The following is a 70,024-nucleotide window of genomic DNA, read 5'->3' as shown; positions in this document are numbered from 1 at the left end:
TGGCGGTCCCATGCAGATGACCCGAGGAACTGAGGAGGCTGACCTGCTCTCGACGGGCTCAGCACTCAGAGCGGCAGGATCGGGGTTGACCCCACGCTCTGGGGGCGGGGCACGGCCTGCAGCCCCTCTGCAGTAAGAACCCCTGTCATGCTACAGGAATCTGGGCCTCTGTGGGGCAAGCACCATGCCTGAAGCATCAGGAAGCCTTTGTCACCCCGTACCTGGGACACTCGGTGCATTTGAGACGTGGTTTCCTCCAGAAAGTGGTCCCCACGTCTTTGCTCGTCAACACCTCCCATCCAGATTTCAGAGGTGGTCGTCTGGACAGTCACGCTGGCCGTGCCTGTCTCCCGAGGGGTTGCCGTCCAGCCCCGCTGCAGCCTGTCTGGCCGTGTCTGCATCTGGGGTGAGTCCCTGGGGGAAACCTGCGACCTGTGACCTGAGGCCCCGCCCCCTCCTCCCGGGCCTGGGACCCTGAGACCGGCAGCTGCAAGGGACGCCCAGTTCATGGAGTGGTCCTCAGACTTGCTCCTGACCCCAGGGCCTCAGGCCTCATAGAACAAGACCATGCGAGCAGGGCAGGCTCTGCGGGCACACTCCTCAGGCCTCCCGGGCCTTGCACACTCACACTCCTTCTGTTCCCCTCTCTGGGGGAGTCAACCCAAGAACAGAGCTCTCTCCATGGGAGGATCCCAGATGATGCGCTGAGGACCATGCGCCGAGAAGGTGGAGGCCGTCCGAGACACCAGTGCAGGTGAACTCATCCCTCCTGGCAGATGCCACAGCCATCTTGGCTGCCCCGGCCAGTACTCATGGGGCAGATGCTGCTGGGGGCTCTGCGTCTGCCTGGACGCTCGGACAGCCCTGTGAGGACGTCCGAAGCCCCCAGTGTAGGCTGAGGAGACCAGGCGGCTGGCCCAGCTGACAGCCAAGCCAGGCCCCAGCCTGTTCCGCTGACCCCAGTGACCGCCATGCATCAGGGCCACAGCCACCCAGGTGAAGGGAACCAGGAGCCAGGGCTCAGGCCACGTCTCGGCCACCTTCCAGTCTTGTGGCCGTGTGCCAAGCACATTTTGCACCCTCCCTGCATGCTTCCTACAAAATGGGACAGCAAGAGCACTGGCCTCTGCTGGCCATGATCGGGGGTCCAGGGGACAATGAACACGGAAGTGCCCTGCAGACCGCTCCCTGGAGAAGGACAGCTGTCACTATCCCCTTCTTGTCACACCCTCTGGAGCAGAAGCAAAGGGGGAGGAGAGGCAGGCCCCTTCTGCCCCCAGGGAGGAGCCCAGCACGCAGTGAGGACACTAGGCAGAAGGGGAGGCCGGTGTCTGGCTCAGAGACGACGGATGGGGAGAGGGTTAAGCCGGAAAATTGATCCTATGGGGAAGCCACCGGACGGAAGCCAGATGGTTCCCTCACTGACACCCAGCTGCGGAGTCTGCCTCCCTCAAGGCCTGCTAGCTTCCTTTCCCGCCTTTGGAGATCAGAGGAAGGGTCACCCCGCCCGCGGCTGGGGACTGGGGGGGTAAGGGGGGACCTGCAGGGCAGGAAACCGGCTTTGAAAAGCGCATTTAAGGGACAGGCAAGTCCACGATCGATCGGGAAGCACCTTCTGAGAAAACAGAAGCTCTCAGAGAGTGAGACACCCAGAAGTGCAAGATGAAAGTCTCTTTGTGTGAATGCCACGGCTCCCGGCCTGGGCGTCCGTCCCCCCTCGAGGCCTGGAAACTACAAAGGGACAGGACCCTCCGGGAGGAGATGGCCCTCCTCCAGCCCGAGGCCAGCAAGGAAGTCTCTGCTTCACCAGGAAAGGGAGGCCGTCTCAAACCTCAAAGATGCAGGTCAATACGAGGAAATGTGCCCTGCCACGTGTTGCACGAGTCCTTTCATACAAAATGTCCAGAACAGGCAACTCCAGAGAGACAGGAAGCACACTGGTGGCTGCCAGGCACTGGGGAGAGGCAGCTGGGAGGAACTGTGAATGGGGATGGGGTGTTCTTGGGGTTGATGAAAATGTTTGGCATTAGATGGTGGTGTTGGTTGTACAATATCGTGAATCTACTAAAAGCCGCCGACCTGTGTACTGTGAAATGAAGAATTTTATGTTGTGTCAATTTGATCTCAATTTAAAAAATTTTTAATGTCAATGGACTGATTTAATCAATAGGTAGATAGATGATAGAAGACAGATCCTAGGTAGATCTAGATGGAAGATAGATGACAGAGAGACAGACAGACAGATAAGTAAGGTGTGTGTGATAGGTGAGTGACCTCTAGATGACCAGGACTTAAATTGCAGGGGAACTGGCAGAAGGCTCTTATCCGGCCCTCCCGGCTGCAGGGCCATTAAAACTGTGGGCTAAGGTCTCCTGAGCGCTTCCCACGCACCAGGCACGGTGCTAAGCACTCTCGGCCCATCTGGGGCTGAGCCACCACACGTGCAGATGGGGAGGGGCCACCACGGCCACCAGCTGGCAGTGGTGTGAAACCCGCAGGCAGATTCTGGGACAGGACACCCAGACAGTTCATCAGAACCCACATGGGGGCCCCTCCAGCAAGCTTGTACAGCCGAGACGAGAGCCACTGTCCCACGTGCTCAGCACAGCTTCTTACAGTGGGATGTCCATCTCCCCTGATAGCCTCTAAACCCAGACACAGACTGACGCTTCCTCCTGGGCCCCCCTTGCTGGCTTTGGCCGGGCGGTCTTCCGAGTGCTGACCTGCTCCACCCGTCCCCTCCCCAGGTGGCCAGCAGGATTGGAAGTCAGCTCTAGGGGCCAAGCACACTCCTGCCCCTCCCGAGCTCTGATGGCCCCCAGCCGTGTAAGGACAGTGACCACCCACTCACGTCGCAGCCATGCAGGCACAGTCCCAGGTGGTCCTACATCGTCCTCCTTGGATCACCCCTGGGTGGGGGGGTGGATGACTGACCCCCAGGAGCTCAGCCCAGTCACTGCATCTTCTCGGCCGGCCTCACGGCTTCTTGGAGTCTCAGTTCCTTCCCTGTGGGGTGGACAGCATCCCCGATGGGGTAAGGTCATCAAGAGAACTGACTGAAGTAACGCAGGCAATCGTGCCTCCAAGGTCTGCCACAGCTGGTGCTCAAGGTTCTGGCCCCAGCCACCGGGGACCCAAGGCCAGGAAGCAGATGCCCCCTGTACCCCAGCTCCATCGTGCACCCCACCTCACTTGGGGACAGGTCATGACCAGAAGCCCCACTGGGCTGTCCCTGCAGCCCGGAGCCCAGCCCCACCTCACAGATCCCTTTGCACCCACCTGCTGCCCCCACACTCCGAGCCTCACCAGCCCTGGGCTTCCCCCATTTGTGAAATCCCTGGATAGTCCCTGCCGAGAGGCTGAGCCCGTCTGCCCACTAGGAGACCCGTGCATGGCTCATGCAGGTCCCCAAGGTCCCCGACTCCCATTCGCTGCCCCTGCTAGGTCTGCAGGCCTGAGGACGGGCTGGGTCCAGACCACCGGGGACGGGACAGCACCTGCCGATCCCGGGGCGAGAGAGAGTATCCTGGACCCTGGGCGGAGGTGCCAGAGCCCCGGGGATTGAACTGTAGGCCAGCGGAGAGCGGTGGGGTAGGAGGGACGCACGCGTGGGCGTGGGGCAGGCTGGCAGGTGGGGAGAGAGGCCTGAGGTCTCCAGGGGTAAAGAGGAGGCAGGCTCGGGGAGAGACCAGGGACCTGTCCTGGGGGAGCTGGATGTGGGAATGGACGGGGACTGCGGCCAGGGGCCACATGGTGGAGGACGGGGAGAGAGGAAGGCTGAGGTTGGGAGAGGGTATTGGAGGAAGAGACACAGGGCTCTCCCCTCAGGCCTGCGGTGCAGGTAGTGGGAGAGTGTCAGGCCCTGGGGGCCGCAAGAAAGGGCTGGTGTCTTCAGGGGAGGGCAGTGTATTCGTTGACTGAGTCCAGGGGGACCAGGAGGGGTCACTGGAAGGCTGGGGGAGGGGAAAGGATGCACCCAGGACTGTGGGGCCGAGACCCCAGGTAGTGACCAAGGACAAGAGGAAAGCAAGGCTGCTGGACGAGGCTGGTGCCGGGTGGCCCTCAGCCCCTGGGGGACGGCAGGTAGCTGATGGGTCATAATCAGCGCCCTGGGCTGGAGGGGCTGGCAGAGTCCCCTCTGGGGCTGACTTGCTGTCTCTCAGCAGCAGCAAGCTCAGGAGTGGAGCCATGGCTCGTCCAACCCACCCTCACCTGCAGGTGCTGGGTGAGCGCCTCGGTTTCCATCTGCGGGGGACACTTGCCCTAGAAGGTCTGGGCCCTCCGCTCTGTAGAATTGTCCCTGCAGAACAGACCCCGGTGTGAGAAGCACGCCCAACACCCAGAACTTCAGGGACTTTGTCTTTTGTGTTCTTTTAGTTGAGATATAATTAGTGTATAGTTAACTGTATTCATTGAACTCTACACATCAGTGCGTTTGACAGATGTCTACACTCATAAAATCACCTCCACAATCAAGACACAAAACATTTCCATCACCCCCAAAACTTCCTTGTGCCCCTTTGCAAGCTACCTCCCCCAACCCTGCCCCCAGGCAACAACAGACTTGCTTTTGTTGGTGGATGTATGCACCACCTGCTGTAAAAGGTTTTAGAGACAATGAGGCAATTGCTATCTGAACCCTCTATGACCACCTCTCCTCTCCAGCCTCACTGGCCTTCCCCTCCTGGAACACCCAAGCATGCCACTGCCCCAGGGCCTTTGCACATGCTGTTCCCTCTTCCTGGATGGCTCTTCCTCCCCGTGGCTGCCTCCTTACTTCCCCTGGGTCTGTGTCCAAATGTCATATTGTCAGGGAGGCCTCCCCTATCCTGTTAAATAGTCACCCCACCCTCCGCACACCGTCTCCCCTGTCTCTGCCTCCTTTTCTGGCACTTGCTGCCATCCAGCACACCTGGCATCTCGCATTTGCTTGCCCTTGCCTGTAAGCTCTGGGTGAGCAGGGCCTCTGACTGTCGGGCTTCTGCTCTGACACAGTGCTTCAGATCCCGCCTCCATCACATGGGCAGGGGGAGTGGGCAGGGGAGAGCTTTAGGCAGCCCGTCCATACCCGATCCCCAGTGCCTGCCATTTTGTGCATTCAAACAAAGCCACCACAGGGGAAGCATGGAGGAGAAGGGCTGGAGGGAGTCTGGCTCTACAGTCTCGAGGCCCCCGGCTCCTGAGGTCACAGCCCAGGGCTCCTGAGCGCAGGTTTCAGGGCTCTCCACCAAGACTGGCCGCCTTCCCTGGGTGAGGGGCAGGGCCAGACTCTGGAGCTAGACTGCCTGGGCTCAGCCGTGCCTCAACGCCACTCAGGAGGACAGGCTTAACCTCTCTGTGCCTCAGAGTCCCCTTCTGTAGCACAGGGATGGCAATGGTGGCTGCCTGGTGGAGTCGTGCGAGGATCCAGCGGTCACAGCTGTGAAGACCAGAAAATGCCTGGATGCGCTGCCCGTGCTAGAGAAGCCAGGTGGGGGCGAGACAGCGAGGGGAGGGGGCAGGAACCTCAAAAGTCACCCAAGGGGGTGGATGGGAGGCTGGAGCCCACAGACCCATCCCACTGGCTTGTCTTTAGGACTAGGACCAGAGCTGATCGTCCCCACCCCGCCTGTCACCCTGTTCACCCTCCACCTCCCTGCCCTGCACCCCCAAAAGGGGGCGTGGATGGATCGGTGCACGGCAGGATCTGGACCCACGGATACGAACCCCCTCAATATAGCGAAGAGCTGTTGCCAACCCAGGCAGCCAGCTTAAAGGGAGCAACTGGGGTGTGAAAATTGATTTCCTTCTTCCAGGAAAGGATTACCCGGCAGGCTCCACGCTAACCCACTGGGCTAACGCCGTCCTCTGCCAGCAGAACGAGGAGCTGACTCACGCTCTCTGACCGGCCCCCAGCTCCCAGCTGGCGGAAGCCCCTCTACGTCGTAAGGAGCTTAGTCAAGACTCTCCTCCCGCCCTCTAAGCAGGAGAAACGTGAGTCTATCTTGACGCAAGTTGTATAAGCATCTCTCCTCCTTCGTCCATGGGAACATCTCCTTATGAATGGTGTTTCTATTTAGGGCCATGCCTCCGGTCCTGCCAGGAAAAGGGGCTCCAGCCGAAGCCATAAACTAAGGCCCTGGAGGTCTCCCCGGGATAAAGCCAGATAAATGTGAAGCGGGCTCCGGCAGAAAGGACCGGCGCGGCGGTCACCTCCCCAGCCCCACACCTCCGTCTCTGCCCAGCCTCATGCTGCTGCTGGCTGCACAGGGGTGAGGACAGAGGCAGGCCTCAGGGGCTCCACACCCGGGCAGGGCCCATTCTCAGGGTCCCTGTGCCTTGTGTCCTGTGGCCACAGCACTGGGGTCAGGAAGGGCTGCCCCAGTGCCGCTAGGCTGATGATACGCTCTTCATATCTGCATTTATTTATATGCTCCCGGATGGAGGCAAGCAATGGACACTGACACACTCAAAGCCTTACTCAGACGTCGTTAGTTTATACCCACTCACGTGTTTGTGCGTGTGCATGTGTGACTTCGGTTCTTTGCAATTTTAGCCGCCATGTGGCTCTGTGTGACCATCACACTGTCCCATCGAGAAGACCCTCATGCTGCCCCACTGGAGCCACTGCACCCCCTCCCCACTCCAAACGCCTGGCACCCACTAACCTGTCCTCCAGCCCTACAATTCTCTCACTTCAAGAAGGCGACATGAACGGAATCAGACAGCACGTTAGCTTCGGAGACAGGCCTCTGTCACTCAGCCCAGTCTCCAAAGGGCCGTGCAAGTTGTTGTGTGTGTCAAGTTCACCCTTTTCATTGCTGAGCGGTGCTCCACGGCCTGGCTGGACCGCAGTAGGGTCAGCCACTCACCTGCTACAGGACATCTGGCTTGCCTCGAGTTTGGGCGATTATGAGTATAGCTGCAATTAACAGTTGTGTACACACTTTTTCAAAAAATTATTTTATCGAGGTCATATAGGTTTATAACATGGGGTAATTTCAGGTGTATATTATTATGTATCAGTTTCTGTATAGGCTGCATCGTGCGCACCACCAATAGTCTAGCTTCTATCCATCACCTACATACGTGCCCTTTACCCCTTTCACGCACCCCCCAGCCCTTCCACCTGGTGACCACTAATCTGTTCTCCTTATCAGTGTGTTTATCTTCCACATATGAGTGAAATTATATGGTGTTTGTCTTTCTCTGTCTGACTTATTTTCCTTACCAAAGTACTCTCCGAGTCCATCCATGTTATTGCGAATGGCACTAATTTGTCTTTTTTTCTGGCTGAGTAGTACTCCGTTGTATATATACACAGCATCTTCTTTGTTCGATCATCCATTGATGGGCACTTGGGTTGCTTCCACATCTTGGCTATTGTGAATAGTGCTGTGATGTACATACGGAGACATGAGTCTCTTTAAATGGTTGGTTTCAAGTATTTTTGGATAAATATCCAGTAGTAGGATAGCTGGGTCATGTGGTATTTCTATTTTTAATTTTTTGTGAAATCTTCATATCAGTTGTGTACATGCTTTTGTGTGAACATAAGTCTTTGTCTCTGGGATAAATGGAGACGTTTAGTTTCGTTAAGAAACACCAAGTGGGCCAGCCCAGTGGCACAGCGGTAAAGTTTGCACATTCCACCTGGGCAGCCTGGGGTTCGCTGGTTCAGATCCCAGGTGCAGACCTACGCACGGCTTGTCAAGCCATGCTGTGGCAGGCATCCCACATATAAAGTAGAGGAAGATGGGCACGGATCTTAGCTCAGGACCAGTCTTCCTCAGCAAAAAGAGAAGGATTGGTGGCGGATGTCAGCTCAGGGCTAATCTTCCTCAGTACAAAGAGGAGGATTGGTGGCAGATGTTAGCTCAGTGCTAGTCTTCCTCAAAAAAAAAAAAAAGAGAAAGAAACACCGAAACTCTTTTCAGAGCGGCTGCACTGTTTTCCATTCCCACCAGCCAGGTAGGAGGGACCCAGTATCTCGACAACTGTCAGGATTCGGTGTGGTCACTACCGTGTTGCAGCCATTCGAGAGTGTGTAGGGGTATTTCATTGTCGTATCTCTGGGGCATCTCACTGTCGTGTCCGAGGGTCTCACTGTCGCATCTCAGGGCGTCTCCCTGTCGTCTCTCAGGGCATGTCACTGTTGTGTCTCAGGGTGCCCTCCTCAGTCACCCCGCTCTCCACTCCGTGTGGGACCAGCCTGGGCTCAGACCACTCAGTAGGATCTGCAGTGGGGTGTTCCTACCCTGTGCCCAGGCTGCAGCCCAGACAAGCAGTCAGAGCCCCTGGGGCCAGGACCAGGGAACTGCATGTGTTATAGCCCAGGTCCTCGCGTGCAGGCCGGGCTGAGAGCTGCCAGCAAGGTGGGCAGACACGCTCAGCCTGGCCTTAGAGACTGCGCCTGGCCAGGCTGGGAGAAGACCAGGTGAACTCCAAGTATGAAGATGACAATAGCAAACACACAAAGACGAAAATACCTGTATGAGTTTCCTAGAGCTTCCAGAACAAATTTCCACTCACCTGGAAGCTCAAAACAACAGGAATTGGCTCTCCCACAGTCTGGAGGCCAGAAGTCTGAAATAAAGGTGTGGGCAGGGCCGTGCTCCCTCTGACAGCTCCAGGGGACGATCCTCGCCTCTCCTGTCTTCTGGTGGCTCCAGGCGTTCCCCAGCTGTGACCCCCATCTCTTTCTCTCCATCTTCATATGGCCATCACCCTATAAATCTGACTGATCCCCCTCTCTGTACCTTATGAGGGCACATGTGATGGCATGTAGGGCCCAGCTGACAAGCCATGATAAATGCCTCCTTTCAGGACCCTTAACTTACTCACATCTTTTGCCACATAAGTTCTGAGCATCAGGAGGTAGACATACCTTTGGGGGCCACGGTCCAGCTCACTCTAATACTCAAACTGGGGAGCATGAGCAGACCACTGTGACTACAAAGGAGTCCAGCTGGCTATTTTGCCAGGGGGCAGGACTGTGGAGCCTTGACCTCTAAGCTAAGGAACTGGGCTCCTTAGTCAGGGACGGGAAGACAGAAGGCCAGACCCAAGGCCCACCTGGGGGCAGGCGGGGGCTCCAGGAGGGCCTGGGGCTCCCCTTCACCAGGGACCAAGGTTGCACAGAGCCTCAGAGTTCGCCAGCGGGACGGAAGGCAACTGGAATCTCCTGAGGCCTTTAAACCTGACCCCACTAGCCACTAGCACCATGAAGTAATATTCTTAATAAATCTTGCAACTTTATTTTGAATAATCCAATTACATGGCATTTGATTTTTATGTGCTAAACGTCAATTCATCAAACAGTGAGTGCCACAATTTCTGAAGCCCTGATTTGGATCTTTTATTTTGCGTAAACTGGAGACTCATAAAACGGAGACATCACCTCTGAGAGGCCCCGTCAGACTCCATCCCAAAGGGTTTGTTTCCGTCACCAAAGGACGTAAAAGACCCCACGGAGGACGGGCCCGTCGACAGGGATGACGGAGCCCATGCACGTCAGAGCAAGTCATTTCCTGACAATGAGAGGGCTTCAACCCTCTCCACCACGTTAGCTCCAATTATCTTCCTACCACGTGATGCCACAGGACGGGTCTTTGTAGCCACGGAATTGCACATTTACAGAGAAGGGCAGGAAAAGCCACGCTCCCCTGCTCCTCGATTGACCGCACAGCGGAGTGGACACAACTTTATAAAGTGTGGGTTCCAGATGCTCCAGCTTTCTGGAAAACGCTCCACTTCCTGGTGAGAAAATGTGACAGTGAAGGGAACATCCCCGCACACCTTTGAATTTAACAAAAGGAGGAAGTCGTCAAATGCACACTGGCTGGGCCTTGGGAGAACGTGCGCCTTCCCGTCCCTGTTGTGCCCAGGTCCCCGTTTCTCAGACGGTGTCCTGAGGGAGCCAGAAGACGGAGCAGGCCCTTGGCAATCCGGGGAATTCATTCCAAGGAAATAGCCCCAAAGAGTCACAGGGTGATGAGTGGGGCGGTGCAGAGGCAGCACAGGCTGCAGGGGACAGTGGGAGCAGCCCCGGGGGTGATCAGGGCACAGCAGGTAGGGTCTGTCACCGCGCAGCCAATACGATGGAACCTCTAGGAAAACCAGAGCCAGCACAAGAAACGAGAGGAGAAGGAAGGGCTCGTGCGTGCCCGCACCGTGAAGGCAGCCGTGGGTACCGCACGAGGCTGCAGAGAAAGCAGGATCTGGGTCAAGTGGAAGAGGTGTGGGTGTCGTTTTTAAAACTAAAATTGTTGGAATAACCCTTTCTGGTTGTTGTTGGGTCCCGGGTGTTTGCGGCTGTTGTTCTGAGACAGCCTCAGGTACTCAAGACCCACACCCCCGCGGCCGCCTCCTTAATTACAGCACGGTCACCGGCTCCCAGGAGCCCTATCCAGAGATGGACCGAAGCTCGGCCCTAACTCGGGCAGACAGACTCCCTGGGATTTTTTCTTCCACGTTTCTCCGCTTTGCGCCCCCTTTTCCACAGGCAGAAAGAGAGAAACATCCTTCAGTCCGTCACAAATTCCAAACAGGTTGCACCCAGCTGGCCAGGGTGAATGCCAGCCGGGCGTCGGGGGCTTCTGTCTGGAAGGTGGTGATGGCCAGGGGGGCAGAGGGTGGGTTCCAGCAAGCCAGGGAGGACTTAGCTGCCTGTCTCTGCCGGGGACCACCCCAGGAAGGTCAAGTGGCCACCCATCTGGGGGTAATTACAAGGCCATCTGCCTGAGAGGGAAACTTAATGGGGTTCCCAGGAAATCTCTGCATGAAGAGCGCAACTTCAGAGAATAGGAGGAAAATTGCCCTTTTCCAACCGGTGACTTCACACTGCGATCCTTCAGGCCCAGACGGCTGCTGTCCTCAAACGGACATGGAGTGGCTTTTCAGGCTGCGTCCCCCTGGGCTGATTTCAAAGTGAGCTGCAGGACGGGGTCCTGGAGACCAGCACTGCCCTGACCCTCGGCAAAGCTGCGTCCCCAGCCCTCACCTGTCGGCGAGGCCTCCATGGTGGGAAAACACCCGGCTGCCCCCCGCCCACACTGGGGAGGGTGCCACAGGAGCCCGACCTCACCACCAGCTCTCTGCTGTCCACTCCCTTCTCCCCGATGCCCCACACCCAGCATGCGCGCTTTCTGGGAAGGCTCTGCACAAGCACGTGCATCTGCACTGTTGGAGGCGGGGGCGCCACAAGGACCTGGAACACAGCCTCCGGCCCACCAGGCCATGCCTTCTCAAACCGTGTGCCAGCGCTGACCAGCCACCAGGGAGCGAGCACCGCTCATGTTTCGAGTGCACAGTAACCCCTCAGAGGCTGTTGGGGGTGTTTTCTGATGCGGTTAGAGCACTTGGGGACAGGGCAGGGAGTGGTCAGAGCCCTGGGCTTCCAGGCCTGTGGACGGCCTTTATCCCTAAACTAGCCTCCAAGAGCTGGTCCCCCGCCTCCCTGGCTGTCTCCTGAGCATGAGGGGGGCTGCTGGCCTCGGGGCAGGGAGACCCAGAGGCCAGTGATCACAGGGGTGGGGGATCACCTGCTGCACCCAGCGGGGGACGAGCCATCTCATTTCCGAGGACAGTTGCCCCTGCCCCTCAGCTCTCAGGTCATGACCCTGACCCAGACAGACCCCACAGGGAGCATCGGGGAGCAGAGTGGCTCTCAGGGTTCTGTTCCTGGGGTCTGGCTGCTGTGACTCACGCCAATGCTGCACCATTCAGAAAACGGGGCTGACTCATCACAGCTCGAGGCCCCACCTGCTGGCTTCTCCCCGATGCCACCCACCCAGACCCGTGTGGCCAGTGCTAGCTCAGTGCCCACTCCTCAGCCCCCACCCAGCCCCTGGCTTGCATCTCTTCCTCCTGCCCGCTCCCCACAGGGCTCAGCCCTCCCCTCCAGGTCCTGGCCTGCTCTCCTCCCCCATTCCCAAGGGGACAGCCCCCTTATTGATGAGGGTGAACTGGGAACCATCAGCCCCACTGCTCACTCAATGTCCGGGAGCCCCAGGACGTGGGCTGGAACCCAGAGGGAGAGGCAGAGCAGGCCCAGGCAAATAACAGGACAAAACCACTCCTGGGAGGATGGCAGTCACCAGCGGGGCCCTGGGAGGTTCTCCTAGTTTCCATCACGTCCAGGTGAGAGCAAACTTCCCCCACGCCCCCCACAGCCTCCAAGGACCCTGGTCCCGGCCTCCAAGCCCCCCTCCCAGGCCCTGCCTCCCTCCAGGGCTCAGGGGTTCCTGGCCCACTCTCCAGGCCTCAGCATCCTATCCCGAGGAAGCCAGAACCACCCGGCATTGACCCGTAGCAACGATCCTTTAACAGTCAGCAGCCCCCTGTGTCCTTCAGCAGAGGCTCAGAGCAGAGAGCTGTGCTGACCACAGAGACCCCGCCCTCCACCTTGTCCAGGCATGTGGCGGGAGGGGCGCCAGGGGGTGTCCCTCTGCAGTCACAAGGCTCTTGCCTCAACGACGTGGACCTTTCTCCCACACACTCGCATAGGGCTGGTTTTCCTTTCCCTTCCTTCTCCTTGGTCTCTGCTGATTCTAAAACACACACAACATCGTGAGTGAGAAGTAACGGGCTCCCAGCTGGGCTGAGAGGGGTCCCCTTCCTCCCCACGGCCATCCTGCCAGCTGTGCCAACACTCGGGAGGCACTGAAGAGATGCTGACAGAGATGGAGAGAGACCAAGATAGGCGCTGTTTCCAGGACCAAAACAATGCTTAACACCGAGCGGCTGTGGGAAGAAAGGGGCTTTCGTGACTGGGGGCAGAGACCCTGCCTTCGCCACCTGCCTCTTTACGCTGAGAAGGGGTCATCCTTGACATCATCCCCCCAGGCCTCTGGACCCCACCACCACCAGCTCAAGCAATCCCACCCTTTGATTTCCAACTGAAATGCCAGCGCTCCCACCTCTGGTTGGGAGGAGGGGAGACTGGGGCAAGCCTGGTCTGTGGCCCCGCTGGCTGCTCCAGAGTGCAGGGGGTCCTTCACCAACAAGGAGCCGACTGACCCCCATGTGGGGCTCCCTGTCTCCCAGGTGCAGGGAAATACCCCTCTGTGGCCTGGTCTGGAGAGGGTCACTGATGACACACCCTCCCTGGGCAGGCTCAAGTCCACTGCCTCCCCCACACGCCCCTCTGAGGGTGGACACTGCCCTCCAGAGCCCAGGTTCCAGAGCAGCTGATGGATCAGCTACAGCATTCACTCCTTCATGTCTCCCTTCACCCATTTCTTGGAAGTCCCACCGGTAGGAGCTTTCGGTCCTTGTGTCCACACTTTCCAGGGTTTTGTCTCAGGGATCTGCAGACGTTTTAGGGTCAGCTGTGCTGACCATAATACCTCTTGGGCCTCTGGGACCTGTGGGGAGCCCTGGAGAGTGTCCACTCTTCCATCCCCCACAGGGGTGGGCCCGGAGGGCCTGAGACCCATTACAGCTGGCATTTGCCCCACTGTCCAAATACCGTCAACAACTCCCCAGACAAAGGGACTGTCCACTCCTGTCCAGGAAGGCATGTGGCCTTTCCAAACCCTCTAGCCATCTCCCAAGTCCTGTGGCCCAAAGCAGGCTCACGCTGCCCCACCAGACCCTGGACCTGACTTATGACAGAACCCTCACCCAGCCCGGCCACTATCCAGAGCCTACCTGCTGTGCAGGGCTCTCTCGGCCCCAAAACTTCACCCCCAGCCACGGAGGTGTCTACAGAGATCCCCCCTCTGCCTCCATCCGCTCCTCTCTCCTCGTTAGCTGCTGGCCCAGGTGAAGGGCCCCCACTTGGCCAGAGAGGCCAGTGTCCACTTCCAGCTGTGGGAGGGAGGCCTCTTGTCTGCAGAAACTGACATTGTAAATTGGCAGCCAGAGACTTCTCAGGAGCTCGCTGAGCTGTTTGTTCCAAGAAGAGGAAGTACCAGCTCTCTGGTGGGGCCTGAGGCTGAGGGAAGTATTACCCGTAAAATGGTACAGCCGTGAAACGAGGAGAGGACGAGCCACAGTGGCAAGGGCCATCGGGGACTCTGACGTGATGAACCTGGGGGCGCGGCCGCACATCTTTCCCTTCCTCCTGCTGCCCTTGCTTCTCACCTGTTCCTGGAACCAGGGACAAGCATCATTTAGCAGGAAACTATTTCAATACCCAGAAATGTCCCTAAGATGGGAATAAAGGCGGAAGACACGTTTACAATCAGGAGCACTCATTGAACTTAAAAGTGGATTCGATTAAACCAAGCCCGGAGCCGAAATGCTAAAAAGTGAAAGAAAACATAGCAGACCCAAAGGCCTATAATGTTGGGAAAAAACAGGAAAAAAAAGTGCACAAAATAAAAGAAAGGCAAGACCCTGGGATTTCTGGTTCCCTGGCTGGATTCCAGCCCACCACCAGCTTTTTCAGCAAAGAATGAAGCACATCAGGGGCCAGAGGCTGCCTGGGATGGGCCAGGAGCGACTTTCTGGTACACCCCCCACCTTTCTCTTAAGCTTTCTCGCTTCCTTTTGGTGAGGCCTGGGATGTCGGGGGAGGGGAGGGGAGCGAGGAGAAGAAAGCAGAAGGAGAGTGGGAACAGCTGGCAACCTCAAGCTCGTGCAGGGCCAGGAAATCATCAGACCCTGACATCGGCCCCCGGCTCTCAGAAAGAAAAGCCAAGAAACGAAGAGAGCAGAGGGAAAGAGGAGAAAGGGAGGGAATAATAATGAGGGAATATTTTAAAAAGGGAGAGTCTTGGGAACCTCAACTGTCATCTCTCATCAAATGAGTCTAATCAAGTAAACTTTGAAAATAAAGTCATAGTGAAGATTTGCAAGTCACAATTGCCTTAGGGTGGGGCCAGGAGGAAGCCTCGGACGAGGGCGAGTATTGGCTGTGACGAGTGAAGGTGTGGGCTGTGCTGCTGCAACAGAGACCCCAAACACAGCAGCAGAAGCAAGACAGAGATCTCTCCTTCAGACACAGGTCCGGGCGTCTGCTCCAGTGCACATGGGACCCAGACTCCTTCCATGTTGTTGCTCTGCCATCCTTACAATGCAGTTTCCATCTCACAGCCCAAGACAGCTGCTCCAGCTCCTTCCTTCATGTCTAGTTTCCAGGCGGCTGGAAGGGGCAAAGGGAATTGGAGATACAGTCTTTACCTTTACTGGCCCCTTCTGGAACTTGAGCTCACCCCTTCCACTCACAGCCTGTGTGGCCTTGTCTGATTTCAAGGGAGGCTGGGAGGTGGAGTCATAATCTGCGGGGCCACATATCCAGAAAGGGTGGATGGACATGGGGTCCACTAGGAACCCCTGCCATACTTGCCCAAAGAAAGCTGTCCCCTGAGCCACTGTGCCCAGCGTATAGCCGTGCGGCAGCTGCTCACTGACGCTCAAGCAAGCTGTGTTTGCCAAGAAGTAATTCAGTCCCTTCTCCCCTTGTTTAATTGACCAAACATTGACTGCCAATCAACTTTTGCTCTTTGTGAGATGGTGTCAAGTCACAGAGATGATTGAATTCCACTAGAAGCAAAGAAACAACGTTCTAACTGATGGAAGCTTGTTGTCTGGGGAGTGGCCACTCTCAGGCAGACCCCCAGTCCCACGGTTCCCTATGGGGCCCCCAGTCCCCAGGATGCCCTTAGTGCCCAGAGACGCGGCGTGACTGGAGGCCCCGGATGCTGCAGCGCGATGCCGCTGGCGTGCAGCCCACTGGGACACTGTCTGCTCAAGCCCTCTGCCTAGGACGGCTCCTAATGATAGACAAGGACAGACTGGCTGCTGGGGAAGGGGGTCTCGGGGCACCCAAGTGACAGGAGCTGGAAAGAAATCAAGGCCACCGGTCCCCCCTCCCTCCCCCAAGCACAATGTTGCAGGATCTTATGGTTTTCTTTCACTCACAGGTTGAAGGATCAGTTTGAAAAATTGCAGCCAACTCAGCCTCACCATCAAATCACTGAAAGGCACCTCCCCTCTGAGAGGCTCCCTCCACGTGGCCCTGGGAGTCCGGTCACCGCCCTCCTGAGACAGGAGCCTTCACTGTGGCACATGGAATCTTCTGCAAATTCAGAGGAGGAGCCCACCCAGGGAACCTCAAGGAAGGGGGAAGAGGCCTGTCCCTCCGGTTACTGGACTCCATGGCTTCCTGGAGGCGGCGGCGGTGACGCCGGGAGCCCAGGGTGACCTTGGATGTCCCCAGGCTGCCGAAGGATTCTGAAACTGAGCAGCTTGGAGAGTGGGGCCCTGTTAAAACGAGCAGGCCCCGGAAGGGGTGCCCCCAGAAATGGTGCTGTGAGAAGGGGACACCTGGTCCTGATGGCCACCGAGAAGCCAGCCACAGGTAGAGGCAGGAGGCCAGCACTGCAGCTGGGCCCCCAGGTGGCTGTGCTCAGAGAAGACTGGCTGGGCACCCCCACTGCAGGAATCTCATTGTTTCTCCCCAAAACCAATTCCAATAGGTCCATCTCTCCAGCACAACCCCCGGCCCCCCAAATTAAGCCCACGCCTCTGTCTCATCTGAGCAGATTTACTGGCCATGTCTGCAGGGAAATGAATGAGGTGATGACAAATAACTCATCCTGGGCAGGGACAAAGTTCCGGAATCTTCCAAAAGTCAAGCAAAGTAGCCTGCAGCCCCAATCCTAGAGGTCCAGGGAGGCGCCTACCTCATCTAAGGAGACCAGAGAACGACTGGCCAGCAGGAGGGGCAACAGCCGAAGGAAGGAGCAGTAAAGTAAGTTCCAGAAGGATGGGGATCCCAGCCCACCTGGCAGCAGAGGCATCAGAGAGAATGGGTGACTGCTGCTCGGAAAAGAGTGATGAAGGTGACAAGTGTCGCTGGCCGAGCACCTGCTGCGAGCTGGGCTTCCTGCATTCATTCCAAGAGCTCCCACAGCAGGAATGCTCCCTCACTGAAGGACAGCATAACAGGCACAGAACAATGGACAGGCCATGCCCAGAGCCGGGTGACACGCAGGACTCCTTTTAGCTGGAACAAGAAGCAGGAAAAGAAAAACAAGACAAATGTTCTAAAATGGTCAGCTCTTTTCTCCTACTTCGTCCACCTGAACTGTCTTTTTCTAAACTTCTAAACCAGCAGGTCTGCTTTTCCTCAACAGCCGAGCCCACCTCACATGGGGCATGAGCGCTGGGTGCAGCCATGTGGGTCCCAATGCCCTGCAATCATACCCTCATCTTTTTTTTTGGTGAGGAAAATTGGCCCTGAGCTAACATCTATTCCCAAGCTTCCTCTTTTTTTCTTTTAGCTTGAAGAAGATTGTCGCTTAACTAACATCTGTGCCACTCTTTCTCTATTTTGTATGTGGGACACCACCACAGCATGGCTTGGTGGGCAGTGTGTAGGTCCACACCCGGGATTCAAACCTGTAAACTCTGGGCCACCGAGGCAGAGCCCACAACCTTAACCGCTGTGCCACCAGGCCAGCCCAACTCCCTCATCTTAATTTCACCACTGTTAACCCCGCAGACCCACAGGAGGATTGATTAGCTTCTCCTCAGCCACACCTGCCCCTGGCTAATACTAAAGACCATGGGCATGGCACAAAGTGGGACGAAGACGCTGGATTCCCTCAGCAAGCTTGGCTCAGCCTGCCGTGGGAGGGAGACGCAAACACCAGCATGTGACAAACCTGGATAGAGGCTGAGCCAGGCTTGATGCCTGGACCAGGAGCTTGCAGAGGCTGGGACTGGGCTGGCATGGGGCTTCTCCACCTACAAATGGGGCCAAAAAGAGGCTGCTACCTGCAGAGGCCAGAGATAACCATGCAACCAGAACCTCAGCCATGGTGGCCATGGCATTGCATGGCCGAGGGAGGAAATCCCAGTCTGATGAAGTCAGACCTGGTTCTGAATTGTGGACCCATTGGAGGCAGCTACAAAAGTGCTCGTACAGAGGGGTGAGCGAGGAGGAGAGGGGGGAAAGAAAATAAAACAGAAAACACCTACTTAAGATGAACTTACAAACTCAACCTCCAAAACATTTCAGAAAAATCAAGGCCACAGAACCCAGCCAATAAGCTCAACCAGTGGAAGAAACGAAACCATAAAGCAATCAGAACAGACACTGTAACATGCCACACGCTTGAAATCTTCAGAGATTAGACAGCAAACCAAGAAGACTATCAATCAAGGACAGAAGAACACAGGGAAGAACCCATCAAAAGTGGTAGACATGAAAAATATGACCATGAAATTTTTTTAACACCTCAATGAGTGGAATAAATGCTACACAGAAGAGGAAATAATTAGTGAGTTGGAAGTTTGTAGAGGAGCCGACCAAGAAAACAATACAGAGATGTTAAAGAAAGGAAAATATGAAAGAAAAGTTAAATGACATGGAAGCCAGACAGAGAAGATTTAGCACATGTGTATCGGAAGTTCCATTTGTAAAAAATAGAGGAAACTGCACTCAGGCACTGTGACTCTGTGGGGCATTCTGAGGGGATGGCTCCGAACTCTTCAGAATTGGAGACACGAGTACTCAGACAGACAGGATAAATAAACACAAACAAACAAAAATCTTAAAAGCTACTAGGGAGGAAGATTTCCTACAAAGGAGAAACAGTTGAGCTGCCAACAGACTTTTCATCAAGAACAACATATGCCAAAGACTTGAAGTGGTGTCTCCAAAATGCTGGAGAAACATTGCTGTCAGTCTGGAATTTTATACCCAGCTAACGACTCTTCGCAATGAGGACGAACTGAAGCCATTTCAGAAAAACAAAGACAAGACGTACTTATTTTTCACAGACACTCAGTACAAGAACTACTTCAGGATGTGCGTCAGAACCCCAGAACAGCCCAGGGACTGGATGCCCCAGTACCATGGAAGGCGGTGTCAACTGGAGAGCTAAAATAGGGGAGTTGGTTGAAAGCGTGGAGGTCTCCCTCCAGGCCTCATGCCAGGCATTTTCCCATAAGAATCTGGAGTTTCAAGGCCAGCCCCATGGCCAAGTGGTTGGGTTCACGTGCTCTGCTTTGGCAGCCCGGGGTTTGCCAGTTCAGATCCTGGGTGTGGACCTACATATCGCTCATCAGGCCATGCTGCGACAACATCCCACACAGAAGAGCTAGAATGACCTAAAACTAGGATCTGCAACTATGTACTGGGGCTTTGGGGGGAAAAGAAAAGGAGAAAAATAAAGAGGAAGATTGGCAACAGATGTTGGCTCAGGGCCAATCTTCCTCAACAACAACAACAAAAAGCCTACTTTAAAAAATAGGGAAAAAATGAAGAATCTGGACTTGCATTATTTGAAAGATTAAAGCATTAACACTCTGGATCCAGGAGTATCAGGCACAGAGGAGGTCAGGAGTGAGGCACATGGCTGAAACAGGGGGCTTCAGTGAAAGCTTACATAGTGTGTGTGATGGCTAATTTTGTGTCAACTTGACTGGGCTAAGGATGCCCAGACAGCTGGTAAAACATTATTTCTAAATGTGTCTGTGAGGGTGTTTCACATCTGAACTGGTAGACTGAGTAAAGAAGATGCCCTCACCAGTGTGGGTGGGCCTCATCCGATCCGTTGAGGGCCTGAATAGAACAAAAAGGTGGAGGAAGGGCCAACTCGAGCTCTCTCTGGAGTGGGGACATCCATCTCCTCCTCCTCAGACATCAGAACTCCTGGTTCTCGGGTTTTCAGACTCAGACCAGGATTACACCACCAGCTCCCTGACTCTCAGGCCTTCACGCTCGGACTGAATCATACCAACCGCGCTCCTGGGTCTCCAGCTTCCAGACGGCAGATCCTGGGGCTTCACGGTCTCCACAGCCGTGTGAGCCAATCCCTATATTAAATCTCCTCACATATATATCCTACTGGTTGCGTTTCTCTGGAGAACGCTGGCTGAATGCAGTGGACCACAGCTCTCCCATCTCCGTCCCTTCCAGCTTGGAGACTGGGGCCATCAACACTGGAGAAAGTAAATGGCTCCAGAAAAAATATCTCTAGATGGCCATTTTGGGAGGCTTGCTGGTTAAGGGGGGGGGACTTCAGACCTCATCTCTGGATCAGGCCCTGTGGTTGGGGGCACGGAGCACTCTGATCGGCCCGACTCTGACCAGATGTCCATTTTAGGGGTACTCTCATAGCCAGGGAGCTCTGACCAGAAGCGTCGCCTGGGATTAGAGTCAGGAGGAAGGGCAAGGCGGGCACCAGAAGAAAAGGGGGAAGCAGGTAAAAAACAAGCATGGCCCACTAAGAGCGTTCTAGAAAGACCAGATCTCAAAGATTCAAGGCAAATAAAAATAATCATACGTTAGAAAGGGCCCTCCCAGGGGCAAACCCAGCTTGCTGTCTAATTACCTCACATACTTGGCAGTGAAGGAATTATAGCTTCTCCCCTGATTCTCTCAAGGTGAATGAGAGGTCGTACCAAGCGAGTTCCGTGGAGGCTGGCTTCACATGTGACCAGCAGCTTTGGCATCCATTTTTTCCCCTCAGACTAGTGATGTGCTTCTGTATCTTTCTGTGCATCAAACTATTGCACGAGGAGTTTGAAAAGACCTTTGGAACAACAGTTCCTATAAACACAACATAAAGTGGTCAACATTGTATCAGGCTGGATGTTCTTGCCTTCAGAGGAGGCAGGTCCTCGGGAAGTGTAAGTTTCCTCGGGGTATATTTAAGCACACTCGATCTGGGGCTAATTCACACCTCCTGAAGGCAGGACCCTGTGGCCTCCAGTCATCACCCGCCCCCAAGTGTTCCGTGAGCTCTCCCACCTGGCCAGATGGAAGGCACGCGTCTCCCTCCCCGGCCTGAGCTCCAGGAATTGTTCAGCTTACCACTCACCATTCTCCGCCCGCCTCATGGAGTTTCCCGCTGTGCGTGCGTAGATTCCGGCTCAGTGACCGCTCCAGGGGACCTGATGAGACATTTGGATCTCCTCTCTGCTGCTCTGCCGGCAGCATCCCCAGGGCCCAGCCTCCGCCTCCTCACTTCTGCAGACGGCCACGCGCTGTCCACTCTCCCCTCCCTGCGGTGGTAGGAACGCTGCCTCCAGGAAGAAAACCGAGTGGACTGGACACCTCGCTTCATCTGTTTCCTGTCTCTTAGGGATCGCAGTCCTGTGCAGCCTGTGGTCCTGATGTCCAAATCCGGTTGTTTCATATATTTTGTCCAGCTTTCTAGTTCTTTTGGCAAAAACAAAAGAGCGAGCACAAGTTCCACCCCAGCTACTCCTTCACGGGCGGCGGCAGAAACTCTGAAAACTGTTTTGGTTATTTTAAAACCACTTCACTTCCTTGAGACCCCTTAGAAAATTAACTTGAGAAGGTTCAACCAGACGATTAAACTGACTACAACAGATAGGTAACGAGCACCGGCCGGACCCTGGGGAGGCTGACTGGTTTGAGCAGGAGGCCCCGGGCCGGGGAAGAGGGCCCCACGTGTGGGCGTGGCCATGCAGGGGCAGAAGCCAGTGGTGTCCAGAGCGGGACAGATGAAGGACACGAATCAAAGTGACCTCTAATTCTAACAACCTGAGGTCTCGACCTTTTATCTGAACTTATTTACTCCCTCTTTCAAAAATACAGAAAGTAAAATGTAAGTAATCAATAATAAAAGTAAAATATGCAGAATTTGCAAGCGCATGACTCTATTCAAAGTGAGATGAGTTGGGATTCAACCAACGATATTCCTGGATAGGCCTCATTTCTGAGAAGAGTAACCTGGGTTTGCTGTCACCAAACAGCCACTACAGTGCTCTCTATTTCTAGGACTGAGTCAGCAGACCCTCGTAAAACCAACTTTCAGGAAAGTTCGATGAGCTATAAGGATGACCATGTCAGACATCTGCCTCCAGCCATGGCCCTTCCTGATGAGAAGTGCCCGGCCCGCGAGCCCTACCAGGTGGGCAGACCTTCGGCCGCCATGGTTTATAGTCCTTGACCCTGGGCCTTCTCCTCCAGTTGAGTTGGCTGGACTGGAGTGGACACCTGAGTGGAATAACAAGTCCACACACTGACCCACGACCTGTGGGGTGGGCTGCCAAGAAAAAATCCCTTTACTTAAAAAACAGGAACAATAAACATCAAATGAATAAGACGTTTCGTAGTGAGAGCTGAAACTCAAAAGATACTTAGAGAGATGGGCCATGAGTTAGACCTGGGACCCTGTGGGGACAGGGGCACGAGAGGCTCTTACTTGCTGCAGTTACAAGTAAGGGAAAGTGATGAGATGGAAAAATGAGACGTAACATACCAGTGGGTACTGCATGGAGACAGCACAGACCCACGGAGGTGACGTCACCTTGTCGATGGCAGAGCCTGACTGCCGAGGTCCCCCGAAGTGCCCTGGGGCTGTGCCTCCTGCTAGAAACATCGGCTGTCGCAGCTCCTGCCTTGGATTTCCAGGAGCCTCTGCCACCTTTATTCCTCTATGTTACCTTTAAAATAAGCCCCCATCTCTTGAGCTAATTCGCATCCAAAGATACCTAACACAGAACAAAATGATCACTACCATTCGCAGGGACACTAAGACAGAACGTGAGTGGACTAGTAAAATATGAATTAATCGTTGCCCTAATTTGGCAAAGCAGAGAGCCAGGAGGGCTCTTGCAGAAGGCTCGAACCAGAGGCCAAAGAGCCGCATCTGATTCACAGACTTGTTTTGTTCGATTTGAAAAGCCTGTTTTCAGTAAAAGTGAATAAATCCTGCTATCTTGCTTCTCTTGAAAAATCAGAAGATGCCATGAGACTGGGCTTGTGCTCCTTGTGACGACAGGCATCTGGAGCTGAGAGGCAGCGCCCTCCTGAGATGGGGTGGGGTCTGCACAGTTCACCCCCCTGCCCCACGGCCCCACTGCTCACACGGGAACTCCTATAGGAGCACCTGACTCAGGACCCCGAGGGAAGCCATTGCCCATTCCCCATTGGCTCTTTTGTTCTGGCAGCAAAATTCCTGAACTGAAAAAGACCTGAACTGGGAATCAGAGGCCTTGGGTCCTCCTACCAGCTGTGCCTCCAGCTGCCACGTGACCTCGGTAGTCACCTGCCTCTCCAGGCCAGGCTGAGCTGGACCTCTCCCTGGTTACTTAATGCCGGGGAGACAGACCCTGTGAAAATCTTGAACTTGATCCCAGCCCTGGGACCCTGGGAAACAGCCATGGTTAAAGAAATGTCCCCAGGCTTTGTGGTCCAGAAAGAGCTCCCTGCCAAGACCCCCTCCACCCTGTATGATTCGGGTAAGACTCACGGATGCCCCCTGGTTTACCCAGGACAAGGCCAGACTCGGACCCCAGACCCCCATTCTTTGCCTCACAAATGATTAGCTGAACTGTCAACTGCTCAACAGGAACAAACTTGGTTGAGCTCCTCCCACCCCCAGCAGGCCCCTGAACTTAGCCCTACCCTCAGCCGAGGCCAAGATGGGCCGGCCTCGGGCCACAGCACCCTCTGTTCTGCTGCCCTGTCACCCACTCTTCCACACACTTCCACCCCGCTCTTTCTAGCTGTTTACTCTTCTTTAAAAAGGACAAGACTTTTCTGCCTGATCTTTCAGATGCCTGCTGATCCCGCGGGGGCGCCGCCTCCCTGGCACCATGGTGCCCCCTCCATTGCAATGTCCTGTCCAGTAAAGTCTCTTCTTACCAAAGTCCGCATTTGTCTCCTATTTGACACCTGTCCCTTCTCCTGGGCCCCTTATCCAAGGGGACACAGAGCAACTTTGGGGCGTTTCCTCCCTGAAGACGCACTCCAACCCGAGTCAGGACGCCTGGCCTCTGGCCGCCCCCATGAGACACACCTCCTGGTCGCCCAGACATCCCACTTCTCCCGTGTGCGAGCATCTTCAGGAAGAAAGGAGCCTCCTGCCTTTCCTTGAGTGGGAACCGGAGACTTCACAGGGGGACTGAGCAGTCTGAGCTCCCGCTTGAGGACAAGTCCATTTCCACCACTGAGTTGCGACCTGCCCCTCTCCTTTGTGCATGGAGGTCAAACCAAGGCTTGTCCCCACGTGAACCCAACAGAAGAGTGCTCTAGAGCTGCCCTCCCCCGCCCCCCAGAGACCTGGGCCACCGGAAACACTGACTCACCCAGGACAGATGGGCCACCACACAGAGTCCATTTCATGATGTTTTATGAGTGTCCAGCTTCCAGAATCCTGTGCTGACAAGGCCACCCCCAGGAGCCAGCCAGAGCCTGTCCCAGGGTCGGTCCTCTCCCTTCCCCTAAAACCACACATGGCGGACCCACGAGGAAGGGGTGGAAACACACAGCAGTGAGAGCTGGGGAATCAGCCACGGAGGGCAAGCTGCCTGAAAATAGTAACCAGAACCAAGTCGGAGGTCCCCCGGGGAAACGCTCACTCTGAGCAAATGCGTAAATCCAGGGTGACGTGTCCTCCTCTGCAGATGGTGTGTGAGCAGCAACTAAAGGCCACCCCATGCCTGCCGTCTGTCCCTCCGCCTGGCCTGACTCTGCTGCTGTTCATGACAGGGCCACCTGGTCCTCGGGCACCTGGGCAGGTCCTCTGCTCTCTTTTCGTCCTCTCTGTAGCAAGATCATATCCCGAAATCTCCCCCGGGTCCTTCAGTCTCAGACTCCTGCTGAGACTGGAATGTCACTTTACGGTCCCATGGAGCTTGGCAATGTAGCCAGTTGGTCCCCAACACCCCTCCACAAGCCAGGTATGGGGCCTAAGAAATGGGGGCAGGGGGGTGGTGCAGGAGAGTCCATCTGACTTCCAGCGGTGCAAGGTCCCAGGAATGTCCTCGGGGCCCTCTTTCTTGTCCCCAACTCGTTCCCCCATTGCCGCAGGGAATTCCCCCATCACAGAGCGCTCTGCTGGGAAGCCCCGAATCCTGCCCCTTCCTCCTCTTTTCTAAGTGCACAAGGACACGAGTCCCCTCACTCTTTCAGGGGGCCCAGCTGACCCTGAGAAGGGTCAGCTCTGCATCCCCCAGGACAGGGGACCCAGGGACAGGAGAAGCCCTGTGACAGGCATCACAAAGAAAACAAATGTGGACTTAGGTGAGGAGCGATATACTGAAGTGGTATGGTGGGGGGTGGGGCACTGTGGTGACAGGGAGATGCATGGTCTGGAAGGGCAGGCACAAAAAGGAGGTGAGTGGGGCTGGAAGAAACCGGGGTGGGCTGTGGGGTGCAGCAGGGGGTCTCGGGGACAGGTATGTGGTTGGGCTTGGGTTTGCGTTAGTCCCAGCCTGGCATTTGGAAGTCCCTTGGGGCCGAATCATCCTGAGATTTGCTGCTGGGAGGGACAGAGACTTGTACAAATCTGAGAAAATGAGCAACACGTAGGAACCTGGGAGCTGGTTCTCGCTCGGCGAGCAAAGCTCGAGGTCCCGAGATCCGGATTCGAAAGCAACCAGGTGAGGGTGGAGGTCCGTCTGGTGCAGGGCGAGTGCTACGGCCTGAACTGTGTCCCCTCGAAATTCACATGCTGAGGCCCGACCCCACAGTGCGACTGTGTGTGGAGACAGGCTTGTGAGGAGGCGATAAAGGGTAAATGGGGCCCTGATCCCACCCAGCTGGGGCCCTGATGGGAAGAGGGACAGACCAGAGCTCTCTCAGCCATGTGAGCACACAGCAAGCTAGGAAGCGGGTTCTCACCAGAAGCCAAATCAGTGGGCACCTCCATCTCAGACTTCCAGCCTCCAGACCTGAGAACTTCCAGCCTCCAGACCTGAGAAACCAACATCTGCTGTGTAAGCCGCCCCGTCTGCGGTATTTGTTAATGGCAGCCTCAGCTGACTAAGACAGCAGGGGATGGTGGGGGGGAGGGGAAGGTCCCCAGCTGGTGATGGCTCCTCTCAGAACACTGCAGCCCTCCCAGACGAGGGTCCACACCCCAGCGTCCCTCCCCACACCGCTCACCATCACTGCTGTTCCCAAGGGAGCCCCAGAGCCCAGAGGTGGCCCCGGCTGTTACAGGAGGGGCCAGAGGATGTCAAGCTTGAAGCCTGGGCTCAGCACAAGCTAGCTCCCAGGTGCCGTGGATAACTTCTCTGGAGACAGAGCTGTGAGCTGCGGGTGGGTGGAGAGATGCTGGAGCTGCCCCGTGGCCCACCACCCCTGGCAGGATGACTGATGGAGACAGACCCCAGAAATGGAGACAGACCCCAGAAAGACGAGCTGGAGGCAGGAGTCCTTCCACAAACAAAGGGAGAGTGCTCGGTCCTGCCATCTGTTTTCGCTCATTTGCACAAATTGAATTGGGTGGCATTTTTATACAGTACAAAAATTAGCACCTCTTACATTAGCATAGAACTAAGTGCTGTTGGGAGGAAATTTATGGCTAATGCCTCAAAGGTGTAAAAGAAAACATCTAAGGCACCGTTAAATCTTGCAAAGGTACAGTTCACCACATGCCCGTGACGGCTTCCCGTCGCCGCTTGTAATTATGGGCTGGAGCCCAGGAAGTAAGGGTCGAGGATGCTCCCTACAATGGTGACGAGGGCACCTTCCCCCGGGCATCAGAAACCCTCCCCAAACCCCACGCCTGGACCAGCACGCGGGGGTCTCCCTCTGGGGGTACCAGAAGCCCTCCCCCCCCCCACTAGCACACGGGGGTCTCCCTCCTGGGGTACCAGAAGCCCTCCCCCCCCACCAGCACACGGGGGTGCCTGTGCTGACCAGCACCTGCTTTCCCTCCTGCTGCCACGCCCCTCACACATCATGACTCTCATGGGACTTGACACAGATGTTCCTGTCATTGCCCGTCTCCCGCATCCCTTATTGACTGCTAGCCCGTAAACTCTATTGTAAACTCATTGCAAAATGACACCAGAAAATCCATGTTTCAAAGAAAAATTTTCCCATTTACCGAAAAGTCCGCAAAAGTCTGTAAATGGTGAGCTCCCTCATCTCATTTCCGATATGGTTTGATTGACAGGAGTGGGTTTGGACTGCAGCCCCGCTCCCCATGCATCTCTGAACCAAAGCCTTAGTCGCCTCCTGCCATGGGGGTCTGGACAGTAACGGAAGTGGGGCGGAGGTGGCCGTCATGTTTTACGGGGCCCTGCCTGTGTTAGCTGATGCAGAGTTCCCAAACCTCTCGGGAGGAGGTGTTGGCAACACAACCCCCAACCTGTGGGTAATCCAGCACAGGTGTGTCAGCATCCTACAGGGGTGCCAGCATCCCAGAGGGGCCAAACAAGCCTCAATAGCCTGAGCAACTGCCAGCCCTCCTCTGGGGGTGGGCATGGCAGTCACAGTGGGGCAGACTCCTTTACTGGGGAGGAGTGCCAGTGCGTGAGCTGTGACACCTGGGCAGGTACTCACTGCCCCGAGAGAAGGAGGACAAGAGGACGGGTGGCCAGGTGGAGGCTGCCTCTGCCAGACTCTGTGCAGGCTGAGCTGATCTGAAGAATGGGGACCCCAGCCCCTCCCTCTGCAGTTAAGGGTAAGAACCCAGGGCGAGGGGCTGGCCCCGTGGCCAAGTGGTTGAGTTCCTGTGCTCTGCTTTGGCAGCCCAGGGGTTTCACAGGTTTGGATCCTGGGCATGGACACCAGGCCACGCTGAGGTGGTGTCCCACATGGCACAACCAGAAGGACCTACAACTAGAATATACAACTATGTACTGGGGGGCTTTGGGGAGAAGAAAAAGAAAAAAAAGAAGAAGAAGATTGGCCACAGATGTTAGCTCAGGTGCCAATATAAAAAAAATAAGAACCCAGGGCGAGGAAGGCACAAGGAGGAACACTGACCAGCAGTGACCTAGGGCTGGCCGGTGGCTTGGACACCCACAGGGAAGGGCGGGAGCAACCGCATGCCCAGCAGCCACACTTGCCGGTGACGGTTGGATGTGTGAGCATTTAAGAGAACAGCTGCAACCTTGGAGCCCAAGGGGGGCCGAGACAGAGACCGAAACCAGCAAGAACCACTCTGCCAAATGTCCCCTGGGGAGCACAGCTGCCCCCATTGAGAACCACAATAGAAGGAATGCCCAGGTCAAAGAAAAAAAACAAAAACTGGAAAACATGGGCAAGACATCAGAAAGAACCGATGCAAAAGGACACCAGCTTCTGAAAAGAGGCTTAACCCCACTAATAACTGGGGACATGCAGACCAGCAGGCAGGACCATAAATCAGAGCAGCCATTGCCTCCTCCTGTGAGTGTGGCATGCCCCACCACTCAGTGACTCCATCCCTAGGATCCGCGAGACACCAAGTCAGGCTCACAGCAGCTTTTCTGTAACAGCCACAAATCAGACACCATGAGGGTGTCCATCAACAATAGTCTGGGGAAACGGATCTGGGGGGGTTGTGGTCACACTGCAGAATACTATACAGGCATGAACAAGAGTGAGCGACAGCCACACACATCGACAGGGACAAGTCTCACAGACAAAGCGAGGGAGGGAAGCAAGACCATCAGGAGGCACAGCGCAACCCTGCTGCCCTGGCCTTCCCAAACCGCACACTGTGTTGTTCAGGTTGCACACAGACACACACACAAACACTAGCGTGTAGCGAGGGGATGATCATCACAGAGGGTCAGAATGCCGCTTACCTGTGCGGGGGTGGGGGACGGGGGTGGGGCCACACGGCAGGGGGTGTTACGTTTTGTTCACTGTGTATCCCAAACACTCAGAACGATGCCTGGCACACAGCAAGGGCTCAAAGAGGGGCTGACTGAGTGAATGAGTGAATGAATGAGATGTCAACACAGAGGGTACACAGGCAGCTTCTCAGTTCTGGTGAACGCTCTATTTCTTAATCTGGGAAGAGGCTACACGGTCTTTAAACAGTACAAATATATTGTATATACTCCTCTGTGTGGACTGTATATTTCACAGTAGAAATGTAAAATTGTTTTTTGTTTTGTTTTTGTTTTTTTGTGTGTGAAGAAGATTGTCCCTGAGCTAACATCTGTTTCCAATCTTCCTCTTTTTTTTTTTTTTGAGGAAGATTGGCCCTGAGCTAACATCTGTGCCAATCTTCCTCTGTTTTGTATGTGGGACGGTGCCACAGCATGGCTTGTTGAGCAGTGTGTAGGTCTGTGCCTGGGATCCGAACCCGCGAACCTCAGGCCGCTGAAGCGGAGCACGCAAACTTAATCACTACGCCACCAGACCAGGCCCCATAAAATTGTTTTAAATCACAAAAACATTTGAAAATACCAGTGGCGAGGGGAGAACTCTGTTTATCCACCACAGATGTAGAATATCTAACGCACTGTGGTTTTAGGGCAGAAATAGACAAATACATCAGAGTAAACGGGTACAGAAAGTTCAGGGGGAAAATACGGAATCATTGTTTTTTCTCTTCTGAGCCCTAGAAGAGCTTGAGAAACTGAGCTGGATGTTGCTCCATTTCTTGGCAGAAGTGGAGAAACGCCACGGGCTTGCTGAGGAATTTGGCACGTGCCCTCCATAAAATGGGAGGTCCTCCCAGACCCGCCCGGTGAGGGGGGCGTTCTGCTGAAAGTCCAGCCGACCCAGCTCCCCACAGGGATGCAGGCAAGTCTGCTAATTAGTGACGACCAGAGAGGCTGGGAGGGTCCCCTGTGGCTAACATTTCTGCAGAGAAGGGAGAGGAGAGGAGGGGAGGGGAGGGGAGGGGAGGGGAGGGGAAACCCTCTGGCAAACCTCAAAAGTAGCATCATTGAAAATAAAACACAATAAAAAAGGAACAAGGAAAGACTACGCCTTAAACATGAGGAAATGAAAGTAACTTCCTCTTTAATTGGTCCCCTGCCCCAGGCCACGGGGAGAGCCACCCCCTGCCCACTGCTGGGGGTGTGAGTGCCGAGCCCAGCGGCCGCTCACCGGAACTCGGAGGAACCTGATCGATGGCCTGGCTCACGTCTGCCAAACTCTAAGATTACGACCCACAGGGAGAAGTGCGTTTACACCACGATCCAGTCTACATGATAGGAGTATGCGTGTGCCTGCGCGTGTTAACACTGAAACAAAAGGGTCACGGAGCAATGCCTCCTTCACGCCACTCTATTCAATTCCTTCTCTAAAAGGATGCTGGTGGTCACCCACTAAATTAATTTCATAACCTGCTCGTAGCATGGGACCACAGCTTGACAAGTATGGTCTATCTAAAGCTTTGCAACCTGGGATCCGTGGACGGGCTTCCTGGAGTGTATATGTGCGTCAGTGTATGTGTGTGAGTGTGTGTGTGTGTGTGTGTGTGTGTGCACACATCCTAGAAAAGAGTCTGTGCTTTCTGATCACATTTTCAGAGTCACCCTGGATCCCCTGAGCCAGCCCCAGTCCGTACGTCACAGACGAGGACACCGAGGTCCAGGGAGGCCCACAGTGATTCAGGGCCAAGCAGAGGCAGAAGTCCCACCTCCCGGCTGAGCCGGCCCCTTCTGAGGTGCCCAGGGAATCCGCGGCCACCCCCTAACCAGGAGGGGAGGCAGGCCTGTCTGGTCTGCCCCTAGAAACCTGCGCTTTGCCTGTGCTGCCCGAGGGTCGGTCATCCGCTGACCGCAGATGCCAGGCTGTGCCCACCCTGGGACCCTGCACAGCAGCAAGAGCAACAGCCCAGGTGGACGTCAGGCTGGGGAGGGTCTCACAAGTGGGCCCGGCCTCACTGAAGAGCCGAGAAGCCGAGGAAGAGCCAAGAAGCCAGCCCTGGACCCAACACCCTCCCCAAAACTTGAACCCTCACCCAGCAACCATGCACACTGCACAGACCCACAGCCGCAGGACACACAGCGCCCCCTCCCCGGGTTGGTCTGGGCTGGAAAGGGAGCTGCGGACTGATGATGCAAAGGACTAAGCCAGTAAACAAACCACCAGGGGTCTGCACAGCCCAAGGATGAGAACACGTTTGCAGCTCTGAGGAGTAAGTGCCCGGCACACGAGGCCCCAGGAGGGAACCCCACACGAGGAGAATCCACCAAGCGTGAATATTTTAAGGGGTGTTCACAGAAAGCAGCACTGGTCACCTGAGCCCTGGGCACAGGCCGCCTGGCGTGGCTGATTAACTACTCACAGGCAGCAGGGGAAGGGCCCTAGTCCCAAAGGAACTGCTGGCTCCCGGCTGCGGAATCGGAAGCTAAGTTGAATCCCAGCTCTGCCCTAGCCGCGTGGCTTAGCCCCCGGGAGCCCGTTTCCTGGGGTGCGGAATGGTGACAATGACACCTGCCTGGGACTGTGCAAGGCCTTGCACCCCGTAGCACACAGGATCCGTGTCTGTCGGCCCCCGTCCCCTTCTCTGCTCCTCCTCCACGCCAGGTGCCCACGAGTCTTGCAGTAGGACCAGGGGCCTCAAGGCCCAGCAGCGACGGACCAGCCACGGGGCTGATCCAACTGAGTTATTTTGATCACAGTCACTGGCTGCACAACAGGAGAGCCCTCACAGAGCCTCAGGTCAGGCCGTCCTAAGCACGGAGCTGCGTCTGCCATCGGGCGGCGTGATCAACTACTTCATTTTCACGCCTGTGCACCAGGGGAATTCGTTCAGCTGCAAGTAACAGGAAAGCCAGCCCCACTGGCTCATGCAGGATGGGGAAATCCAGAGGGAGGGAGGAGGCCAGGCATGGGTCGGTCAAGGCCCAGCTCCATTTCTCGAGGTGCCCCAGCTCTACCCTCTTCCTCGTGTGGGCTTTGTCCCCACGCTGCGGCCAGGTTCGCCAGCAAACCAGATCCATCTGTGATGATGTCCAAGGAGCAGGGAGAAAGGTCACCACTGGACGTGCTCTTCCAAGGGCAAGAAGTCCCAGCACAGCTCCTCCTGCAGCTCACAGGTCTGGCTCCATTACCCACTCCCAAAGTGCCAGGTGCTGATGGCTCGGGGTGCCCAGCCCTGAAACCACAATCAGAGCACAGGGGCTGGGACCCCAAAACCACCCGACTACCCCACAGCAGGGGAAATGGTGGGATGGAGGGTGCCAGGGACGCAAGGCCATGTCAGAGGAACGTGGACCAAATGATGGTTTTCCACATTCCAGCATCCCAGATGCCACAGACAGCCCTAGCCTGCAAGCCCATTTGCCCTCGGATGTCCAATCTCACCATCTGGAGCCTGCTCATTGACAGGCACCCTCCACCTTTGGGAAAGGCTGGCTCCTTCCACATGCAGCCCCCAGCCTTCCTGGCCTGGGTCCCTGCTGTCTTCTTGTGCAGGTCAGCTCTCAGCATGGGGGTCGGCCTCCCGCTTCTCTCCTGGATCACTCTGTGCCATCTGAGGGCACAGCCCCTCCCTCCGTTCCCCTCGGGGATGGGGTGGCTGGGGGAATCTACCACAGGCAACAGGACCTCCTTGAGGCTTGGGCTCCTGGAGGAACCTCCACACGGGGTCTTCAAGTCTGGCGTGAGCTGCCCCTGCCTTCCACGGGGTCCTTAGCCTCCGTGTGCTCTGGCAGTCACCCGACCACACCAGTGAGGGCGCCTGGAGCCCTCTCTCCTGCATCCCCGAGACCAGGCTCCAACTGCTCAAGGTCCGCACAACTGTGGCTCCCTCACTGCAGCCAAGACCTGCCTCTAAAATCCTCATTCCCGCCCAAAACGGACCCCTTCAGAGGGTGTTTGGTTGGGAAAAAGCAGAGAACGTGTGCGACCACTCCCCTCCCCAGGGAAAGGGGTCTTCCCTCGGACTCCTGCAAGACAGCAGAACGTGGGAGTTCACAATTAGTGCATCCCCAACAGCTGGTTTATTAATTTGCCTTCTTTTCCTATTTTTTAAATTCTCCTCTGCTATGTCATTTTGGATTGATTAAAATTATGGTAAAATCCCTTAATTCCACCAACTATTTTGAGTTACCTTTTTTGACTTCAGCATGCACCCCTAACCCTCTTTCCGTCTCCTGCGTGACGCAAACCCTGGGCCCCTTCTTGCCCTCTGATCTGTTTTCACGAAAACCGTCATCTACGAGTCCTTCATGAGAGTCTGCTGTCAGTCAGCTCCTGGGTTTGTGTGTCTGAAATGTCTATTTTGCTATCGTTCTTGAGTGATGGTTTAGCTGGCTCTATAGTCCTAGATTAACAGTTTCTTCTCTCAGCAGTTCGAGTATAGTATTCTTCCGTCTTCTGACTGTATGAATTCACAGTCATTTTATTTCAGTACGTAGATTTCATTCCATTTCAGGGCTTTTGGTGAAAAGCCCACGGTCTTTAGCAAGTTCCTGCAAGCTGATGAGACGTGAACTCTGAACCTGGGCTTCCCAGCCCCGGCCAGACACTGAAATCTCTGCTCAGCTCTTTCCACCATCCAGCCGTCGCCTTTTCCTGGGCTTCCTGGGGTCTTTCTCCGCACATGCATGCTTCAGGGATCAGCCAAGGATTGGAGGAGAGATCGTGCCAGGTTTAGGGGTGTCTCCCTATGTGGCTTTTCTGAAATTCCTCCCTAAATTTCCAGACATTCGGGCAGCCCCAAACTCTAGCCTCTGACCTCTCAGCCCAACAAGACTGCGCCTTCTGCTGGAGCTCCACCCCGCCGTGGGGTCTGGAGAGGGCAGTCTCAGGGGACTCCTTGCTTTCAGAGGTCACAGCCCTCTAGGGCTTGCTTTCCTGCTTTATGTCACTTCCCAACGCCTTCAAGTACCTGTGGTTTCTATTTTGTGCAGAGTTCATAATCCGCAGGAAGATTCTGAAACAAAATCTTCTCTGGAAGCTGCCCTTGGCCAAGTGCTTTAACCTGAAGTGGTACCACGTGCACGTCGTTGGAGCCCAGGTGGATTCTGCATTGCAGCAGTGCCCTGCGCAGCACGGCCTCAACGCCAACAGAAAGGCTTCTGCACGTCTTTCTTCCAGTCCTTGTCCTTCCCCTCTCAGTGCTTGGAAAGGATCAGCGTGTCTCCCGGGAAATGACAAAGCAGGAAAGAAACAGTCTATGTAAAGGAAACACAACCTGCAGAGACAGATCTGCTAAAACATATCCCCAATTTACACTGCTGCGGCTTCCAGCTCCTCCAAGATTGAAACACGGCGCCCTGCTACCCGTCTTCAGAACCACAAGGGACCCAGAGCAAGTGAACAGTCCCCCCAGATGCAAAGGCAAGTCTGTTCTGTGCAGAAGATGCTGCCTGCAGCTCTGAAGCGACGGTTTCTCATCTCGCCTCACCAAGGGTTGGAGACGTCTCGGGTCCCACCTCCCCCAGGGTCCCAGGTTTCCCAGTTTGTCTATTCCAGCCACACAGATGATACAGTGGATCTCTCTAACCACAAGGTTATAAGTAACCTTGAGGACAACTTATAAAGGTCACGCTCTTAAAGACATAGTGCATCTCTCAGCGGGGGCTGTGCTGTTGTCGTGCTGACCTCTATTTACCTGCTGCAGGACGATAGTTGTCAGAAACGATGGAAATTGTTCAATGTATACTTGTTAAGTAGCTACATTAATTTTCATGTGAATTTTCCTACCTCCAAATTCCAGCCCAGGAAAAAAGTTTCTTAGATTCAGTCCAACCCTCCACTAGTGAGACGGTTAACATCGCCAACCCCCACAGCCCTGCTTGTGGCAGGTGCACACAGGTGCAGACCCAGGCACAGGGAGGTCACTACCTACGGCTCCATCTTGCCAAAGTCACCTGCTCTGGCAGCCCCTTCAGCCACAAGCATGCATACCCCTGGAGACCGGAGTAGGTTGCTTGTTGGTGTGTCTGGAAACAAGTGTGAGCCACAGAGCTCAGGTGACTTCTGAGATCAGAAGATGAACAGATAGTGACGCCATCACGAAGAGACTGCCCCCACATCAGCTAGGCCTCCCGTCCCTGTTTCTCTCCCAAGGAGCAGGCGCCGAGGAGGCCTTCCTGCCTCTCAGGCATCCAGAGACAGCAGCAGATGCCTCACCTGGGAGAGCCCCTGGACTGCACAAGGGTGAGCCCATGCCTCCAGCATGGCTTTGGGCAGTGACCTTGAGGGCAGGTGGGAGAAGGGAAAGTCAGACCACAAAGGGCCGCACCAGTGATGGGGTTGGAGAGCCCTGGACATCAGAGGAAGGTGGGGCCACATAGAGGACAGGGGTAATGTGAGAAGGTTCCTCACTCTGCCCCAGAGGACAGTTGCCATGTCCATTGTGCCCACTTGGCATCCCAGACTTGCCTTTGGTCTTGACTGTGACCCTAGGTCACAGGCAAGGAACCGGACGCCAACTGCCCCGCGGGCCTGCTCCATGCGAGTGCCCGTCTCTCGTCACCCCTGGGTCCTCCTTGCTGGTGGGTCCCCACCGTGTGTTCTCTCATGGACAGCTAACACCGAAAGCACCATCTGGTGCAATTTGTCTTTAAGACATCACCTAAGGTGGCGGCACGTGCAAACGGAGCTGGACAATTGCTTCTTGAATGTGGATGACCACAGATTCAGGGCCTCGCCTGCTCCATCTTCAGCAAGTGCAGCCAAAATAAGCTGCCCCTCCTGGTTTAAAAAAACATCAGGATTCCACGTTCTGTGATCAGTCAAGGGCTGAAAATCTCCAGACTGCTGGCACGGACAGGCCTTCCAACTTTCACCCATTCGATGCGAAAAAACCCAGCAGGGAAGTACCTTTTCTTGGCTTTTTTAGGCAAATTCAGGAAATGTAGCTGAAATAATTGCCCCTTGAAAAAGGTCCCCATGGAGAGCCCACTGCGTTCATTTGAGCACCTCAATGGTTAGCCAAATGGTGCAAGCGCTCGCCCTTCCCCCAGCTGTCCTACTCCACCAGTTTGCAAGCTGATTTGCCAAAAAGCTCCAACCGCATTTGCATGTTTTTCCATCTAATTTAGCCTGATCACAGTTTAGAGCAGGTGCAGCTCCTCCAGACGACTTGAGCACCCAGCCGGCTCCCTTCGTGGGGTGCATGGGAATCCACTAAAGGGAAGGAGGCCTCACCGCCCAGCAAGTCTGCAGGTGCAGGTGGCCCATGGGAGGGCAAAGCCAGACCCCCAGGCTGACACAGAAATGGGCCACCAGCAGGCAGCACAGCCCAGAGGTGACCAGCTACTCCACCGAGTCGTGAGGCCAACCCCTGGATGTGCCCTATAAGGAGAGGGACCCACCGTGGGCAGCCCCCCAACAAAACCTTCCCAGATGACTCCTGGCACAGCTCACCTTGGCTCATTAGGATATTTGCCACCTGAGTTCCCCCAAACACAGCGACTTCTCTGCGAAGACCAAGAATCTAGGTACAGGAAGGTCCTCGCTGTCTACACTGCCGTCCACTCACGGATACACACACTCACGGATTCACACTCACACATCCACATGCTCATGGACACGTGCACACACTCACATGCAGTCACATTCCTGCTCTCACATACACGGTCACATTCTTGCACACACACACCCGACTACTTGAAGGTGCCCAGCTAGTCTCAACATTGGGGGAGGGAACCTCAGCACCTGGCTGAGGCAAAGCACAGACACAGCCTCATGTCCTGCAGGTGGCTCGGGCCATGCGGAGGGGGAGCTGAGTGGGACACGGACCAGCCCTGCACTGAGCACGGAGCACACCCCCTGGGGTCCACCCCGCATGGAAACTGTCGTCCAGCTTCCTCTTCACCCCCCTGGGGTTCTTGCCCATCCTAGCTCTGGCCATCCCTTCTGTTTTTGAGTCAGAACTCTTCACAGACACTGACAAGAAGCCAGTGTCATGGACACAGCCAAGGAGCCAGCACCACCCTGGATCCCCAGCTCTGCCAGGGGCCTGTTGGATCAGCCTCCCTCCTGCCAAAGCCCCACGTCCCCAACCAGGCCACTCCTCATATCAGCCTCCTTACCCCCAGACTGCCTGGCCTCCATCGTAACCCCTCCTCTGACTCTCTGGGCTTACCCTGAGACCCTGTCCCTGAGACACACACACACACACACACACACACATACACACCACGTCCAGAGTACACATTCACACATACACACACTTAGATACACATTTACACACATACATGTGGTCACATCACACACACACATGCTTACACATACACATGCATCACACACACACACACACACTCGGCCAGTTCACTGAGCTCTGGGTCTGACCCTCTCTGAACCGAGAAGTTCATCACAAAGGACTCATAGTTCTTAACTCTCCTCTTTCCCATCGTCAATGCTCCTGGGCAGCGCAGTCCTCCTATCTTCCTGACTCACTGCGTTCCAGCTCAGGGAGCCACGATTCTGATGGGCCTGCCCAGTAGGCTACATTGAGCAAGCCAACTTCTCAAGGCCCTCCACAGGTCCCTGCTGCGTGATGGAATTCAGAATCCACTCTACATGCTACCCCACCCTCACCATCCCCTTCTTCATCTCCACCCACCCCACGCCCCACCCCATGGTCAATCTGTGGTCAGATTTTACGGGGGTCAATCTTTGGTCTGACACTCTCTTTTGCACTCTCCTTTTTGCACCCTGGACTAGACCACCAAAGGAGTATTAAGCATTCGGTCAACCTGACCCAGCAATGATGGTGATGGTGGTGATGATGGTAATTATGGTGGTGATGGTGGTGATGATGGTGGTAATAACAGTGGTGATGATGGGGATGATGGTGGTAATGATGGGGATGACGGTGATGATGGTAAGAACAGTGATGATGGTAAAGAAGTGATGATGGTAGTGGTGGTAATGATGATGGGGATGATGGTAATAACGGTGATGATGTTGTTACAAGTCATTGAGAACTTACTCTGGGCCCAACAACAAGTATGCTAAGTGTTTCACATCTTCTTTTAACCTTTAAAACAATTACACGAGATAGACATAATTAGTCCCATTTTACAGAAAAGGAAATCGAGACCTAGAGAGCTTCAACAACCTGCCCAAGTCCCATAACGAGCAATGACGAGTCCAGGCTTCTCCACGAGTCCCAAAGTGCACGCTCAGACCACAACCCTCGCTCACTAGAAGGAAAGAAACCAGGGCACGCCCTTCAGGATCTACGTGGGGAGGAGCCCTGTGGGTGCTCTGGGGGAAACGTGGCTATGGGAGGTCGCCCCTCTCTCAGAGCCTCCCAGGGCCCCAGGCCTTCCAGACTTCTCCACAAGGAAACCCCATCCTTGGGCTCCCCTGGCTCTTCATCTGCCAACCCCGTGGAACGGGTTCATCCAGAGACCCTGTCCCACTAACCCCTGCCCCGACCCCATTCCAACGTGGACTCAGCTCCCTTTCGTTTTTTCTTATTGAGATATAATCATCATTTAACATTGTATACGTTTAAGGTGTACCTTGTGATTTGATTTGATACATTTGATTTGATACATTTATGTATTGCAATATGATTACCACCGTAGTGTTAGCTAACACCTCTATGAGGTCATATAGTTATTTTTCTTGCAGTGAAAACAATTAAGATCTGGTCTCTTAGCAACTTTGAAGTTGATAATAAGTATTGTTGAGTGTAATTATTACGCTGTGGGCTAGGCCTCCAGGACTTATTCATGTGTTAGTTGCAAGTTTGTACCTTTAAACAACTCACACTGGGCTTTCAAAGCCTGTAGGTCCAGGACATGCATCCCCTCCTGGGCTATTCGGCTCTGCAAGCCCCAGGGCAGAGTCATACTCTCAGCCCTCCTGGCAGGGGGCCTGGAGCACCACGCCCTTGCCCACCCCCTGCTGTGCGTCCAGTGGGTCATGAAGGGGTCTGACTGGTTAGATATGTGGGGCGGGGGGGGGGGGGGGGGGGGGGGGGGGTTCCTGCGAGGAGTTCATGCTGCCCCCATAGGGGCTGGGGATGAACAGGGGCTGTGTGAAAGGGTGACGGGGCAGCCCACAGGACAGATGTCCCTCCACAAACTCCTCACCAGCCACCAACACGGAGGGTCCCCCACCCATAACCCTCTTCAAAAGCAAAGAAGCTAGCAAGTTCCAGAACCCGAGGGTACTGCCCTCCCCCCACAGCAGCCAGTTCTGCGCACCCCAGGCCCCCACTGCTGGGCATACGGGAGCTGCCCCACCATCCACCTCGCCAGACATCTTACGCACTGCTCTCACACAGTAGGGCAAGTCCAGGGGGCCAAGCCAATGGTGGGGGAGGGGCCAGAGGTACCACATGCTCTCCAATCCCCCGTGCGCTCCCAGGGCTCTACCCCAGGACAGGGACCAGGAGGGCAATGCCCCTTTCCTCCCCACACGCACACTCAGCTCTGAGCCAGAGCAGAGCCCAGAGGGGAGGCATTGGCCCAAGATCCCCTCATGAAAGTGCCCCCTGGGCCTGCTGTGAGGGTCCCCAGAGGCACTGAAGACCCCGCGGGCGGGAAGGGGGTGTGTTAGGCTCAGGAAGATCCAGCTGGGTGGGGCTGGTGAGCCCGTCTAGGACCATGCTCCCCACTTCTGCCATGTGTTCAGTGGTGCCCTCTCCCCCGACGCCTCACCATCCACACATCCAGTGAGCGCAGACAGACCAAGGTGGGGAGATCAGCAGAGGGCCTTGGCCAACGGTGACAAACACACAGAGCAGCGAGGAGACGTGCTGGACCAGGCAGCAGACTCCAGAGCCCAGCCCCGCCGAGGCCCCGGGGGGTGCCAAGCACCCTCCGGCCAGCTGTGCTCAAGGCACACAGGTGACTTCGCAGGGAAAATCCACCCGGTGCTTCCCAAATGCAAAACCCTCCTGTTAGCAACATAAGCACCCAGGCGGGACAGGGCACGAGTGCCTGGAAAAGCTGGGACAGAAGGCTTGTCAAGATTGAGTCTCAGGGCCCCCAAGGGAGAGAAATGCCTTGCACAAGGGGCTACCAGCTCAGCTGCAGAAACAGAGGATGGGGAGGGGACAAGGGCCCATTCCTTGACATGGAGGGTGTAGAGACTGCGCCCGCCATCCCAGGCCTTCCTGTATGCATGCCTCCTGCCGCATGACTCTGCAGCTCCTCCAACAAGAGTGCAGCCCAGCTCCCTCTCCTCGACTCTGTGCCGGCCTTGCGACTTGCTTTGGCTGAAAGAAGGTAGCTAAAGGGATGGTGGTCAGCTCCAACCCCAGAACTCTGGAGGCCCTGAGCCCTTCACTCTCTTGGACCTGACCTGGACCGCGTGAACACGCCCCGGCTGGCGGCTGGAGGATAGAGGCCGGGTGGAGCAGAGGCAAGCAGAAGCACAAGCACTGGCTGACCTGAGTGACCCCAGACACACAGGGGAGCCCAGCCAAGACCAGCAGAAGCACCAAGCTGAGTGCAACTGGAACTTCCGACCTGTAGAACCACGTGCTAAATCAACGGCATTGTTTCCACTTTGTTTAGCTTGTTACACAGCCAAAAGCTGTTACAAGTGGCTTTCCTGGGACTCACTCCTGGGACCAGTCAAAGATGATCTAGGAAGAGAGCATGACAAACTGTGCAGACCCAGAGATGCCACACGGTGCAGTGGACATGGTGGCCGCACTTCCCCACAGAGAGGCCAGGATATTTACGAGCGTCCTTGCTATGAGCATGGGCATGCCACCTTACAGAACGGCAGCTCTCCGGCCCTCGGCTCTGATTTAGGAATAATCAGTGCTGCCATTTTGGGGCCCCTATTACGTGCTCAGATTACAGTGGGAACTTAGTAAATATTTTGGAATGGATGGCTGCTGGGGAGACCAGGACGAGTGGCTCAGTTCTTAGAGGAAAGGAGCTGGGACCGTCCAGGACTCCAGAATGGTCTCACTTCCCCTCTGCCTGAATGACTGCAACAAGCTCACGTGCCGCATCTCCCCTCTGCTCGCCGAGGATGGAGAAGGGGTTTAGAGACTCACTAACACCCACTGCCACCTCTGGGAAGCCCCCAGGGCGGGCCCCTGCATGGGGGTCACTCAAGTCACAAGGATCTGCTATGCTTTTCACATAGTCACCTCTTCAAGGACTATCCTCTGCCTCATTGCCCCCTCCCCAAAACAGTCACAGTGACCCCGATCCCCGGGCTGTGGCCGATGAATGAGATAACACATCCGAGGGCCCCGCAGGGTGCTGGGCTGCAGCAGGAGCTCCACAGGCGCCGCTCTTCCTCTTCTTCACTCCCTCGCCTGGTTCACACCTGAGGGCAGAGTCCACTTCTCAGGAAGAGGCGCCGACAATAAAGCCTCGCTGTGAGGTCGGACAGCGACAACCAGAATGAACGTCCTGGGGCCCAGTGTCAGAGACAAGGCTGCCACAAGCCCCTGAGACCGAGGGCATGTTTGTTATGCAGCACAAACCAGTCTCTCCTGGCCTGCTACAGGGACGGCTGCTGGGGAGGCGCACGTCCACCTCCGCCCCCGCTCTGGTCAGCACATCAATTTCCACGATGCTGCCTACATCTTCCCATTATTAGGAAAGGTCCCCCTTCCTCCCCCACCTCCCTCCGTTCCCCAGTAGAGCAGTTTCCAAGAACGAGGCCCAGCCTCCCCAAACCCAGGCCAGCCCAGAACGCAGCAGATGTTCAATAAATCCTTGGTGAATGAGTGAACAGGTGAATGAGTGCATGAGTCCACCAGACGGCCTTGGCAGACCACATTATTCACAACGTGACCACAAGAGGTATTCATAAGAGACCAACAAGGTATTCACAAGAGACCAACACACACATCCCCCAGCTGACCAAGCCCTGTGTGTACTGAGCACGTGGGGCCTTCTGCACACAGGCTCACAGCTCACTCAGAAACACGGTCTTGGCTTCCAGGGGGCCCCACGGGCCAGGGATGCGCCATGTGAAAACCAGCTGCAGCCACTCTCGGAACAGAGCCCTGAAGGTCTGGGTCACTGTCACAGAACAAGTGCATTTCTACCCAGCGGATGCACACACACACATCTACGCATTCACACGTGTGTGCATACAGACATGTATCTACACACATGTAGAGATCCATACATGCATAATTGTGCATGACCATGCATGCACGTGTGTGCATACAGACATGTATCTACACACATGTAGAGATCCATACATGCATAACTGTGCATGGTCATGCACGCACGTGTGTGCACATGTGTGCATGCACATACACACACATGCACACAGTAAGGATGCCAGGCCCCATGGACGGCGCCTCAGTGGACGTGAAGGCGTGGCACCCCCTCTTTCTACTAAAGGCCACATGGTTGATGGCCTGACCCTACTTCAGCCCTGGCCTTGTGGAGCCAAACATAGATCTGCAACAACTTTGCTGAGCAACAACCATCACAGATCTTGGCCGCCTGGGGCCCAGGTGGCCGGGCAGGATGACCTCCTTTTGTCTGCGGAGAGAACGCCTCCTTTTAGTTTTCAACATCCCTGGCGGCCGTGTCTCCAGGGACCGACAGGCCCTCCTCTGGGCTGGACTGACAGAAAGCAGAGGACAGCCCTTGAATAAGGGGTTGAGTCTGCAGGACCTGCAGCTGTGGTGTCAGACCCACAGCACTGTCTCCTGGCTGGGGATTATATTTACATACACTCGCAGGGACACAGGGTTCCTGGGACAAGAAAGCACAGGAAAGGCCCCGGAAGCTAGGCTGCGTCCGTGCCTGCAGCAGGCAAGGGCACACGTGAGCCCAGGAGGACCAAGGCTGGTCCCCAGAACTTCCTATCCTGGGGGTCCTCTGCGGGTCTGCGCCCCTCCCTCCCAAGCCCTGGGAATCCCTCCACCCAAACACATCACCAGCCACCTGCAGAGTTCTTCCTGGTCACCCACATCCCATGACTGGGTATTGGGGTTCCCACTGGTCCTATGAAGAGACTGAGGCTCAGAGAGCCCTGACAACTTGGCCATGTGCCAGCGCCGGGGTGGCCCCGGGCTGGACTGGTTTCGGGGTCACCCTTCCAGGAGCCAGGGTTATCATGTCGGTATTGCCATGACATTCAGGGGCACGTGCCTGAGTCACCGCGCAAGCGGAAGAGACGCGGGCGCGGCGGGGAGGGCCCTTTCCTCGGGGTGGGGTCGCGACCTTCCCCGGGAGTGGGGACCCAGGCTGCTGCCCGGCTCCAGGAGCGGCGACCGGATGCGGGAAATCCGCCCGGGTAGGGGGCGTTGGGAGGGCGCGCGCCTCCGCCTCGCGCTGGGTTTGGGAGCCCTGGACGACGCTGAGGCCCTGCGCGCCGCTGCCACGAGCGCGGCGACAGGACAAGTGGCCGCCCCCAGCCCTGCCACCTGCCCCCGTAGTGGGGTGGGGGGCTCAGAAGCCCGGCGCCCTCCGCCGGGCGCGGCGCGGACGTGCGTAACCGGAGCGGGGCTGACGCCGCCGCCCGCCGGGAAGGGGGCCGGAGGGGGCCGGAGGGAGCCGGCTCGGCGCGCGCGCGCGGGGCGGGGCAGAGGCCCCACCCTGACCTTGCCCCTCTTGGGGCTGCCCGAAAAGGCAGTTTGGGGGCGAGGAGAAAATGTCGTGCGTCCCCGCCAGGTCCCCACCCCTTCCAGGCCTCGCCCCCTCCCGGCCTTCCCTTGACCCCAGCACCGCCTGGTTCCTGCGCTGCCTCGGTTTCCTGGGCTGTAAAATGGGTGCATCAAGACTGCTTTGAGGAGCTGTAGCATTAAAGCTCCGGGCTCGCGTGAACTACAGGCGTTATTCCCTCCCCACCCCAGCACCCGCTTCCCGCTGTGGGCTCAGCACCGGCTGCTGTCCTGCACCCCACCTGCCCCAGACAGCGACGAGTTTTGCAGGCCTCCGGGTGCCCTGTGGCCCACCTTCTGGGTCTCCACACTGAGGATCTGCCCCTTCTGGCACGGCAGTTCCTCCTGGCCCCCAGCCCTGCCTTCGCTGGCCCCGGCCTGGGCGCCCAGCTGCAGGAAGGAATCTCAGAACCTTAGAGATCCAGGAACCTGGGGTCACTGGGCCCAAAGCCAGACACCCCTGTGCAGCACATGGATTAGGCAGGGTCCCGACTCTGCCCACAGCAGAATGCTCACCCCCACCCAGGCTGGAATGCATTTCAGTGGCTTTGACAGGCCCAGGGTCTGTCTACTACTGGTCCACATGCTGGCCCCCTAGCCACACTGCTTTCTCCCCATTCCCCGGGGCTCAGGACGCAGCCCCTCCACCCAGGCTGACCTGCCCCAGCAGGACAGGAGAGGGCCCTGCCCGCTGCAAGTTGTGTGCCAGCTGCCAGGGTCTGTTAACACCAAGATAAATAACATGTTTAATTAAAGAACATTCTATTGAATTTTAAAGTGGTAAAATTCATTAAACTCACTGCTTTTGATTTGTCACTTTGAAACTCCGTTTATGTTGTCACCCTTCCCCCCTTTTGGAGGGCAGATCAAGTTCACTCTCGAACAGGTTCTTTCCAGACTCTGTGGGTCTCAGCTTCAGTCTTCCTGCTGACAGCGACCTTGGACTTGCTCAAGGTCACTCACTTCTAAGGGGTGTGATCCACAGACTCTGAGATGGGGTATGGCTTGTCCATTCCCTGAGATCACCGGGGGGGGGGGGGGGGGGGGCGGCTGCCCGCTGAAGGCTTCACCCCGGCAGCAGGTGTGGGGTGCTGGGAGGGCCTGGCTGCAAGCATCTCTGAGCACTTGGGGACCGTTGGCTATGGGGACCAGCATCTTTCAGCACTCATCTTCCTCTTCTGTAAAATGGAGTAGGAACGCCCATTTCCGGGCACAGTGACCCCGGAGGGTTCGTTACAGCCCGACCCCACCACCGGCAGCTTCGGGGCCTCTGACCCTGGTTCAGAGACTGCCGCTGCTGGTGCCAGGAGCCACCCTGAGGAAGCACGGCCGTAGATCATGGGGAAGGTCCAGTCGTGTTGAGCGGGGCGTGGTGGACAGAGAGCTGCACGTAGGGGGATCACCAAGGGTCCCGTGGGTTAAACAAGGAGGAGGGGCCATAATGGAAAGCTGGAGAGACCTTGTCATGAACCTGATGGCCATCGACTGGTCATCAGACTCGAGCCGGAGCAGCTGGGGTTCCTCATACTGGGGAGAGTATGTGTGTGGGGGGGGGGGGGGGGGGGGCAGGTCCAGCTCCGCCCTTGGGGGAGGGGACGCTATCCCAAGTCTGGTCCTGAGAAACACCCAGAAAGCAAGAACACCCTTCCTCCATCTCCTAAATGTTGCCCCTTTCCTTCCCACCTCCAAGTCCTCAAATCATCCTCCCTCCACTCAAACATGCCCCCCAAGGGCCTTCTGTCTTCAAACTACCTGTCTCTTTTCTCTCCCACCCAGAAAATGTTCTACTCCCTCAGACCAACCTAACCCAGCAAAGTGTTACCGAAAGAATCGGCTCCTCCATTAATTCATACTCAAGAGTAAATGGCTGATGGGATCTGCCAATTAACCTAAATGCACCTCCAGTTGGTAGAGAATTGAAATAAAGCCGAACTGTGGTCCTTGATGCTGCCCACACATCAAAATCACCTGAGGGTTTTTACAGCATGCGGGAGGAGGCCCACCCAGACTATATCCAAATGGGGGACCATCTGCTTCGTCACCCTCTCTAATCATCGCCACATCCATCCATTCATGCGTTCCTGCATTCATTCCACGATATTTGTGGAGCACCTGTTCAGTGTCAGGCTCTGTCTGAGGCCCCAGAAGAGACAACAATGAATGAGACAGACCCCACAGCCACCCTCATGGGGCGTTTGTCCTACTGGGAGGTGCCTGAGAGGCAGCTAGCCCTCAGCATAAGATTCATCAGAGCACGTGAGTGCCGTGAAGGCTGCCTTACCTCAGGAGCTCAAGGAAGGCCCCTCCAGCAAGAGGGCTCGGAGCTGGGCAGGTGGGAGTGAGCTGCGCACAAGAGCACTCCAGCCAGAGGCAGCAGCATGTGCGAAGGTCCTGGGGCGGGAGCCTAAAAGGGGTAGGGTAGCTGGGGCAAAGTGCGAATGGTCCAGCTGAGGACAGGGAGAAAGAGGGGACCTCATTGGCCCAAGAACCAGCTTTCTTCCTCATCAGAATCAGACGAGGCCACCAGAAGATGCTGGGCCTGCTCACACTTAGCGGGACTCAACAGTTCCTTCAATGCACACTTTCACAGTGTTTGCCTGTTCCGGGGACTCTTCCAGGCCCTCGGATCTGTTCTGGGATCTTCCAAGCACTGCTGTTGGACGAGTCCAGCCCTGAGCTCTGACAAGGAGGCTACAAAGGACGAGCTTGGGGAGCTCACAGCACGATGTGGGTGTCCGAGTGTCAGCAGAGTGTTTCCAGTGCGGGGGGCGAGGGACCCTTCTTGGCTGGTGGGGAATCACCCCAGCTGCTGGATGGAGACTGGGCGCTGGGGGGGCCAGGGGGCAGGAGGCTCCCTGAGGTTGTCGTCAGCATCCCACTTGACAGCTGAGGAAACTGAGGCAAGAAGCCCAAAGCTCCAAGCTAGGACTTGGTCCAGACCCACTGACCCCAAAGGCAGGGACCCCTGCTCTCCTGTTCCCCCACAACCTCACAACCTCACTGCGGGTGCCCCGTCCCTGCATGCAGCCCGCACCTCTCCTCCCACCAGGGCCAAGGGCACAGGCTGACCTAGCAACCAACGGCCTACGGTCCCCTGGGTGACAGAGGCCACAGACAAGAGGTCCCCCTGACAATTGCTGGCCAAGGGGCCCTGCTATCCCCCACCCCCCACCCCCAAGGCACAAAGCTCAGCTGTGGGGCCAACTCCCAGGAGGGCTGGGGGATGGGAGGGGAAGCCGAAGGGAGCCAGGCTGCTCAGGCAGGAAATGCGGGGGCTGCGTTGTGGCCACTGTCTTCCAGACCTCAGGGGCCACAAGAAACCCCTCCGTCCGCCCGCTTTCCTCTTGGGATTCCCTCAGGGACAGGCGGGGGTGGGGGGAGAGGCACCAGAGGAAATCCTCTGTGAAGCCCCCAGGCCTCTCTTAGTTGGGGCTTCCCCAGCTGGCAGCTTTGTGGGGCGGGGCAATTCCTTCCTGTGGTCAGGCCCGCTGGCCACCCCCACTGGGAGGGGCCACGGGGATTTCTCTCGGAGCCCAGGGCTGAGGTCATCCAGCCGCCCCAAATTCAGAGCCACCCAGAAGCAGCCCCATATGCCCCTCTCTGCCTCTTAGCAGCCAGATGTGACCTAGGAATTTCCTTGTCCTCTCCAAACCTCAGCTGGTGTCTATAAGGTGGCGCTGGTACGAGGACCCGCCCCCCAGGCTCAGGCTGGAGAGCAAGGAATCGATGCATTTGAAGAGCTGGGCTGGCTGCGGCTGAGCCAGAAGCCAGGTCAGCCCGGCGCTTGCAGTCCCTGGCCCCCTCGCTCCGTGTCCTGCCCCACCCCGCCTGCCACAGGAGGATCGTCAATGTGTGTGTGTGCGGGGGTGGGGGGGTGGTCCAGGCCCCATGGCTCTGTGCGTGTGAGCCCTGCGAGTCACGGCACCCCTGCAGCCGCCCTGGTGATGCCCAGGAACCCTGCACAGGAGACGCCCCTCACCCTCCTCCCCACTGTGGGGTCTGAGCAAACAGAAGCCCAGGGCTAGTGGGGGCTGGAGGGAGGGGCACTGACGAAAGCACCGCTTCCCAGAGGCTGTCCCTGCTGCCTGAACACCTCAGACCTAACTCGGACATGGCCCTGGCCACTGAACCGCCACCCCCTGAACATCGCATCCTGGGAGCTGGGCAGGAAGGCAGGTGTCAGCCCCCGTGTGCCGGGTCAGAACTGCATGCATTACAGAAGCTCCGCAGAGGCTGCCTGCACGTCGGTGTTGGGGTGGCGCTGCTCTAGAAAGCAGAGTCTGAGTCCAGGATCAGCAGCCTCAAGTCAGAAGAGCAAGACCAGGGCGGGGAGCGTGAGGCCAAGAACAAGACAGATGCTGCCACGCAGGGCAGGGCAGTAACCCAGGCTGCCACCGTGCAGCGGGCACCCCCAGCTCTGCACATGGGGCTTCCGCGGACCGGGAGAGGGCGCAGCCTCCATCTCCCCAGGTCAAGGTTTGCCCTATGGGGCCCCCACTCCCCAGCACTTCTTGTCCCATAGGTCACTTGGGAAGGCAGATCTCCGCCCCAGTGTGGCCTCCCGTCTAAGTCTGGCTCAAGTGGTGTGACACCAAGACGGGAGGCAGCCACAGGGTCTGAGGACGTGGGGGCTGTGAGGCTGCCCCGGGCCATTCATGCCCACTGCTCAATCCCCACAGCTGTGTCTCCTGCCCTGCATGTGGCAGTGGGGCTCAGGACAGGTGAGCCGCTCCTGGAAGGCCCCAGGACCTGAGTGTGTTGCTCTCAGGGCCACCCTGGAACCCGGCTCCTCTCGTCCCTCCGCCCTGGACCATGCAGGCACAGGCTGTGCGTTCCCCACACTGTCCTCAGTGAGCCACCGGCGGAGGGAGCCTGTGTCCCTGCCCCACGGTCAGGGGCGGAATGGGGGGTGCTCCCTCAGCCTTCGCTCACTGATCTCGCAGTGCCCTGTTCCCGCCAGACCAGAGAGACTGTGCTGGGCCCCCTGCCCCTGCCCGGCTCTGGGTGAAGATTTGCGGTTCCCTGTTTTCTAGGAAGGAAATCCTCCTCCTCCCTGAGCTGTGAACACCCTCACGGGGTGAGTTATTGGTTTGCCCTAAATTGCTTTAATTAGCAGAGGAGGGGAAGGTGTGCGAGGTTGCCTGGGATGGGCAGAGGGAGGGGGGCTTAGTGAGTAGGTGGGGGTCCGGGGGATCTCAGGGAGAGGACTCCTCAGTGACCAGTGGGGGCACCCAGAAGGAAGGTCCTTGGGGCTGTGACTCAGTGTCCCCAGCTGTGGTGTCCTCACATTCAGTGTCGGGAGAGAAGTCACCCCAGCCTCATACTCACCAGGGGCTCTTCCAGCTCCCCAAGCCCCCACCTTACTCCGCCAGGCAGACCACTAAGCCCCAGGCTCTGGGATCCAGACACGTGTGGACGCTCCCTGGGGTTCCCGGGTGCAGGGGGGTGGGAAGCGCTGAGGTGGGCTGAGCCGGGGCCATGGAGAAGGAGGGAGAGCTCCCCAGCAGAGCAAGGGGGAGAACGACAGGGTGGCCCCAACCCCTCACCAAAGGGAAGCTGTGGGCACCCCACTCCCCATCTTTTTACTTCGACAGGCAGAACCACCCCTTCTGCCCTCCCGGGGCCTCCCCGAGCCACGGCCCAGCCACTGCATCCCCAGGGTGTCCGTGGCTGTCCATCCCCATGGCTATCCAGCCTGGGCTGATGTGACCCAGGGCAAAGGCAGGGACCTGGTCCTCGGTGAAGATGGGCCACGGCCTGGGGCCTGGAGGGCGTGTTCTCTGCTCTCCCACAGCAGGTCGTGACCTGCATCCTGAGATGTCCTCTCACCCCATGGACAGATCCACCCCCAACAACGCGCCCAACCCTGCGACACCCGAGTCCTCCGGACGTGGGGAGGAAGCAGTGTCTAAGGGCAGGCAGTGACTTCAGACCCCACACACACACGGACTCACAGAAACCACACACCACCCCCGCCTCCCTCTCTGCCATTCTCACCAGAAGCATGGGGCTTGAGCCCCCGTCACCCGAATTCCCACCCCAGAGGCGCCTGGTTCTGCTCTCTGAGCCACAAAGGCAGAGGGTGGAGGCGTTTCAGGAAGCTGGCTGGGCGTGTCCCACCCCCGGGGTTGGGGAGGACCCCCGGGCCTTCCCTCCCCCCCACCTCTCCTGGTGCCCAGGGCCTGGACACGGCCTCCTTGGCACCTGGCCTTGGGGGCCGGGTGCCCTGAGCAAGGTTCAAGGTCCAGGACTGTCTTGCTGGCAGGGCGGGGGCCTGAACCTGTGACGGCAGCACCCCTGTTCCCTGAGTGGCCCCCACAGCGTCTCATGGCTCCAGACAGGGGTGTTTGGGGCTCCGTGGGTGGCCCCAGGTCAGTGGCTGCCCCATGGGTCTGTTAATGGGTGAATCATTGATGGACAGGAGACATGGAGTTGCCCAAGGGCAGGCATCGTGGGTTGCCATAGAAACGTCTGAAACAGAAACATGGGCCTCTGGTGACAGAATGCGGCTCAGCTCTGGGGGAGCCAGAGTGGGCCCCCAACCACCCCAAGTGGGCACAGCCACAGCCAGATCTCGAGCAGAGGCCCTGAGGCTGTGAGGAGCACGCGGGGACAGCCTGCTGTGGTGGCAGGTCACCAAATGCAGCACAAGCCACTCACGGTCGCTTATCCCGAAATCAAGGACTCGCAAAGGGACCTCAGGCACGTTGCCGTCCACCTCGTGGGCCATGATATCAACCTGAATTTGCCCAGCCAGTGGCTGAGTGGGGCTCCCACCCAGGCCTCCCGCCCTCTGGCTCTACATCTCTGAGCCTCAGTTTCTTCATCTTTAAAATGGGCTGGTGCCTGTCCTCCCAACCTCAGAGGCTTCTTTCGGGGAACAAATGCAGTGGTGTGCGTGACACTGCCCGGGGGGTAAGGGCTGCTTAACTCAGGGGTGTCAGTACCAGCTGTGGGTAGAATAGTCGTCCCCAAATGATGTGACAAAGTTCCAAACCCCAGAACCTTCACGTGACCTCATGTGGAAAAAGGGTCTTCACAGATGTCATTAAGGGAAGGACCAAGATGAGAGCATCCTGGAGTGTCTGGGTGGGTCCCAAATCCATGACTGGTGTCCTCATGAGAAGAGAAGAGACATGCACAGGGAGAAGAAGGCCACGTGACCAGAGAGGCAGAGATGGGAGTGATGCTGCCACCAGCAGAAGATGCGGCAGCACCAGGAACCGGGAGAGGCAGGAAGGACCCTCCCCGGAGCCTTCAGAGGGAGCGCGGCCCTGTCCACGCCTCCATCTCGTGCTCCTGGCCTCTGAGGGTTTCTCTGTTCACAGCTGCCCAGCTTGTGGTCATCTGTCACAGAAGCCCCAGGACACCAACACAGCCCTGTGGGACGCGGGCTGCCCGTCCCAGGAAACACGTTGTACTGCGGCTGCAGGAACAGGCAGTGAAGAGAGTGAGGACGGGACTCAGGAGGAGACAGCTGGGAGTCACATCCTGGCACCCCCCACCCCAGAGCCACATGTCCTCAGATCACTCATTTAAATCAGGTTTACAGGAAATGGCAGGAGAGTGGCAGCCCCCGGAGGGCCCCACTGTGAGCCCAGGCGTGGATGCTTGCACAGAACTTCACATTGACCCCAAACCTCGCCGTTATCGGCTTCGGCGAGAAACCAGCCTCGAGCCCCTCTGTTGCCCTCTGGGAGCCATTGCTGGCCAGCCTCGGCCTCCAAGTTCTTGCAGCCGTGTGGATGGCATTTGGGGGTGTCCTGTCTCCCACCTCGGTCCTCCTGGTCTGATTGGTCTCCCTTGATGGTGCCCCATGTCCCCCGATAGTGATCTGCACACCCACCCTTAACTACCAGCAGGATTCTGTCTGAAGAGGCTGCTCCGGCTTTGGAAAGCTGCGCCTCTGAGCCAGATTATTATTATTTCTGATTGATTTCCTGCTCCTGGTGGGAGTCAAGGCAGAATGCTCATGGGCTCCATCAGGGCAGCTGACAGCTCTGCGGGATAACGAGCCGCCCCTGCTCCGCACTGCTCCTTCCCGGTGACCTTGGGGTGCCCTTGAGCACGCTGCCCCACCCTCTCTCTTGCCAATCTTGAGCATCGAAGGTAATCAGGTGCTTTGAGCAATGCAAAGAATGTCAGGTGTCCCCAGAAGCCCCTCCCTGTGGAAGGGTCTGCTGACCGCACGCGAGGGAGACGGCTCCCTCGAGGCGGAGAACAGGTAGGAAATGTCTTTGTGTGATCGTGTCTTTCAAGTTCAAGTATAAATCCGACAGAGAGGGAGGCCAGGGCAATGAGAGTCAGGAAACAGAGCCTGGAGCTTGCCCGCGGCCATTGCAGGCTTGTGTGTGTGCACAAACATGTCTATATGTGTGTTGTGCGCATGTGTGTGTGGGTATTACGCACATGTGCATACCCGAGTGCATGTGTGCAGCCTTGTGTGCGTGTGTATGCCTATGTGTGTGTGCATATGTGCGTGTGTGCACTTTATGCTGTGCACATGTGTGTGTGTCTGTGTGTTTATGTTCGAGTGTGCATGTGAGTTGCACTGTGTGTGTGTGTGTGTGTATGCATGTGTGCGTGTGTGCATACATCTTCCATTCTGTTCTGTCTTCCTGACAGCAGCCTGCACACCCAGGGGCCTGCCCACCTGCCCTGCCAGTGCGGACTCAGTCCCCAGATCTCGGAGGAAACCCCGTGGCAGCAGAGCTCCTGGCAGCCAGGGAGCTGGCCTGACGGGGCCCACGCGGGGGCTGCAGTGTTTGGCCAGGCCACCCCTCACCCTGCCCCCAGCGTGAGCACTGCCCCACTTTCTACGTCCCCACTTCTGTCCTGGAGGCAGAGGGGAGTGTAGGTGGCAGGCTCTGCCCCGGAAGGCAGACCCGGCTCATGCCTCTGCTCCAGGCTCTGTCAGGGGGCCTGTCCCTTGCAGGGTCTGGCCAGCGGGACCTTTGACCCCGGGCCCCTGCCATTTGTGTCAAGCTCCCCGTCCCCAGGGCCGCTTCCTCCCCTGCCCCACCCCACACGGGCCTCAGGGCCTTGGCGGGAGGCGGCAGGGCAGAAGATGTTCTCGGGCTCTTCCTGGGAGAGGCCACGGGGAAGAGCAGGCACGGGGGCTGGGGGGCAGCACGGGGCTGACCTGCCAGGCAGTGATTTCTCCTTTTGCAAATGATTTTACAACGAGCAAATGAAACAAAAGCTGCTTATTGTAAAGAAATACCGCTGTGTGGCTTTCTCTCTCTCTCTCTGTTCCAGACTCCAGGGCTGGACACCGGCCCCCTAGGGTCAGGGTGGGGTCTCCCAGAGCTCTGCATTGCCAGCCCAGCCCACAGGAGCCCAGCCCTCTGCAGCTGTGTTGCGGCTGCTTCCCGCGGTCTGTCCCGGTGAAGGTGACCTTTGAGACAAGCTCGCGCCTCCAGCCCATGAGTCCTGGAGCCCAAGGCAAGGCCTCTGCTGCCACCTGGTGTTGAGACTTGGGATTGCAGATGGTCGTCTCTGGGCTAGACGCCCCCGGGGAGCGTCCAGTCCACCACCCTGAACTGACGAGGATGGGAATCTAATCCTCAGAGGGGCTGACAAATCTGCCCAAGGTCACATGGCAAGTCACCATCAGAAGAGGACCAGCCTGGCTTCCTCAGTGCCTCCTGATGTACGGGTTGTCATACCCACCCGCATAGGGGTTCAGAATGCTGTCTTAAGTCAAGCAGACAGGGTGGGTCCTGGCCAGGTCCTCACCCATGGGGAACGCTTGGAAAATGACTCAGCTTCCAAGCCCAGATCTCCTCCCTAACAGAGCAGCCCATTGCAGGCTGCTGGGCGGTCCACATGGGCGTTGCCAGTGTGGCTGGCATGATGCTAACACACAATAGATGATCAGTTAATGCTTTCCCTGCTGCTGCTGCTGATGATGCTGCTGCTGCTGATACTGATGATGCTCAAGATGAAAACAGGGTCCCAGGATGGGGAGGTAGGGAGGAAGACTTTTCCTCTACCTAATGTGGGTTCGTCAGGCTGGAGAACGAATTAAATTCACATGAGACAGAATAGCAAGAGAAAGTTAAACAAAGCTTTATGAGGACCATGGCCCAGGGCCTTTCTTCCCAAAGGAAGAAAGGGCACCGAAGAAATGAGGTATACAGAGTGGTTATATCCCCCCAAACAGGGTGTTTCACATATGATTGAAATGTCCCTCCCACAATAGTCGCAAGATTGCCCTGTCGGCACAGCGCTTGATGGACACAGCAGGTAGTGGGTCTCTTATCTCAGAGGGCGACGCAGGAGGCAAGTCTGTTGTCTCGAGCTGGGCAGTCACAGGTGAGCGCAGCAATCAGTTCCTAGCCTAAGGAAAGATGCTTAATCCTTAAGGAAATGCCAACGTTGGGAGAGGGAGGGAAGTCAGTTACAGGAAGTTACCAGACAAGCACAATAAAATGCAAATTTAAGTCCTTGCCTTCCCCATTGATTAAGAGTTTCTAGAGACAAGGTCATCTCCTTTCTTCTTCCTGGTACAGAGAGGGAGATATCTTTACAGATGGAGAGTTCCTTTACAATGTAAATGTCTCCTAACAAAGGGCAAGCAAGTTCCACTCCTCAGACCCTCCTTCCCTGTCCCAATTTATCAAAAGCAATCAGCCTCAAATAATCCTCATGCCAAAGAGACATATCTTGGCCAAATCCAGGTCCCCACAGGGGGACCTCCATGTACGTACATTCAAGTCTCATTTTCGGTGGAAGAGAGGGGCCCACCTAGAGACCTAGAAGCGAGACACTGAGGCAGAAAAGGCAGCTTCAGGAGAACTTTCCCCCTTCACTCACCCACCCACACATGGAAGCAGCCTTTGTTATTCCAGAGCTTCCCAAATTTGCCTGGTGGTAGGCACCACCTGGAGAAATGCTGAGAGCACAGACTCCTGGACTCCAGCCCTGCATACTCCGATCTGGTTGATCTGGGGTGAGGACCAGGAATCTGTATTTGCACAGCCCTCTGGCGGGGAGGGGGGTTCCCACGGGCCAGCAGGTTTGGGGATGCTGGCCAACCCCATCTTTATGGTTTCTGAAGTGGGGACACCCACATGTCCTAGAGTGGGCAGGGCCAGGCTCCGGTTGCCCAGGACTGTCTGGGGAGTGTTCCCAAGGAGAGATGCTACCAGAGGTGGACAAGGCAAGGGTGAGGGGGTGCCGGCCGGTAGAGACACAGACGCAGGTCAGTGGAGGCTGTGCAATGGCGCAGGTGCAGAGCTCCAGGCCCTGCAATAGACAGACAGAGAGGGGCTTGAAAGGAGTGGGAAGGGAGCTGATACTCCTCTGGGTTCAGAAATTCTTCCTGCAAGAGCCTGTGGGACTCACATTGGATGGGAGTGCCACAGTCAGCAGCCTCTGATGGCTATCGTACCCCAGGAGCAGGAAGAGCCAATGTGTGCAGCGGAGGAGTTCGGGGAATCCTGCCATGGGGGGTTTTGGGGGGGCAGGTTCTCTGACACCACCTCTCGGCCCCCTGCCTGAGCTGGGCCCCAGCGCTCCCTGCAAATCCTCAAGAAGCAGGATTCAGGGTTCTGTGAGCTACCACCGCACACCCCTGGCGGAAGGGCCCAGCCAGCCAAAGGCTGTGTCCTCGGGCTGTCTTGGTCAGCTCAGGTGGCTGTCACAAATGCCACAGACGGGGAGGCTTAGACAACAGACGTCTGTTCTCTCACTGTCTGGAGGCTGGAACTCTGAGATCCAGGTGTCTCAGAGCTGCTTCCTCTGAGGCCTCTCTCCTTGGTGCTGTGGGGGACTGGAATTGGCCGCCGCAAGATATGTCTCTATGGCATGAGGATTATTTGAGGCTGGTTCCTTTGCAGGCAGGAAAGCAACTGAAAAGCAGAATTTACTTACCCTTTGTAAGAGACATATACATTGTAAAGGAATTCTCCATCTGTAAAGCTATCTCCCTCTGTACCAGGAGGAAGGGGAGACGACCTTGTCTCTAGAAACTCTTAATCAATGCCAAAGGCAAGGACTTAAATTTGCATTTTATTGTGCTTGTCTGGTAACCTCCTGTAACTGACTTCCCTCCCCCTCCCAACGTTGGCATTTCTTTAAGGATTAAGCACCTTTCCTTAGGCTAGGAACTGATTGCTGCGCTCACCTGTGACCACCCAGCTCCAGACAATAGACTTGCCTCCTGCTACGCCCACTGAGACAGCAGACCCACTACCTGCTGTGTCCATCAAGCGCTGTGCCGACAGGGCAATCTTGTGACTATTGTGGGAGGGACATTTCAATCATATGTGAAATATCCTGTTTGGGGGGATATAACCACTCTCTACATTCCACTTCTTCGGTGCCCTTTCTTCCTTTGGGAAGAAAGGCCCTGGGCCATGGTCCTCATAAAGCTTTGTTTAACTTTCTCTTGCTATTCTGTCTCATGTGAATTTAATTCATTCTCTGGCCAGACGAACCCAGAGAAGGTAGAAGAAATGTCTTCCTCCCCTACAGTGTGTAGACACCGTCTTCTCCCTGTGTCCTCACACAGCCGTCCCTCTGTGTGTGTCTGTGTCCTGATCTCCTCTTCTTATTAGGACACCAGTCAGATTGGAGTAGGACCCACCCTAATGACCTTCACTTTCCTTAATCACCCTTTAAAGACCCATCTCCAAATACCATCATCTTCTGAGGTGCTGGTGGTTAGCTCTTCAACTTAGGGTGGACACAGCTCAGTCCATTACGAAGCCTGAGCAAGAACTGCAGTGAACACAAGACCATCAGCATCTAACCTATAAGGCTCAGTTCTGGCTGCAGCCAGACCCCACAGGACCCCAGACCACCAGACTTCTGGTGCAATGATGCACCAGGCTGTGCGAAAGTGAGCGCCTCTTCTAAGGACAGCCGGTCTGAGGTGGATCGGGAGGGGCAGGGAGCCTCAGGGACTCTGATTTTCCAAGATATCCAGCCCCGCCCCAAAGTGCAGGGGTCCTTCTTGCCGCCAGCCACAGAGAACCCCCAGTTCTTTTGATGTGGTTGAAATGGCAGGACAGCCCCGGGGGCGGGAGAGGGGCTGGGGGGACTTCCTGCGGGAAGGAGATTGTGGGAGGTGGTGGGAGGGAGTCTGGGGACCTCCCGCAGAGTGAGGACCCTTCTCTAGAGGGGAGCCAAACCCAGAGTGATGAAGGAGATACACGGTGTGTGTGTGTGTGTGTGCACTGCTTTCCACTTAAATTGAAACAACGGCACACTGTTCACTGCACGTGGAGCAGGACTCACTGTCGGAAACTCTTCTCTCCTGTGTCCTCCCTTCTTGGTGTCCAGTTTCTCTCAGGAGGAGTGTGGGCGCCACCCCAAGGGCCATCTGCTGAGCTCCATCAGGGTCCCCAGCACCCTGGCCTCCATTCCACGGGAGAAAGCCCATTACATGGCCTGACCACACCAGAAGCACCCATCCAGCCACTCCTGGAGGCCACATCTGCCCACCCACCTCGCCCTCTCCATGGTCACTGTGCAGCTGGCAGGGCCCCTGGCTGAGCCACCTGCCGGCTCCCCCGTGGAGGCTGCGGGCCTCCAGGCCTGTTCTCCTCCTCAGCTCGGGCAGTCGGGGCCTACAGTGAGAAGGCCTCCCTCTCTTGGTCAGGGATGCCCAGCCCTGGTGGCCAGAAGCTCCCAAGGGCCTGTGACATTCCAGAGAGGGGGAGGCAGCGTACAGGGGCACCTCCCCCATGGGAAGCCCAGGGCGTGGCGCCTGATGGAGGTGGACACTTTCTGCCCACGCTCGCCCACCCCTCCTCATCCCTTCGGAGCGATGGGGTAGCTCCTCAGCTGCAGCCCCCAAGGAGCCGGGAGAGAAGCCCCCAGAGGGAGGCCAGCAGTCAGGGTGGTGGGGCCCAGCTGGCATCCCAGTTCCCACACAGGGCTAGAGAAGGGAGCCCCGGTCTTCTGCCTCCCACTTGCTCCCGTCCTTTCCCTCCTCTCTCCATCCCTCACAGTCCAAGAAAACCTTCTCCTTCCTGCGCCTGCCCGGGTCAGGGGACACTGGGATTGGGAGCGAGGAAGTGACCCAGTCACTTTGCAACGGCTGGGGTGGAACGGGGACAGACGCTCCCCAGTGTCCTTCCCTCCCCTCGGCGCGCCCCCCTGCACCCCCACTATGAGTGGTGTCGCCCCTTCCCCATTGTTCTCCAAACTCCCCCGATGCAGACAGCACGGCCACCAGACAGCAAGTTGCTTTTGTCACCTGCTCTTTATTGACTGCCACAGGCTGCATTCTCCTGGGTGACCAGATACCCCAAGAGCATTACTACACGGAGGAAGTGGGAGGGAAGGTGGTCTGAGAGAAGCGGGCTGCCGAGACCCAGGTGCACGCACGGAGCCTCTGCCAGATGGACCTCACGGAGCCCGGGGAATGTAGGCGGGGTGCTCTGCGCAGCCTCAAGGCAGGCGCCCGCCGCCAAGGGTCAGGATGCCCCTGGCTGGCCCTGGAGACCCAGGGCTCGTCCAGAGATGCTCAGTGAGGGGGCATTCTTCTTCTGACCCCTCAGTAGAACCAAGACCAGCCTGCATCCCCCGGGAGGACGGGGCTGTGGTCTAAAGAAACTGGGATGGCCATCACTTCCACAACTGGCTGGTGTTGGGACCCAGGTCACCCTGAGGGCAAAGCATCTCAGGCAGAGGCCCCGGGATCTCTGGCTACTCCATCAAACCCTCGTTCCCTCAGAGAAGAGGAAAAGGAAATGAAAAAGAAGAAAGCAAAGGAAGACAGATGCCCCACTTTCTGGGGTCTCCCGGATGGGCGGGTGGCAGGGGCAGCAGCGAGTGGCAGCCGAGGCTGAGGCCGAGCTTAAGACGAGGGTGCAGAGCCGGGCTTCTCCTCCCGAGACACGGGGATGGCTCGCTCGCTGTGGCCGGCGTCCATGCCGGACGGGATCTTGGGGCCAGAGAAGGTGAGCATGCCATCCGCGGACACGGAACAGGAGAGCGCCGTCTGGTCCACATTGGAAGGCAGGCGGTAGCGACGGTGGAACTCACGGGAAATGTAGCCATGGTCGTCCTGGGGAGGGGACAGGGATGGCACCGTCAGAGACGCCACTGCAGCGGGCGGCCACCAACCCCCCTTGGAGAAGGCCCTCCTGGACCGCACAAGGGTCAAACCCATGGCGCTCTCGAGGGTGAGGTGGGGAGGCTGGAGCTGCGGCAAGGGCTCCTCCGGGCAGGCCTCCCCCCATTCCTGTGCGGGGGATCCAGGCCTGCCCGGGGCCCTCGCTGCCGTGGAGGTGGCTCTTCAGACTAATTTCTCTCCAAAATCTTCTGAATGGTTCTGCGCCTGGGGCAGGTGTTCCTTTTACCTGGGACCTGCCCAGATTACTCAGGCTCACAGGCACTGTGATCCATTTAATGGGGTCAGGAAGCCACGCATGAGCAAAAGAGCGTCCCCTCCTCCTACATGGCCCTAGTCCCAGCCTCAGCCTCTGACTGGACCCAACTAACTCTGCCTCCAGGTAGAAGGTCGGAGAACGGAGAACCGAGATCAGGAGGGGTGTTCCCGGGGCTGTGCTGGATAAAACAATAGGGTCAGCTCTAGGGGGCCCAGGATGAGGGGCAGCAGACATGGAGCTGGGGTTTCACCCCCGACACGAACAACCTCTCCAGCCACCAAAAGAAAACTCTGGCCTCTGACTGCCGGCTGAGAAGCCGCCCCACCCTGTCCTGGCTGTGGGACCTCCCTGAGCCTGGCTCTGTCACCTGCCAACTTGAGATAATAGGGATGCTTGTCTCGAAGGGCTACTGAGAGGCGGTTGTGTCAGCACACACAGAGCGTTCGGAGCATTGGTAAATGCTGGCCACACCATCGGCACGGCTCATCGTCCCAAGTTAGGTTTATGTGAAAACCTACGCTGGCTCGGAGCCCGCCACCGTGGCGCTGGGCATTTGCAGGGTCCTTCCTAATCCCACAGCCCAAGCAGTGCCAGAGTGGCGGTCCCGTCAGGCCCCCACTAGCCATTGGCCCTGCTGCCCGGGCCTGCGGAGGGCTCAGAGTGACCTCCCCGGTCACTGGGAGGTGGCCCTGCTTAAGTGGGTGTGGCTCCTCCCTCCAGGAGGAGGGGGCCAGATCTGGGGCCCCAAGAGCTTCCCTGGGCCTCCAGAAGCGGGCGCTCGCCCGGGACTCACCTGCCTCTCGTTGTGTTTGCCGTGGATCTCCACAAAATCCTCCTGCACCTTCACGGTGAGGTCCTCGGGAGAGAAGTGCTTCACATCCAGGAAGATGACGAACTTGTCCCGGTCAGACCGGACCTGAAACCCAGACGCTCGTGTGAGTGTCTCCCGGGGGCCACGGCTCTGCAGGGCTGGCCAGAGTGGCCCACATGGAGTGACCGGTAGCTCAGTCCCCAGAGATTAGAACAGAAACTGCAGGTCACCACTCTAGCCTCTCTTTCTACATGCCCAGAAGACAGAGGCACCCACCCAGGACTCAGGACTGCGGACCAGAATCTTGGGGTTGAAGGCAGTGGGTGTCTGTTGACTGCCTGTTGGTGATGAGTTGACTGGCTGGTTATGGGTTGGCTGGCTGGTTGGCAATGGGTTGATGGGCTGATTATGAGCTGGGTGGCTGGTTACAGGTTGGTTGACTAGCTGGTTATGGTTGGGAGCCTGATTATGGGTTGGTTGGCTCGCTGGTTATGGTTGGTTGGCCGGTTATAGGTTGGTTGACTAGGTAGTTATGGTTGGGAGGCTGTTTATGGGTTGGTTGGCTGTCTGGTAATGGTTGGGGGCTGACCATGGGTTAGTTGGCTGGCTGGTTATGGTTGGCGGGCAGGTTGTGGGTTGGCTGGCTGGCTGGTCAGACTGAGCACTTGGAATAACGGTGCTGCCCTCAGCTTCACCTCGTCTCTCTATAAACAACCCGGGGCCGTCTTTCCCAGGGACTGCCTGACTGCCTGCCCAGGGCCTCTGGCTGCATTGCACACAAAGCGCTTTTGTGCTCCTCCCTGTCACTTCTCTCGCTCGGAACATTCCTTTAGGCTCCTTTGCTCCATGGAGTTGGTTGGTGTTGCCTCAGCTCTGGGCAGGCCTGAGTGTTTCAGGCAGTGGTGAGAACTAGCACTCTGGCTCTCTGGACCAAGTGGCTTGGGGAGGGAAGGCTGGGGGCCTGGTTGCCTGCCCTTTGGGCCCGGCCTTGGGCACCTGGGCAAACTTGGGAGGAGCTCTCTCTGCAGCTCTGCAGGATGGGCCGGAAGGGCTTCAGATAGGAGGCCCTCCCCTGGGGCCTCGCCAGCACCGCCCAGCCCCGGCCTCCTGCTGGAGGGAAGGCCAACAGCTGCGAACACAAAGCTCGCGCCTCCCGTCCAACCTGCCTTAGCGGGGTCGTTCTTGGGGTTTCCAGCAAGTGGTTAGTGCATTGCGGACCACATGCGGGTCATGATGGGAGGGAAAAACAGTGGCCAGACTCAGGCTGCTGGGGGGATGGCCACTCCGCCTCCCACCAGCGTCCGGTGGGAAAGTGGCTCCCCAGCCATCACCATCAGCTCCATGAGCTGATGAGATAAGGGCGAGCATGCAGGTGCCTTTGCTCAGGACCAGCCCTCAGAGGTCCCGCTCCCTGCCCAGCCTGGCCCGGGCCCTCCCTCTGGCAGCAGCTGGGGCTTACCTCAGAGATGCCGGAGTCCAGCACGGTGCGGAAGAGGGACTGGCGGTAGTAGGGGCTGATGGTGGAGGACAGGAAGGGCAGCAGGTCATACTCAAAGAGGCCCTCGCCGAAAAACTGGTCGAAGAGCCGGCTGGGGTAGAAGGGGCCCAGGGCGCGTTTGAACCAGGGGTGCTGGATAGCGATGTCCATGTTGGGCGTCGGCTGCAGGGACCAGGGCTGGAGGGCAGTCAGGGCAGAGGCCTCTGGGCAGCGCAGTGAGGAGCTGGGACGCCGGCCCTCCCTATATACGCCTGCGACAGAATAGAGGCGTTAGGGGGATTTCTCTGGAAAGCGTGAGCTCATGAGGGAGGCTGTCCAGTCAGCAGAAACGTGGGCTGGGCTCAGCCCCCGCCCCTCCCGGCCCCGGGCAGCAGCACTGACAGGCAGGGAGCCCTGGACACAGGGAGGACAGACATCCCCAAGCAGCTTCTCTCTGCTGGCTCTGCCCCCTCAACTCGCCCAGGGGGAACGGCAAAGACTTCCATCTCCCCGTTACTGGGCGAGGGCGCTACGTGCCAGCTGTCTGCATACACGGTCCTGTGTGATCCCACGGCCACCTGACCAGTGGGCACTCGCACCCCTGTTTCACAGAAGAGGACACTGAGGCACAGAGGCTGGACGAGTGGTCCCCTAATCACACAGGTGAGGGTGCATCGTTTTCCAAAACAGAATCGCTTTCTCTTGATTACAAAAATCACACACACTCACTGCAAAAATCTTGGGAAAGACAGAAAGTAGGAGAAGAAACTAAAAAACACTGCAGCTCCGGCTCCAGGGGAGCCCTGTTTCAGGGTCTGTGTGCGCCCACACAGGAGGCAGGGTTGCTTTCCAAACCTGGAAAACCGCACCCTGGCCTCTCCTCCGTGTGGCTCATCCTGAGCATCGTCCCCACGAAAGTCATCCTCTCCTCCGTGGACGACACCGCGGTCCTTAAACCACGTGCTCCTGTCAGGCTTGCAGCTGGTCCCCGTGGTCACTGTTGTCGGCAAGGCCTGGCGACTTTTGCCCCCTCTCTGTGGCCCCATGCAGTTATTGCTCAGGAGGCATTTCCAGAGTGGACCTGCCACCGGTCAGGGCACTCCCAGTTTTAAGGTTTCTGATCTTTTCCAGTAGCTTGGCCTCTGGGGAGCATTATTCTAACTTCCACCGCAACTAGGAAAGCGCCTCTTCCCACGGCCCTTAGGGAATGGCTTCTTTAGTGCATGATCCAGACAGCGGGAAGGTTCTTACTCACCTTTGTGCCTCCCCAGGCCCCAGAAGCACAGCTTCGAACCACATCTGCTTCGCGTTTGTGGAATGAATGCATCCTCAAAACACTCAGGGATCTTTGCAAATTTATCTCCAGCCCCTGGACTTGGTCAGGAAAGAGCAGACTTCCCCGGTATTTAAGTAAGATCGTATCTGACACATCTAAAAAGGAATCGGCGTCAAAGTGGGAATTTCAGAGCCTCCCTCCCATGTCTCCTCCCTGACTAGCAGTACTGGGTATCAAATCTTTCCACCTGTGTTTCTGAGCACCTGCTCCGGGCAGAGCACCAGCCGGGTGGTAAAGGGCCCTGAAAAATCTGGAAATGCCATCCTTTGTCCTGCAGGTTTACAAATTCAAGGAGTGATTCCCCAGAGTTTCAGGAAATAAAGGCCAAATTAGGGTGCAGATAATCCCACCGCAGGGAGCAGAGGGTGCCTTCCCCGCCCAGGCCTGTGCCAGGCAGTGCTCTGCGGGTTTCCTCGCAGCCGCCCTATAGGGGATGTAGGTCCCAACATTCCCCCACTTTGTAGACCAGGAGACTGGGGCTTGGAGAGTTGAAGCTCCTTGCCCGGGTCACTCAGAGTGGAGGAAGGGGAGGGGGCTTCGACGCGAGCCGCCTGCCCGGCCGGGGTTCAATGTGGGAGAGCAGTGGTGGGGCTGTGGGCAGGGCGGTGGGTGGCCTCACGCAGCACTGGCTGCCTGCTCCTGGGCATAGGGAATGGGAGGAAGCTGGCTGGGGCCTCCGTGGAGAGGGTCCCACAGGGCCAGGCGTCGTCGGGGCTAGGCAGAGCCACACAAGACCTTGAGACAGAAGGAAAGGGCAGCAGCACTGATTCTGTCTTTGTTTAAAGTTTTGATATTTTATTCACCGCAGATTTTTTGCATTCGAGTTTTTGAAACATTGCATTAAGACATGGTTTATCCTGAGGACTGCGTTCTGTGGTGTCCCCTGACGTTTGACACCAAGGGGAGTGCCGTACTCTCCTCCCCCTACACCTGGCCCTCCATGTGGTCGTTGCAACAGGCTGGGACTGCAGGCAGGGATGAGCTGAGGTGCCAACTTGGGGCTGGGCACAACCTCATCCTATGGGCCACATGGTTCAGGGCACCCAAGGGACCACCAAGGTCCTTCAGTCGTGCAGGGGTGCCCAGGCAGTCACTCAAACCCTTTACACGCCTGCCTTTATTAGGGTTGGGAACCCCATGTGCTGTGACCATGGGGAACAGGGACCTCCGTGGGGCGTGGTGGCACCAGTCGCAGAGCTGGCCGGGCCTGTAGGGGTGGCCTTCAGAGTGAGCCAGCACCAAGGCTGCAGGGATGGGAATCGGTGGGGGATGGGCTGTTTTCAACACATGTGTGCAAATTCACCCTCGCCTGAACCCCTGCCTCAGCCTAGCCCCACCCCTCACCACCTGGATTCTGGAAAAACAAGACCCTTTTGCTCTGTGCCTGTGTTCCTCCTTGAATTCACTTTGAAGATGTCACTTCAAAGCCATGATGGTGCAGAAGGAGCTGTTGGCGGTGCAGTCTGCAGAGATTTAGAAACGAGAAAACCACCTAAAAGTTTGCATACTTTTCATTATCCCCAGGCACTGTCAATTCTGAGTAGGTCAGTGCAAAACATGCCTCCCCTTTTGTCAAAGTTCTAAGCAGTAGCTGCATAAACACTATTGCCGATTCTCCTTGTTCACAGTAACGTGCTACAAAGTTGCTGTGGACAAGGAGTCAGCAACGACTGAACCATGTCGCCCATAGGAAACATGCATCAGGTTCCTGCCAGTATCTGGTTACAATATTTTTGTCAGCCCAGAAATAGATGTGTATCCTTGCGTGTTTCTGTTTAAAGACACCTAGTTTCACACATGCTGTTGATTCACCAACACCGACCTCAGGCCAGCGGTCCTGTAGCTCACGTCTCAACGCAGGTCATCCAGGACACGTATTTTTTTCCTCATGCACATCACAGCCTTGTTACTCTTGCAACATGAGACGGCTCTTTCGCATTGCACCTGGGGGCCATTTTAAACAGTGGAAATCACCGAGAAAAAGCACAAAAATGAGAAAAACGTGGCACTACGTAGACTGCGCAGAGGACCCTTGTTCACAGCGGGAGCTGGAACAAGAAGGGGGAGGGTCACCTTGTCCCTCCTCAGCTGGGAACGAGCACATCGAGTGACTCAAATTCTTCACCTCTCGACCACTCTGGTCCGTGAATGACTGTGAAAGGGCCGTGAGGATCGATGTTGGGGTCACAAATAAATTTTAGCGAGTGGGTGGTGTGGGCTGGATTGTCTCTTACCCAAAATTCGCGTGTTGAAACCCCGACCCCCAGCACCTCAGAACGTGACTGCGTTTGAAGACGGGTCTTTAGAAAGGTCGTTAGGTTAAAGGAGGCTGTTAGGGTCAGCCCTGGACCAATGGGACCGGCGTCCTTACAAGAAGGAGACACCAGGGATCCTCAAATACCGTGAAAAGACTGTGTGAGGACACAGAGCACACGGCGTCTGCACACCAAGGACTGAGGCCTCCGAGCGACCAGCCCTGAGACACCTGGATCTCGGACCTCCACCTCCAGACTGCGAGAGCGAATGTCTGTTGTCTAAGCCACCCCGCGTGGTATGTTACGGCAGCCTGAGCCGACCGGCACAGCAGGCAAGCTCTCAGATACAGAATCCACGCACAGTGAGGAGCGACTGCATTGATGTAATCTTCAGATAGGCAGAGTTTTCTTTCTTATCCTTCTATAAACACTTGCGAGGTGGAACCCATCCAGACAGCCCCCGTCACACAGCTGGCCCCCCACCCCCACCCCGAGGCGGACTCCGCCCTGTGCGTGTTTTGGAGCTGGGCTCCGAGTCTGGGAGCGGTCTGGCTCACCGGGGCCGCGTCTCACCCCCCGTTCTTGAGGTTGGACGTATTCCTGGGCTTAAACAGGAGATTTCAAATCAACAATAGCCCACGTGAAGACTGCAAGCTGGAGTTATTTCTGTTCTCATTCTGTGTGACTTCTTGGAGTTTTTATTGCGTGTTTAAAATTTGAAACTGTGAAACCAAGTGCAAACTGCGAGGTGCATCGTCTCAGTGCCAACGTTAGTTCACACATGAAATACTTCACTGAATTCGAATACCTCTAAGATTGAAGCATGTTCTTTTTTTACTGTTAATTGTTTGCTTTTAAGAACAAGTCAGGAAAATCGTGATTATTCCGTGATTGTACTAGAAATAATTTTGCCATGTGGAGGGTGGAGTGTGCAAAAAGGGATCTGCTCTGGGCATCAAATGCACCAGGTATGCAGCTGGCTTGGGTTCCTCTGGGCTGCTTGTCAGCATTCCAGAAGCTTCTTGCAGCTCAGGTCTGCAAGGGTGAATTGGACTCCCTGGTTGCCCAAGGCAGACCGGAAGCCAGCCACACACACGCCCCACTCAGAAGCTGTCCAGCAAGGCCTGGGGTGGACAGCGCTCTCAGGGCCCCCTGGCTCGGATCTCAGCCCTGCCTCTGTGAGGCTCCGGCTGCAATCTGCTTGGTCACCAGCAGCTTTGGGACCCACAGGAAGAGAGGATGAATGAGGCAAGAGTCCACCCCAGGATGTCAGAAGACTGAGGTGCCACCCCTCCAGTGCCTCCCAGTGGGGTAAAGCAGCCTGGGGCTGCAGCTCCAGCCCCAGGGCCCTTAACACTCCGCACTGACTAGAACTCTGAGGACCGCCCGCTCCTGAATGTCCCTTGGCATCCACAACCCTCTGTATTGTCTTTTTTATGATTCCCACATGCAAAAGCTGACTTTTTGACAAGGAGATGCTTTTTCAAGAAGGTGTTTTGAAGTAAGTTTTTAAAAGAGCCGATGGGACCATTGACCCTGTGAATTTTATTTTCTTTTAAATAACATTTTTATTATAAAAGTGATACATTGCCATTGTTCGGAATTTGAACAAATCAAATAAATCTAAAAGTGGGGGGAAAATACCCATAATCTAACCAAATCCCGAGTATTTATTAAAGGCTGTCTCAGAGATGAGGGGTCTTCCCCGTTTTGTTTATCGGGGTCTTGGGAGCCAACCAAAAGGGGTACTTGAAAGAAGATGAAGGGACAAAATTCCAAAAGCATACTCATCAGATGATGAGGGGCGGGCCTGGCTGAGGATGCCCCCAGAGGCTGGGGTCCTGGGTGCCAGGTGTCAGGCACGGCCACTGGTCCTCTCTGTGACAAAGATGCCCCTGTCTCAGATCAGTGCCCTCTGGCTGAGCGGTAAGTCTGACCGCCCTGGGCATGCCCAGACACTGGGCCTTGACCAGGACAGGCTGTGTTTCTGGCTGTGTGTCCATCCCTCCTGCCTGTCCTGGAGACCCTCACAGAGGGGTCTGTTCCCACCTGGCCCAGTCATGACACCTCAGGCCACTGTGCTGACCCCAAGGCCACCCCCAGGATAGCCGAGGGAGGGAAGAAATGCCCAGGTGTGTGTCTCTGACTTCTGGGCCAGGTCTGTGCAGGGCAAGGTCAGGAAGTGCCCTGGAGCTCCCACCTGGGGGAGTGCAGGGAGCATGGGGAGACCAGGCCCAAGGTGGGCGGGGAGGAGAAGGGCGGGGGCAGAAGGCCGTCCCTGCGCAGGGCCCAAGTGAGAACAAGTGCTCACTCACTGGTTGGCCCCAGGCGCCACTTGGTGCCTCTGAGACTGGCTTTCCTTCCCCGGGATCTGTGTGAAGATGGCATGTGGGCGACCTTCACTCACCGTCTCTTGCTCCCACCACCCCACCCTGCACACAGCTCCCCAACCCTGGGCTTCCTGGAGAGTCGCTGTCACCCTCCACCCATGCCCCAAACCAAGACTCTGGAGGGAGCATGACTGGCCCTGAGAGGGGCCCCTGCCCAACCGATGAGGCCACCTGGGCCTGAAGGGGGGTGACGCTGGCGTGGGGTGGGGAGGGGCCTGCAGAGACAGCTGCCTCCTGCAAATGAGAGACTGGGAAGTGACAGTGAGGTATCCCCAGGAGCCTGCACGGCCTGGGGCTCGGTGAGGCAGTGAGATCCAGGCTCCCGCGCGGCCCCATGCAGATGGTTGACCCTCCGCACACACACCCCGAGCTCCCTCTGCCCTGCCACCCAGGCCCAGAGGCTGCACGGACAGACTGTGGACACTGCAGCTGGGTAGTCTGCTCCTGAGCGAAGCCCCGGGCCTGGCACATCTCATTGAGCCCAGGGTGGCCACAGGCTCACCCAACATGGCAGGTTGAAGAGAAGTATGAGCTGCCTAAAGATCAACAGAAAAAAGGCATCTCTCCCAAAATGAAGAGAAGGAGCTGAATGCATAGATGATGCCATTTATTTCAAGATGTCTGGTGAGGTCCTGCTGTGCCTGTGTGACACGGAAGCCACCCATGAATTCGAGGGAAACTGCTGCCCGAATGGAACCTGTGTCCTGGGGGAGTTTGGGTATGTCACACGCATGGAGGACTGAGGCAGAGGGAGGAGGGGCTCCCCAAGGTGGGACGATGAGCTGGGGTGGCCAAGGGGCCTTGAAAGCCGCCTGATGGGCAGAGCGCTGGGAAGGGAGGGCGAGAGAGTGAAGGGACCAGGGGGACAGAGACCTGGGGAGCCGGGGCTGTGAGGGCAGGCCCCCTGGCCAGGCTCAGTGTGTGTCTGTGTCTGTTTGTATGCATGTGTGTGTGCATGATGTACATGTGTATGCATGATGGACACGTGTGTGTGTCTCTCTGTGTGGTGTGTGTGTTTGGGGGAGTGTGGCACAGTCCCTAACATCATCTTTCTCTGATATCTAAGCAAACGGTGACCTGTCAGGAAGTTTTTGTCAAACCCTCGCAGAGCCCTGTGGGAAGAGGAAATGCAGCCTTGGGGATGATCCCTGTGAGATGCGCTGTCCCCTCTGCATTGTTCCCCCCGGGGCCCACGTGAGCCTGTTCTCAGCAATTTGGCATTCCGCTGCATGCGAGCTCAGTGCCAGCCCTTCTCACACAAAGGCCGGTATTTGCTTTATCAACAGGATTCCCGTGACGCCAGCAGTTTGCCGGCGCAGTCACAAAGCCCCAGCACGCTGATTTTCCACTCCAGGGCCCAGGGCGGCTCCCCCACAAATCCGCGCTGTGTAGGCCGGCGGGCATTGCTGTGGGTCAGCAGGAATGTGCCTGGGCTAAGCCCTCGCCTGACTCTCCATCTGCATGTGGTCAGCAGGCTGATGGGACGGCCCACTGCCCACCCCACCGCGGCCCTCGGAAAGGGGCGAGGGGCCAGCCATGCTCTGCCAGCCCCTTCCGGGACAAAGTCATCAGGAGACCCCGCCGACACCCTCCCCACACTGCCTGAGGGGCACGAGTTCAGCTGGACACATAGAGGTAGTTCTGCTCCACTACACGCTGGGTCCTGTCAGGCCGCGGACGACGGTGATGCCCGCTTCTGCTCACCGACACTTGGTATTTTCAGGAATTTTTGCCATGGGAGTAAAGTGCTATCTCGTTGAGTTTATTTTTATTACAACATGTTTCATACACTCTCAAAAGGAGAGAAAATGGTACAGTGAACTCCTTATACTCGTCAGCCGTGTTCCACAATTATGAAGATTTGGCCCCATTTTGCTTCATCTGTCTTTTTTTCTTTCCTGAAGTATTTTAAGGCAAGGCCCAGACTTCATGTCATTTCACCCCTACACACTTCAGTACTTAAAAATGGGAACATTTCCTTATAAAGCACAAATTCTATTTCATCTTTGACGGCATTAATAGCCATTTCTTGGCATCATCTAAAACCTAGACCCTTACCAACACTCCTGAGGGTCTCAAACGATCCTTTTACAGTTGACTTGTTCAAATCAAGATCCAAACCAAATCCACTCGGTCCTTTGCTTGTTACGTGGATGTTTTCTTCTTAAAGCTTTTTCTGCGTTATTAAGATGATCGTGTGTGTTTTTCTCTTTTGATCTGTTCAGACGGTGAACCATATGACTTCACTGTCTAATGTTAGCCAATCTCCCATTGCTGGAATAAGCCCAGCTGACTCTTATCCTAAGCTTCCCAGAAAACCAAGCTTGAGGCAAAGTGTGGGTCTTAACACTTTGGTGGGAGGTGCAACCCCAGGGAGGCAAAAGTGAGGGGAAAAGTAAAGCGAGGAAGGGAAGGATGCAAAGAGAGCACAATGTAAAGTAACATAAAGTAATATAATGTAACGTAATAGAATGCAATATGATATAATGTAACATAATATAATATACTGTAGCATAATATAACATAATGTGATATATTATAACATAATATCATATAATGTAACATCTAATATAGTATAACCTGATGCTTTGTGGAGCTGGCCACAGCCCCTCATGAGAGCACGGCTGGTACAGTGGTGCATCTCAGAACAGCAATTTAACTGCTGGTCCCTTCCCGCTTCCTGGCTCCCATTGGCCAAATCTGCTCCAAAGGGCATTCACTCCCCCACATTTCCCACCTGTCTTCCCGGGAAGTGACTGGGGAGGCACAGCCCCTTGGGAGCCGGGCAGGTCAGCCTGAGAGCCAGAGCTGCTGCAGCTCCCACCATGCTGGGGTGGGGGACCCTGAGCCCAGCCTTGCCTCCCGGGGGGTGTTAGGAGACAGCCAGCGGGTCCCCTTTGCTCGGTTATGTTTAAGATTCTGCATCTATGCTCTGAAAGCATCTGGCCTCTAACTTTTCTTCCCTGAACTGTCCTGATCTGGTTTTGATAGCAAGGTTATGATTGCCTCATAAAATGGGGGCACTTTTTCTATTTTTCTTTTCTCTGGAAGAGTTTCTATGAAATTGAAACTATTCCTTCAATATTGGTGAAACTCACCTGTAAACATCTGGGCCTGATGTTTTCTATGGAGAGACTTATTTTCTACCAATTCAGTTTTTTTTAATGGTTATGGGACTTCCTTTTCTATTTTTTTCCTGAGTCACTTATGGCGAGTTGTAGTTTTCCCTATTTTTTTAAATTTTGTTTTGCGTTGAAGTGTTCAAATTTATCAGCCAGCAGTTTCTCATCATA

At 56.5% G+C, this 70,024-nt stretch overlaps 1 protein-coding gene and 1 long non-coding RNA gene across 3 annotated transcripts in view; one reads left to right on the top strand and one right to left on the bottom strand.

Moving 5' to 3' along the window:
- Positions 1-2,117, top strand: part of LOC124231473 (uncharacterized) — a 3,360-nt gene extending 1,243 nt beyond the window's left edge. Inside the window, exon 3 of the long non-coding RNA XR_006886538.1 lies at positions 1-2,117. This exon is cut by the window's left edge and continues 588 nt beyond it. This is a non-coding gene — a long non-coding RNA (uncharacterized LOC124231473).
- Positions 2,118-57,347: 55,230 nt separating this feature from the next.
- Positions 57,348-63,971, bottom strand: LOC124231427 (alpha-crystallin A chain). Of its 2 annotated transcripts, XM_046648228.1 has the most exons (5): positions 63,909-63,971; positions 62,006-63,549; positions 60,733-61,022; positions 59,256-59,378; positions 57,348-58,137 (listed from the first exon to the last, which is right to left on the bottom strand). In XM_046648228.1, the coding sequence occupies exons 3-5, from the start codon at positions 60,919-60,921 to the stop codon at positions 57,928-57,930; spliced, it is 522 nt and encodes a 173-aa protein (XP_046504184.1). In that variant the 5' UTR covers positions 60,922-61,022; positions 62,006-63,549; positions 63,909-63,971; the 3' UTR covers positions 57,348-57,927. The 2 variants fall into 2 exon arrangements, with proteins under 2 accessions (XP_046504184.1, XP_046504183.1); XM_046648227.1 differs by having other exon boundaries at positions 62,006-63,963.
- Positions 63,972-70,024: the final 6,053 nt, after the last annotated feature.

Source organism: Equus quagga, chromosome 21, assembly GCF_021613505.1.
Source record: "Equus quagga isolate Etosha38 chromosome 21, UCLA_HA_Equagga_1.0, whole genome shotgun sequence".
Taxonomy (NCBI): Eukaryota; Metazoa; Chordata; class Mammalia; order Perissodactyla; family Equidae; genus Equus; species Equus quagga.
This window is presented reverse-complemented; position numbering and strand designations above follow the sequence as displayed.

Bases quoted from the DNA above. Each gene is read 5' to 3' on its own strand.
- LOC124231427 (XM_046648228.1), bottom strand. From the start codon at position 60,921: ATGGACATCGCTATCCAGCACCCCTGGTTCAAACGCGCCCTGGGCCCC. The intron at 59,379-60,732 runs GTAAGCCCCAGC...TCTGGGTTTCAG, and splicing joins TGGACTCCGGCATCTCTGAG to GTCCGGTCTGACCGGGACAA. The intron at 58,138-59,255 runs GTGAGTCCCGGG...TCCCCTCCCCAG, and splicing joins GCAAACACAACGAGAGGCAG to GACGACCATGGCTACATTTC.